This window comes from Daphnia pulex, chromosome 12 (genome assembly GCF_021134715.1).
Source record: "Daphnia pulex isolate KAP4 chromosome 12, ASM2113471v1".
Classification (NCBI taxonomy): domain Eukaryota; kingdom Metazoa; phylum Arthropoda; class Branchiopoda; order Diplostraca; family Daphniidae; genus Daphnia; species Daphnia pulex.
In genome coordinates, this window is record NC_060028.1 from 3,638,064 (window position 1) to 3,708,091 (window position 70,028).

Genomic DNA, 70,028 nt, shown 5'->3' on the forward strand with positions numbered 1-70,028 from the left:
GAAGAATTGTCTTGGGAATAGCTCATCCAATATTGCTCAGCACCCTTTAATATCGTTCCTCGCCAATAATTCAGTTGATGTATGGTGAATTGTGGAGATCGCTGTTCCCAAATTTGTAAGTGCATCGGCGTTTAACACTTCAATAATAATAATAGTAATTTTTGTGGTTCGTTAGTAGGTTCGAAGGATCCATTCAGTGGTTCCAGGATGAGCAGGAAAGTGTTGATCACGATCCTCTTCAACTCAGTAGAGCGTTCGATGTTACTCCCGTAATCAAGAATTTTATACGTACAAAACTCATATAAACTTTGAATATGAAATGAAGGCCCGTGATTGGCTTGGCTGGAGATTCTTCGAATCATGAGAAGAGATTGACATCGCATTAGATTTCTACATCTTAGTCACACTCGCGAATCAAGGTCAACAATGTTACGCTCGAAATACTCCTCAAAAAGGTTCATTCCTTCAATAAAAATGACTTCCACAGCATGTCCGAAAACCATAGGAGATGCCACAAATGTAACACCCACGTAAGGTGTCTTGGGCAGAGGTGGTTCACCATCAGCAGGGAAGTAACGAAGATTCATGGCATTTCTCCAGCACCTTAACATCACTGCAACAGAATCTTCATAATTTTTTGGAAGAGAAGCACCAATCAGTTCAAGAGCAGTGATCTTGTCTGTCTAAGATAATGGGGTGGACTTGAAGACAACTTGGGCAAAGAAATCTAACCATCCAACCAAAAAATTCTTGTAGGGTAAGAAATGGTAAATCAGGTGAAAAATCAAATCCATAATTGGAATTCGGTGATAAAAAATATTTATCAATGGCAAACAAAGACACTTTTCAACTAAACGATCACATAGTTATAAAAACTTCACCAACTCATCAATCAGAGAAACATTTTCTCTTTCATGGCAATTACCAGGGGTGTTTCACCTTTAATCAAAACGTTGACGATGGAACAAGTTAAGAGAAAATTGGATCGAAATTTGACCTGATATTTGGGTGCACATTCTGGGTCTAATTGGGTGAGAATTTCTGTATCACTTTCCGGACTGGACTTCAAGTTGGATATTGAGTTATGCGCTTCCTGCTCTATGCATCTATCAAGCTTTTTAGCGATATCAACGAAAAATAGTTGATTTAATACACAATTATTTTAAATACTTTACGCTTTCTCAATGTCTTACGGTTGAGTGGATATAACTATAGACGACAATGGTTGTAATAGAATACAAAATCAGCGTTTCCGTACAGTCGCAAGGGTCCGTAGTAGAAGCAGGCAACGACACCCCACCCAAAACGTGGCTCCGTCCCCATTCAGCCGTCCGCAATGTTTGACGCAACTTTTAAAGGTGGCTGACGACAACGGACTAGTTTCCAATTGAAATGCTGGTGGGAGAAGAAAGAAACACGAAGGGCTGGGAGCCCTTGCCAGCCGGCCGGCGCTCAGCAGGCGACGACACCGCACCCAAAACGGGGCTCCGTCCTCATTCAACCGTCCAAAATGTTTGACGCAACTTTTAAAGGTGGCCGACGACAACAGACTAGTTTACAATTGAAAAGCTGATGGGAAAAGGAAGAAAGACGAAGGGCTGGGAGTTTTTAAAGTTTGTGGGCCGTACTCGAAAAGAACGGGAAACACAAGATTCATGATTTCCACTTTCAGGTTTCCTCCTTTTGAGCAGCATTTTTTTCTTTTCCCTGTTAGTCATGTCAAATGTGATTCAGTTTGTGTTCCGTTCCTCGATCGTATACAGTTTCAAGCATGGTTTCAAGTAAATATGCAGTTTAGCTAAACTAACATTGACAATTTTATTATTTAGCAGACGTTTTCAAAAATATTAGTAATTACCTCAAAGACTCAATAAAAACATAAATCGGTTGTCCAAATTCAAAATATAACAGTAAAAATATCAGCCAGTGACAGCCTATTTCTGTTTAAACTTAATTGTGTTGAAACTGCTATTTGCAAGAAAGCATAGTTTCTTATTTCCTAATAATTTCAAAATATTAAGGGAAACGAAAAGGATTGAACGTTTTGCTTTTCTACAAGTTGGAAGAGAACGCACCAATTATGTCTTTATAATGGCACCCTGGTAGCACACTTCCATTCAGGGTCCACCCCATGGCCGTCGCAATCTCCTAAATGGATCCGTCCCGTCCATGACGGAAATTGGACATCCTATGGATTATCTCTTTACGACGGCAATAAGTCGTCTGTATGGGTAAATTCCAGGGATGATCATTAATGATCCGCAAGGACATCCATTTCCGATTCCAAGTCGGACGTTCATCGTCTGTCCTATGTAGAGATGGAATTTGCTTTTTATAAGACGTCTATGAAAATATATCCAATAGACGTACGAAGACTACAAGGACTTAGTCAAATTTTTTTCAATGAGGCAGCGTTGCAAATACTAATTTTTTATCGCAATCGCTTTCTTATAACTTCAATTTACAACTGTAAGCGCATTATTTAAATTTATTAATAAAAATCCATTCCTATTTGTATACATTATGTATTAAACACGACGAGCCTTATTCACAACAATGACATGAGAAGCGGCGTAACAAAATATTTGCCGTTTTTAGGTAATGTCATCGAAAATTGGATCACTTTACAAGCAATGTCATCTACATCAATTAATTTACATTCGGCACGTAATTCAGATAGTACCAGTTCTTGAAAATCATTTGAACAAATAGGAGAAAGATATAGATTTTCAAATTGCACATACTTTTGCAAAAGGATTGAAATGTAACCGTTCAAAGTTTTAAGAATGTGTTTTCCCAAAGCTACATTTCCGTTTAAAGAAAAATCTGTCATTTGGACGTTTTGTTCCAATTTTCCAACTTTTTTAAGTTATACTCATATCCATTGAAGTCGGGATGCGTTGGTACGTTGCTATGTAAATCTGAACAGCTAATCTCTGTGACATGGGGGCAGCGAAACCGTCAATCGCAACATCTTCAATTTTCTTATTACGCCTGACCACTTGTGCTAATGGATTTGCACTAGTCCTCAATACATTTTCACTGACTGAAGCTTGTTTTCAAATGGGAAAGCACTATCAAGACAACCAATTTCTATAACGTCACCCGGAAGGTGGGTCAAATTGTGGACGTTATATGTGATAAATTTTCTTCCATAAATTCTAATGCAATCACTGGCAAATTTCTTAAGAAGGCTCTCGGCATAGCTTGCATAGGTTTTACAGTGGTTAGAGTAAGTATCTTGATGGCCACGTGAAATAACATAATGGTCGTACATATTTTGTGGAAGGACCCCTTGGAGAGCGACGTCTAGAGTTCTTGTTTTTTTCGGAAATTCAACCGGTACGTATTTTTTGGTGTATACTGGGATATCAGAAACAAATTTTACTGCGCCTTCGATATTCTCGTACATTCCATTTTCAAGAAATCCAGATGTTTAGCAATTTTTTTCAATGCCAATGCAGACGTTGTGCATGTAATCGACCGGGACAGCTTTAACAATATCAAAGGGCAATTGCTAAAAAATTTATCTTCCTTGTTCGTGATGACGTTGCTAAGAACGCGAACGGAAGGATTCATTACTCCGAAGACGATCATTTATTCTAGGATATGTCACCCGTCCTCCGTGGTTGGTTGGCAGATTATTCCGAATCCAGACTCTTTCGATTATGCATTTATGACAACCACAGTAGGCATTGTGTGAAACTACATTGGTATCAAAACACCTTGCTGATGCGTCACACACGAGAGCAGCAATTGTAACTACAATAACTTTGCCACCATATTTTAACCCATCTTTGAGACTGTTTTTGTTTCAGTGACAAAGTCTAGAAGGAACTCATTTACGTCTTCCGGCTTCTTCAGTTCATGATACATACCAACGATGACAACTTTTTCGTAGCCATAAATCGAGCAAAGAATTGGCCAAAACTGGCTACCGCTACTTTTAGCGATGGGAATTCCATCAATGTGAGTAACAATTCGTATTTGAGTTACGGTGTCATCGACTCTATGGTAGGACAATAAAAATAGTAGGACATTAACAAGCCCAAAATGGGCATATTGTCCAGGAGAAACCAGACTAACAGTAGGCTTATTCCTCGTTGTTTTCAGCAGAGTTCGACTGTCCAGTGGTAGAAATGACAGCCCGCAATCTAATTTCAGTTTTCGGAGAAGGTTGCTGACGTGACATCTCGGAATGTTACATTCAATCACCCATTTTACTTTTGAACTCTTTGAAAAAGCTTCTTATCTTTTATCTTCATCCAGTGAGTTCTTATCTGCTTCAACCGTGTCTTGATCGTCAATGATTCCATCATTTACGCCATCTCTCTCGCCACTTATTGCTGAGTCACAGATTTCCTCTTTGCTATCACTGAAGTCGTCATAAAGTCCAACGTAAGAGACACATTCGGTTTTCATCATTTTTCTAGTAAAGAATTTGTAGAGAATGTGTTGGGGGACATGGGAAAGTTGTCACAGAAAATCCAGGCATTTGTCTGGCGGCACCGAGGGCAGAATGAATTTATATAAATGTGTTAAGTTTGACGTCCATGAATCATCTATCGTGTGCTGCTTTCTGACAAGTTGTTACTCTGGTTTCGTGTTGATTACCTGCATTCGTATCCGACTTGGCAAATTCCAGTCCAAAATTGTGTATATGACTCGTCGGTAGAAGAGTAAACTTAGCTGAGCCGTTAAAATAAAATATAGTTGAGGTGTGTCGCTTATTAGTTGTAGTTAGGGTCGGTTATTGTACGACTCGGATGCCTTGACCCATTTTGGACGTCTAAAAACTAAGTCCAGGCAAATTTATTCTCAGTTAGACGTTTGAGACCATTTCATTATTTTATTCCAAAGTTTTCATTTTATCGTTAACCAGCTGACTCTTCTTAAGTAATTCTAATCCATGCGAATGCATTTTCTTTATTTCGGGTTTTGTACATGTGAAATATAAGTTAAACTAGTATTTTTAAAAATAATGTCTCTCCGAGTTTTCCATGACAATGACACAAAGGACGCGCGCTCATCATTTCCATCTCCTCAAAGAAGCATCTGAGATAATAATAAGATCTGGCTGAGACGGAAACAAAAGCTTTCTCAGCAGAGGAGCTTTCAAGTATTTCTAGCATGATAAACTCACTCAATAAGTCAGCTCTTGCCCAGGAGGGAAGAGTCATCACAACAAAATCTAAATTCCCTTGAGAATATGATTGAAAGAACGACTGAAGCTGGCGAAAATGCCATTGAGGGAAAGGCACTGTAGAAATGGCCCACCAAAAGCTTCCCATGACAGGTTTCATTAGACAGGTTCCTTGGTGATACCATCTAGGTCCTTGTGAATGTTGAGTCACAAAGCTGGATAATCAACTCAACTTTTTCCTAGGGCAAAGCAACAGCAATGGAACAATTGACCAAAACCCTAAAATCACAATTAATAATGAAATCAAAAAATGCAAGCAGAACAACAACTGTTGACCAATCGTATAATAAGGCAGCATAAGATATCATCAAAATAGAAAACTAATGGAATCCCAATTCAATTAAATGTTAAAACTTATTAAGCAATTTATTGAAAAACCACGAGGTGCAGAACAAAGCCCGAACTGCAAACAAGAGTATTCTTATCACACATCCTTCCATAAAAAAGAAAACACTTTCAATGTTCAGACGTACAGCATCCTGCACGAAATTCGTCGCAAACAATCGCATTCAGAATTTTGTGCAGGATACGGTAATATACAACAAGAATACCAAAATAGGCATGTTGGAGATCAATCTCAAATACTAAGTCTGTGGCATGCTCTAAAAGATATTGTTCGCAGTCCAAACCTTTCTTTTTATAGTGCGAAAAAAGTGAGCAAAATAAGTAATAAAAAAAACCGGTAAGGATTTGGGGGATTTATGGATATTCCCGACCAAAAAGTAATAAGTTACTGGCCAATTCAATGATAGAAGTAAGATGCCCCTAAAAAATAATTGTTTTCTTGTCATTTTGATAGTTCTTGCTGCTTTCTTTTTAGCTTTACTTGTTTTCTTTTTGAAGAAATTTATTCACTAAAAATTTTAAATATTAATGTTGTAGACGTAGTTCATAGTAAAGAAGGATGAAAACGATGATTTTTAGGAAACAGTTGTTGTCCATATGTTAAGAACATCATATAGATAATAAATAAGTGTCAGTTACATCAATTTTCTATCCGTGTTGCGTATCCAGATTCCTCTCGTATAAAAAAAACAGCTTAAATTTGATAATTCCAGTAACAGTTTCAAGGGATTTAACTAGAATATTTGCAGCTGTACTTTGCACTCAAACATCTAGAAACTTGACCTAGTATGCGTAGTTTTTGCGAAGTGATCAATTTGAATTGAGGAAAGCCACGTAAAAGTACATATTCTTTGCTAAAATTTCATTACCAACCCCTTTCCTTTCATAAGGATTTGCAACATGTGACTTGCCGGGTAAGTTACCCTACTACAAAGTCTATTCAAAATTTTAATAAATGTTTGTTTAAAATATATGGTCATTCGCTTATTATGAAATTGAAGCAGCTGACGAAAAATATTACCAGGCTGATCATCAAGAGGAGAAGTGAATGACTGACCATCGCATTCATAAGTTTTCTCAAGAAGGAAAAAAATTCAAATACGTTTTGTTTTTTTCATGAAGAGTTTACAAAACAAACTTATTGACCCCAGTAGAATTATTTGTTCTTGCAAAAAGTTTTAACAAAGCTTTAAAAAGATTCTTATAATTCTAGTTTTGTCTTTTACATGTTGAGTTCTTCTCAACATATATGCTGAGGCCATGGGTAAAGTCGGATTTCTCTATACCCCTGATGAGACTTGAAAGGGAATTCTATGTCAACATCTGTGAATTCTTTATTCAACCATACGAAACAATCAACTTGGGTGTATTTCAGTTTGCAGATGACATCACCAATTCGCAATTTGCTTAAAGAAATGAGAGAATTAGATTTAAAAATGTAATATTAGCAACCGCTGAGTATTGAGATTGAGTTTTCATAAATGAAAAGACGTCTGTAAAGAGAATTATTAGCAAGATATAGACTACAGGTCAGTTCTTAGTTTTCTTATTCTTTAAGCCCTATCCCTACTTACCTAGGGTTTCTGTAATCCGAGCCTTCAGGGTCTCTAGCGAATAAAATAGTCTGTTGCATGGTAAAAAAAAATTGAATGAGGTCTGTTGGAAATAAGTATTGTTTATTTGTAACCTGTGGTCGCTTGTCGGAAGGCTAGAGCCCCCTTTCCCCGTTCCAGGGATATCCGTTATCCAATTTTCATGCTTTTTAGGGATCGAAAGTTTGGAGTTATGAATCAAAGTACTACTGAGCTGGGAGAGCAAAAGGCTCTGATTTCAAAATTCCAATTTGGGATAATGGATACCTCCAAAACATTGGCTTTAACTAGTCGAGAAGCTTACGACAATAAGGCTCTGATATTTGTTTTCGTTCTTTCTTACTTAATTTTTGGCTGACATGAATTTGAAAGTCCAAAGTAATTTTTGTATGTGAAGGTGTGGGTCAAAATTCTTTGATGTGTATTCACATTTTGTGATTTTTGTCCCTTGATGTGGATCATCCCTTTATCTGCGGTAACTTATCCCACAATTTAGCAAAAAATTGTGTCTCAGACCGGAATGAACAGCATTCTTGCACTATTGACCACACCTCGAGTGCTCGAGTGCTAAACCATACTTCATATTTAACCAAAAGCTTATTTCGTTATTTTAGACATCCATTTGACGTAATCCAGTACCAGTTTCGACCAGAGAAAATTGCGATTGTCACACATACGGAAAAAAGCGTGATCGTCTATTTGTTTTTAAAAGGTACCTATCAAACGCCATCTGCTACAATAAAGGATTCTTTTGTTAAAGAACCAAGACTTTTTTTGGCCCTTATATCTCTTTTCATGCGTCTGCATGCGTAGCTATTGCTTAGTTAACAGTAAACATGGTGTGAAACGAATTTCTTTAAAAAAAATGAAGTGAAAAACTAAGTGAAATTTGTTTTAAAGTGAGAAATTTCGGAGAAAACTCGTGAAAGCTGTGTTGGGCTCAAAAATTTCATTTATTTATTTTATTCTTAAAATTTTCATATAAATGTAACACATACTTTTAACACTTAAATTCATGCTAAAAAAATTGGTTTGCTTTTGGAAGCAACATTTTGCCTATTATTTTTTTAAAGAGAAACATATACAATAACTACAGTCCCCTCCATAAGTATGGGATCACCCCGCGCCGTTCCGTAAGGCGGTGTGTATTTTTCTAGTTGGTTTTCTGGTGGTAAAAAGTGAAAAAATGATATAAATTCACAAAACTTGGAATTCGTTTCTATACACCACTGGCGCTCTGCTACCTTTTTAACTTAAGGGGCGTATAAAAACGACACTAATTTTCCTGCCTACGCCAGCTGATAGAGGTTGTAAACCGTAAATGAAGTTTTCTGCAGTCTCTGATTTCAGAAACTCGGGAAACGAATAAATATGGGAAAATTCGAAAACAATTCGGATCATCATGCAAAACTCACAGTTAGTTAATGAAAGGGTAGTGTATACACAGTTTGAAAATAAAAATTCCTTCTTAAAAATTAAATATATAAAAATCTATGTGAAAAAAAAGTTCGGGCCATAAGATAACATGGTTGGCGTCGGAGTGATCCGATACTTTTGGAGCCACTTTTAGAGGCCTATCCCATGAACGAAAAAATCTGAAAAAAAATTCAGACAAAACAAAAGAGGTAAAATGACATAAATTCCAAGTTTTGTGAATTTATGTCATTTTTTCACTTTTTACCACCCGAAAAACCAACTAGAAAAATACACGCCGCCTTATGGAACGGCGCGGGGTGATCCCATACTTATAGAGGGGACTGTAAGTGTTTGCTGGCACAGAGCTTGGAACTATTCTTAATGACAAACCCTTAAGGGCAAAGTTCGAGTAGATGTTTTCATAACTATCAGTGTTTTTTTTGTGTTTTTTTTTAAATTTAGCATTGGGCTGACTAATCTTTCTTTTATCTGGGTTGGACGTTTATTCCAGCAAAGTAAACAGAAATGCAAATCAGCACTCTTTACCTGACAAGGCAATCTTTTGCGATGTGTATGGCCCCATGAACAGTCAAAAACTCCATTAATTGAATAAATTTTTGCATCATGCAACTTGCTATACTGCATCTACACAGGCCTTTAGTACAAAAACTTGGAAGATATGTTTTCCCCGTGTGGCTGCTACTCAACACCTTCTATAGATAGCTTTACAAAATCTTTGATAGGGCTTCTAAAGAAAGAAATCATTTCTGGCTTCTTCTTCCCATTCAAAAGTCCACCGAGAATTAGGTAATTCTTTCTAGGGAGCTGACTTAGATGACGTAGTACATAGGCCATATATTCCCGTACGCGACGGTTAGCTTGTCCAAAAAAATAAACTTGTAACAAGGTTGCGCGGTACTAGGTTAAAGCTTCACAAGTATGAAAAAACCTTGCGGAAAGTTTAACTCGATTCTGATAAAAAAGGGAGACGGAACTCTAGCAACGCCCATACTTGCAATGCTTCGAAGTACAAAACTTGATTTTTAAAACTTAAAGCAAAGCGAGCGGCAAGCAATCCAGAACTAAGTATAAGTTGGCATTATTTGCTTGTCTTTTTGTAAGGTAGGCGGATGCTTGATAATTGAAAGTATGGTGTATTTTAGGTAAAATATATTTAAAACTATACTTCAAGCTAGTTCAACAGTGACTAGCATACTTTTTACTTGTCTGGTAATAGTTTAAATTGGTCGTTCTTAATTATATATTTGGCTCAACATTACCTATAAAAGTAATAATTTGATTATATACTCATTCATCGCTTATTGAAATACAGTTTACAATAGTCTACAGTTTTGTTTCTTTTTATTGATTTGCGGTTTAGTTAATTATCCAGTTACAGACTTTATTGATCAATCAGTTTCTAAGTTATTAGGGAGAGCAGTTACAACATACGACTCTGTCAAATTGTGCTCGCTGGCAACTACACATTTTGATTTGATATCAAGCGCGTTGAAAGCTACCAGCTCTCCTTTCCCCACTAATTTTGTCATCATACCGGGAATTATAGAAAATGTAATACCATCAATCGGTTTCGGAAGGAAATGAACTTTACTTTGAACCCCCAACACATTTCCCAGAATAAATATATGATCCCCTTTCGACTCATGGGGCAGACAGACAAAATTTTCAATGAACAAGAATTCCCCATCATTTGTCAGAGCACAATAATTTATCCGTTTGGGAGATCTTTTGTAGCTGGTTGTAGTGAAAATTGACCCCGATGAAATCAATTTGATTCGAGAAAAAAATTTTGCATTTTGGAATGAAGGGGAGCGGAAATCGGAATTCGATGCGAGCAAACTACAAAGAGCGTTTTTTTCATTTTGAGTAACATTCCGAACGGATGAATGGCCGAGAAGTTCAACTTTATCGTTATTTGAAAATGTCCCTTTTGAAAATCCTCGTGGCGTCTCCTTTGGCAAGCGGAGTAATTCGCAGAGTTGTCTTGTTACATGGGGAGGCAAGATATATTTTTGTAACAGCGTCACGGCCTCGTCACGAACAGTAAGTTTCAACAAATAATTTGTTGCCATCTGATCCGCAATCGCTTGAGTCCCATTCGACAAAGACATCAACACCCCATTAAACCACTCAGGAATAAACGTCGATGTAGTCCACAAGCATCCCCAATCAAGCACGCTTTGCGAAAGATGAATGAGAAAATGAACGTTGATTCCTACATGAGTGGCGCCATAAAGTTTTTCAAAATCAATCACAAAATGCCTAAAAAGAACTTTAATTTTCTCTACGTCTGATACGGATACCTTTTCTTGCAAAAGAACAAACATCCCGTAGCTAAGATTTACGAAATGATCAAAAAATTCTTTGGGGAGTACATCTTCTAAGACATCAACATAAAAAAGAACAAAGGCTCTAAACATAGAAGCTTTCCAATTGCTCAAATCATCTAATGCTATCATAACCCGGGTGATTTCATAAGGTGGTTTTGTGTTTAACAGCCGGGAGTTTAGCACTTCCAACTTTCCCCTGACAGACCAAGGTTCCTTGGAATATTTTTGAAAAGTCCATAGCTTAATCATTAGTTTAAAAACTCCTTGGCAACAGGAGTGCATATATTCCGGGACAAAAGCCTTGATAAAATCGAACCCGGGTAAGTCGGCTAAAGGTGTTGGGCCACAGACACCGTGGGAAGGTTTTCGGGTCGCCTTGGCAATATTCAAGTCTTCCTTATGTTGTTCCATACTTCTCAATTCAAAAGGTTCTGGCTTTTCTAAATAAATGCGAGTTGAACCTCTTCCCTTTTTAATTTGTTCACCTGTAAAACACAATTATTATTGATCTTGAAAAACATGAACGTTACTGGTTTCAATCGATACCTGGATGTAAACAGAAATCGCATCCGAACTGTCCGTTGAACTGCGTAGTGTTGCGTATAAGTGGACGGGCCATCGTGTCAGTAGTAATAACCAAAACACGGATTTTGTAATGGATTCCTTTTACATTTATCCCGTCATTTTCCAGTCTAGCCCACTCTTTTACTATCCAGTCCAAAAATGCATGCAAAGGTGGTTTTTTGTTGCCAAACCACAATGCCAGCAAAATTACGTAATTTCTTCGAAGTTTGTATGGTGCTTCATTTATCGTGGCCATGAAAGGCCAAATTCCGTTTTTGCTCATCTTATAAGGCTGAGCTCCATCCGTATTCCAGATCACGGTGATGGTCAGGTCGTCAATGAAACCTTTGTCTCTCAACTTTTTGTAGCATTCGCCAGAATGTAAATCTCCTCGGTAGTTTGAATCCATTTCTTGTAGTTTAATGCCGTGGTGCTCGATAAAATACACCAATTGCTTCTCGATTGGCATTCGCAAAATGAAACATGGTCGATGCACACTTTTGATAAATTTGTGACCACAAGGCTGTCGTAGTTGTATCTCTTCAGGATTATCTTGCTTCATAGTCAATACGGAAGGACATTTTTTCGAGGGGCAAACAAAAATTTTCGTAACTTCACTCCTCAAATGGGAATATTTTCTTAACAAGTTATGTTGGCTGCTCAACTCTTTCACATTGGAGTGGGACGCTAACCTCACATTGAAAAGGTGATCTTCTAGGGCACTTTTAGTAAGATGATGCCTTAAATAGTTTGCAACACAGAGTAGAGGCAAGTAAACTGATGGGTGGGCTTCATATACTTCGTCCTGTAACACAAAAATGTATGCTGCCTATGAATCCAATAAACCATGTTCAATAAATAGTATGCCTACCTCTTCCTCGATATCACTAAAAAAATCTTCAAAATTGTTAAATTCCAGTTCCTGATACGTGTGTTCTGAAATGTGTGGAATATTAACTCCACATGCATTAGTTTGTTCGCTCAAGGTAATGGGTGAATCACAACAATCAATGATATTTGATTGCGAGCTTGAATCACAAGGGCTGTTATCCTTTTCCTAACAGATAAATGTTAATAAGCTTAACTATATTATAATGTCTCATTACCCAAATTAAAAAAAAAACGAATTTAGTTTGTACCTGAGCTATATCTTTAGAATAATTCACTTCCAACAACAGCAGAGAGGGCATATTTTTCACAAGATTATCGGTGGGCCTAATTTTTTTCGCTTCTGCCTCTTTCAAAATGTTGTCAACATCTTCAGTAGCTAATCGCTTGTTTCTTCTTTTCTTAGTCCACTTCGATGACCCAAAACTACCATTCCCTGCCATTTTAATGTTACACTTCAAAATAAATAAAAATGATCGTAGTTTGAATTTTTGACAGCAGTACTACAGCAGACGATTGAACTTAAAAAATCGCATTAAATCTGTTAAAATGATTTTGTTAAAATAGCGCTGCAAAATTATGATAATAATTATCTAAATTTCATTTTTTTTTGTTTATTTTTTTTAAAGTTATTAGTCTCTTTTTTATATATGATAAAACAGTTTTTTTTTACCATTTGAGGTTATTTGTAAAATTAGTTCTGGCAGCCCTGTTTCTGATCGGCTTTTTCCCTCCAAAACTGTTAGCTGTCTTGTTAAGCCGTCACGTTTTCAATCTTGCTAGGAATCGACACGAATTCTTTCTAATAACGAAAACATATTTTAACTGGCCTAAAATATGTTTGTTCTTTTTGATTTTACCATTGGTGAACCTGGTATAGGGACAATTAGTTCAGTTAAGAGTCCAATTCTGACAGACGATGAAAAAGAAGACGTGATTACAACAGTACAAGAAATATGGGTTAGAGAAAGAACCAAACTAGTGATCAGGTAAAATGTTTTGGATTTTTTGTGTATGACTTTGTTCAACTTTTGATGTAACTTTATTGTAGCATTTAGCCTAATGCTATTCTATTCATGTAATATCATATTAACCTGGTTTGGCAAATGTTGGCAAATGTTGACGAGTGAAATCTTAAATGCTCGTTTCATTTAATGTTCTAATTTTGGTTCTTTATTAATTGTGTGCTCTATAGGTGGCCCAAAGATTTCAATTCAGCAATCTGCGAAAGAGTTTATGAGAAAAACTATTTTGTTGATTGTGATCACAGACCTGGAGTTGCTGTGGCTATATCGAGTAAGTATAACTACAGCTTATTGAAATTATGACAAATATTTATTCTTTGTCGATCCTTACAGGTAACCAAGAAAACCTGCTTGAACTCAGACAACAGCTCATTCTTGATAAATCTTCAGCAAAGAAGAATACAAATGAGCTACGTGGCACAAAACAGAAGGCAAGAAGGAGTCTTGTGTATCCTGAAGGCGACACAACACAGGGAGCATCATTTTCAGCAGTAGCTAAGAAAAGCAAACCCAACCCTGCAGAAGAACAACTTGTTGAGGTAAACATTTCTCTTTAGTGTGTCAAAAGGAGACTTTTATTACATTTCTTCATAATTTTATTTTAAAGGAAATTGATGAACTGAAGTCCACAAATAGACAACTTGAAGACACCATCACTCGACTTAAAAGAGATTTAAAGAAAAAGGAAGACGAAAATGAAGAACTGACTGATACTTTGGAAGTTCTACGCTCGTGGTACGAAGAGCCACGAGAGTTAGCACAACGTATGGAATTGAGAAAGTTAAATCCTAATAAAGTCTTTAATAATATGTTTTTTTTTTCTTCTTAGAAATGAAAGATATTCTCCTCCATCTTACTGACGCTGTTTCTAACTTGAATAGACGACCGGAAGCATTACCTCCTACACCAGCTGCGAGTCCTTCTCAGTCTGCTGCTAAGCGGATGGTAATTGATGGCCGCTGATGGCTTATTTTGTTATTTTTAAAACTTATTTTGACCAATATTTGTATAGGTTCCATTCGATGGTAACATAATGATCGAGTACAATGCTCTGCGTGATGCAATTTGTTACGGGAGAGAAGGTCAATCGAAGGATTCGCTCAATGCAATGGTGGGAACTTTAATTGATTATTTTATCCTGCCCCAAGAGCAAGCTGAATACTCTCTCAGTGGTCGTGCATGCCGTTCAATCCCGAACAGTAAGCCAAAGAAGCCGTTCCCGGTCTCTACCATAGATGCTATGACCAGTAAGATCTTTTTTTATTTGTTATTGTCGTTATTCTATTGAATAGCTTTTTGTTTAAACACTTAATTAAATTTCACTTTTCTTAGATTTCATTCTTCCGAGATGGAAGACATGGCACAACAATGATCTTTCCAAGGAACAAATTAAGGCCGCCATAACCGCAAAGCTTGTGAATAGCCACTCAAAAACAAAGAAGAAGAATTTAAAAGGGCAGCAGCAAAACGTTGAAGATGACATATTTGGTGGTGAAGCTAATAACAATGGATTGCTTGATAACAACCAGCAAATAGAAGAAAATGACTCAGCCTAAGTTTATTCGCGTACATTTTACGTTCCCACTGTCCTGCCATTTTGTGCTCGAGTTCAATTTTATTCTATCCAATTGATTGAGTGTCACGTATTTTAATTCCTCTAATGCCGTGCGAAATGTTTTTATTGGTCTTAAACGTACGTTTAACCCTATTTCCCACTAGTTGTTCACACTTGTGTGAATTTTACCTTACTGCCCTAATTTATTGCTGCCCTTCAATCGGTTTTTGAAGCCAAGTTTCTTAAATGTACGTTTATTTCCCACTCGTTTTTCACACTTGTGTGAATTTTCCCTTAATGTCTCAATTTGGCCCCTTGATTCTGTTTTTAAAGCCACGGAACAATCTAGAGTGACAATACAATTCATTGTGTCTACAAATCTTGAGTTTAATTAAAATCAATGTATTTTTAATTTAGTTATTTACAGGCTAGATTAATACAAGCTACAACTTGGTTTGGAAAACGATCGTGCAAATATATTAAGCTTTACGAATTGAATTTATACTATAGGCTAGCTTACTGGACGTAAGCAAAAATTATAGTTACGCAAATCAAGCTAGACGCTATTTTTCAATAGCTAAGCTGGCATCTCGGTTAAAATCCCTTACATTGCATCGGAGCAAATCTAACTTGCCTCCTGGAAGCTTACACTATTATGGGAGCCTGCGCTCCGAAGCTTGCGCTAAGCTTCTACCTAGCTCACCATACCGTACGGGTTGATATTGTAGAAGACTTGTACAGAGGAACTCTTGCATATATTAAATACAGGAATTGATGTCCTACATCCTCGACGAAGCAATGTTTTTCTGGAAGATGGCAAAGAAGACTTCAAAAAGCCAACAGCAAGAATTATGAACTCCTGCCCAATTATGGGAAAGAGTTTACGACATGCAGTCTCAAAGGGTTCAACACTGCCAAACCAGCAATCCTCAAAGTCAAAAGGACTGCCCTAGTTGGTATAAATTTGTAACATTGCAAAAATTTCACAAGAACATTAATATTATTAATTTACGGTTACGTTCGCTAAGTTTTCTGAACGCTAAATTGCCAAGCATTACAATGAAAATAGCCAGCCATGTCGTGACAATAAACAGGATTCGTTTAACGCAGAGTAAATGATAACAATTTTCAGGATAAAATTGGGTTAGTAGAGGACAATGGAACTTTTGCTTAAGACCGAGAATAGAAAGGGGTTTTTTCTCATAGCGGATCGAAGTAATAACACTGACTTTGTATTCGGGAAATTCTGTTTTTTTTTGTATGTCCTTCAAACATGAGCTCCTTTTTTTAGTTCATTGTAAAAGTTTTCACCAGGTCCACCTCTTTCACTCGACAGAACAAAATTATTGCTCTAGAATTGATTGGTCTGCTCCTAATATTCAATAAACTTTCTTCATTGCTTGGACTGAAGTGCTGCAGAGAAGCCATGACTCTTCGATATTTCCCACCTGCTAGTGATATTGCGAAAAATTCTGTTTAAGACCTCCATTATTTTTAGAATCTCCAAGTGTGTTTCAATGAACGATTCAAGTGCTGCAAAAGAGTAACAGGAAGAGGTGCAAGAAAATGAGAGGGAAACTGACGAAAACAATCACTCTTCTTTGACATTGGTCCAGTCCTCTGCATCTATTATTGGAAAAAGTTCATCTTCTCTGAAGAGATCAACCGATTTAGAAATTAAGCACCTTGACGTAAGACAAATGTTTAAATTGGTAAATTTGTAGTACTTAATATGCCTTTGAAACGCAAGCTGATTGGGCATGCAATTCTATCGGAGTTTGAAAGTTCCCTCTCAGCTTGTGAGATCGACCAACATGTCTCAATTCTAGCACAAGAGAAAAACAGTGAAAATATCACAAGCCTGGAAAACCCATTATAGTGAAAATGACAAGATGAAATATCGATTGTGGAAAGGTCTTATAAGGAGATATTTTGGAGACATAAGTAGTAAGTCCATTTCACATAGTTACAATCCGGGCTTATTTTCAATGTTTTTTTTAATTCTTAGCAAGTCAACTTAAATCTTCATTGGCAACAACTGTAAAAAAACGAGATCATGGCTCTGTTCCTCTTCTTCCTGAGAAGTTAACAGACGCTTTCGATTTCGATCGAAGACAATTGTCTTCGCCGATCTTTACAGGAGAGAGAGAGCCAAAATACAACTGGAAGCTAAAGAAAAACGGAAAAAGGAGCTAGAAAGACAGATCAAAGAAAAATTGTCAGACGAGGAAGTTTGTGATGATTACGATGAAGATTTAGACGAGGGATATCATCAATATATGGCAATGTAAACATAAATTCTTAAAATCAAATTTTGAAAGGATCCATTTAGATAATTTCAATTTTACAGGAATCTGAAGGTTTCATTGCATTCTGGATCCAAAAAACAGACTTTGGATAATCTGGCAGATCCTGTTCCTGAATCCTATGGTTCGATATTAGCATACGAAAATTTCTACTAAATTTAAGTTTAAGCTCATTCGCATCCTTTTTTTCAAATATCTCAATGTAATAAATCGAAAGCAAAAGGAAAGAGAACGCAGAAAACTGCAAAGGCCATTATTAAGGGTACTAGACGATCTTTCAGACTTCTAACAAAATCGAAGTTAAAGGAAAAGAAGTCGTGGATTTGGAGGAATCAGTTTTTTGGTAGAAGACGTGGATCTGAAGGAATCAGTTTTTTTTAAGAAGTCATGGATCTGAAGGAATCAGTTGTTTTGGAGGAAGTCGTGGATCTGGAGGAATCAGTTGTTTTGGAGGAAGTCGTGGATCTGAAGGAATAAGTTTTCGGATGAACTCTCGGATCCGGAGGACCATGTTATGTTTGAGAATGTTTTGGAAAAAATACAAGTTCTCTGTAGCTGGTGTAGGGAGAAAACTGCAGCTAAACACGTAACAAGTGCAGATCATGTGACAGCTATGTACACGAACATGTTTTCCTAAGGCAATTTTAATTGAATAACAGGGAATTTCATCTTTCTGTTGTCCTCGATACGTACGGTACTTTGCGTAGGTCACATTCATTTTTTTATAATACTTCCTTTTTATTTTAACACGTTATTTTATATTTATAGAGTCGAAGAAGAGAAGAAGAAGCACAAGAGCTAGCAGGCTGTTCAAAATAAATTTATTAGATGTATAAAATACATTGTCAATAAAAGATATTGCTTAGTTAAAAGATATTTCCTCGTTTTTTAATTATATTTGAAAAAATGTATTCCGAAGCCCATAAACAATGTATGTCATGCGATATAACTTTTACCAAAATGTAGATTCAAATGAAAAAGAAAATGTTTCTTGTATTGTGAGTTTGAACTAACACCTTCAAAATATGCCAAAAGCAGAAAAGAAACGAGAATAATTTTTATATTCGCTGGGTTTAAACCTTGTATCTTATGTTTCAAGTTCTTAAACTAATCCCACATCCCGCTTTCCAAGAATTCGCATCATGCTCTTATGAACCTCTTCTGCCCAAGACACCTGACGTGTCGGTTCAATCTGTCACCTTTGCTGTGGTGTTTGGACATATTGTTTAGGATATTTCAAGAGAAGAATCAAGTCAAGCCAATAGCGGCCAATCAAATTCGCTGTATCATAAAAGTGTATTGGACATTGTTTTACGTTTGGACAGTGTAAACGGTGGTAAGATCTTAATAAGAAATTGCTTGCTGATCTTAGAAGAAGTTACTGGACTGATCCGAAACTGCTTCGTCGGTATTCCTTCGATGTCTTCATGAACACACTGAACTAAGAGCAACACTAACTATATTAAGAGCAGGATATTGGTTTGTTGGATTAATCCTAATTTTTCCTGATTTGCGGGAACTAGACTTGCTGGATTCAGGCAAAGAATGCGTTAGTATTCTCGACTTCGCAGATAACTCTTCGTGCGTTTCTTCCTCATTATTTTCTTCTGTAGACTTTTCGTCTATGGAATCGTTTTCACTTGGTGGAGTGTCCTCCACTTCCTACGAATTTCCAAACAAAATTTAGTTCTAGGTACAAGATATTGAAAAAATGAAATAGATAGTGAAAAAGAATTTACAGCTTCGTTGATCAATAGTAGATCATCCACAATTGGTTGAATCGTACTAGGATCCTCTTTGGTGGCCAGAGACTCAAATTTAAGACTTCTTCGTGAGAGGCTTCCAGATGATGACAACGATGCTTTAGCTTCTTTGACCTGCTCTATGACGGGAGATGGAGTTTTGTTGATGGGTTCCGTAATTTGCTTAGACAAGAGGTCGTCAGGTTCTTCCGATTCCAATTCTACATAAATGGATTCTTAATGGAAGATAAACGAAGAAATATTTTGTCAAACTTTCTTATCAGTCACCTTTACAGCTCTGAAAGACAAGAACTTTATTCATATGGCAATCTCCTAGTGCCCACTCAGTTTATCGGGAGAGTGGCCAATTTTTTCGCAAATCCATCGATGATGTCTTCAGTCAAATTCGGTGCTTCAGATTCAACCTTCGATTTGACGGAACTGATGTATCGTTTCCTGTTTGTTTTGGATTCCGTTTCTCATCGATTGAGCAACCAAATAAAAGAGCAGCTGGAGGAAAATTACTCAAATTACATCAAAAACATGTTTCAAGTAAGAACGACCACTGTTCTTCACGCGGCGATTACCAATTTCAGAGTGAAATTAAGGCCTATTAGGCTAATCCTGAGACTCGGAGCTGAAGTAACCGCCACCAACCGGTAACGGCCAGCTCCGGAAGCATTTTCCAGTAGTTCTCTCCCTTCAGGACCACCCCTACCGCCAAGTAAGGCAAAGCTTCCGGAGTTTGCCGAAAGGAGCAGGGCAGTCGAATTCGTCGGCTAGGGAGGAGGAGGGATGAAAACGTCGACTGCTGGTACATAGAGTAACCGATCTCCTTATCTCTGGCTCCAACAAACCCTTGCGGGAAATTTCTACAGCTGTACCACCCCTCTTATACCATGTTTAGGGAGAAAGGGAATGGAAGGCCATCCTAGTGGCAACACTATCATTATCTATTACTCTGGTGGCGTTGTCAATTCCTCAAATTAACAAACTCCCCCTTTAAAACTAAAAAATCAATCAAGTAGTGACAAAATCAAAGTGAAAAATGGGTTGCCACCCGTTTCGGCACTTTTTTCGGCACTTTGAATTTTGTCCGTTTCGGCACCAATTTTTTCTGTTTCGGCACTGCGATTGTATTTTTCGGCACCGCCACCAGAGGTGGTCCTAAGTATTGGTATTTCGATGTATAGCCACTTTTGTCCGTTTCGGCACTATTATTGTCTGTTTCGGCACCGCCCCCAAAATTCATAAACAATAAATTCCACTAGGTGTCGTGTATATTGTGCAAAGCCTTCTTCTTTTACGGCCACAGAGCTGTGATTCACCCTGGGAGTCAATTTTGTTCGATCCACCCACCGACCCTCAGCTGCCTGTGGCAGTTATACCTCACCTATGCCACATGCGTTGCCATTTTACGAAAGTATGATTTTCAATTCCTGTTTTCCGCAAAATCTTCCCATTGTTTCCACCACGATTCATAGTGAGTAAGCAATTGGCAGCCTAGTGGGTACAGCGGTGGATTCTCATAAAAGAAGTATAAGGTTCTATTCTGTGCAGGTCATTATCCACTTTTAATCATTTTTCCTTGTTTTTTTCTATATTTTTAAAACGAAATAGATGGAATGCCTAGATTCTGTAAAAAATGCGAGTTTTTTCTCATTTTTTTAACAAAATCTGAATTTGTTTTCTTTGGCAAGGACTTAGAAAGATTATTTATTAGATTATTTATTCATAAAGTTTATTTGCTCATTATCATTAGGGATGGCGATATATCGTCAATTTCTGATTTCAGATTCTCGTACTTCTTTAGAATTGAACTGAGTTCTTGGCGTGTAAGCATAGTATTCAGCTTGAGTGCCGGACATCCGGGTTTGAATCTCTTATGTAATACAATTTATTAGAGGAAATTCATTTTATAACTAAGATGCATATTTTATAACTAACCATGCAAAAACGCATTCCCAAACTTTTCTGGAGGAGTTGATGATGAGGTTAGTGGTGATTCTGGGCGGGTTGTGCGAGCTAGGCAGAGGTAGACGTGGTGGATTTGATGGAGGAAATGAAAATCCCCCTAGATGACTTGAAAAATAATTTTTTGTTTTTGTGCCGAAACGGACACAGTTGGTGCCGAAAAAGACATAATTTGTGCCGAAACGGAGAATATTAGTGCCGAAACGGAAAGATTTTTAATGAACGAGGAGATTTTAAATACAAGGGGGGGACCAAGCCTTTTATATGGGTGCCGAAAACGCCAAAATCGAAAGTGCCGAAAAAAGTGCCGAAACGGGTGGACACCGAAAAATGAAAGTGACAAAATCCTGCAAAACTTGTAAACCTGCAAGTCCCAAAAAAAATTTGTCGGGACCCCGAAAAAACTGCAAACAGGTTAAAACCTGGAAAGTGACACCACTGTTGGTTCCACTAAGGCCGATATGACTTCTATGGGTCTAAAATGAAGGCCAACAAATAAAACCTTCTGCTGGCTTCCGCAAGGAGCGTGGCGGAGAGCGTAAAAAATTCTTCTAGAGCACAGTCTCAGTTTAGAGATAAAAAAAAGCTCATTAGTAATTATCCAAGAAAAACTAAGTCTTTAGTTACCTTGGGCAGCGCTATGAAGAGCAAAAAATTCACGGAGATGAAAAACACCTTCCGCATCGTAACAAATACCATGCTGACGTATAAAGCAATCTGAATTCCGCAAGGGGCGTGGAGGAGAGTACAAAAAAATGGCAGCCAGGCAGAGAGGAAAAAGGGAAAAATGAGCCTCTCAGGAAATTAGTCATATCTCAACCAATAAAATCCGGAAAGGAAATTCCTTTTGGATTCCGGTGGTTGAGATGGCAATAAACCTATTTAAAAATTAGTTTTTGATCTAGCTCCCCCATTTTTACGAAAAGTGATGAAAAAGTACCCGGCGTGCAGAGACGAACATGACCATATTTTTTATATATTTTTAAGGCCTTTTCAAAAAATATAGATCTGGAAAGCCGCTCCGGGATTTCGATCTAATTGAGTAGTGGATCGCTTGTGTTCTATTATCTATTTTCAATCCATTTTTTATTATTCAAAATACATACTCGTTTAATTTTTACCGCATAAAAAAGGTTCTGGGTGTTGGAATAAACAAAGAAAAGAAAATGTCTAAAAAAATAAAAGGGCTATACGTAAGAAAAATCGGACAAAAAAAGGGTTAGAGTAAGAAAAGAGCAAACAGATCAGACCCAATGTATAGCTCAAGGGCGAATATTATTGTAAGAAACACGCGATATTTCGTATCCAATCGCTCCCATCTGAAAAGCCGATTAATCATTACTGATTGAATTGTTGTATCACTTTTCGGAGTGGACTTCAATTTGAATATTCAGCAATGCGCTTCCTGTTCTATGTATATCTATCAAACTATTAGGCGATATAAACGAACAAATATTTGATTAAATGTACAATACAATTATCTTAAAGACTTTAAGCTTTCTCAAAATGTCTTCGAGCAAGTGGATGTAGACGACAATGGTTGTAATAAAATACGAAATAGGCTTTTCAAAATGTTGACTGCGTTGCCGCACAGTCTCAAGGGTCCGTAGACTTCGTAACGCAATTTTTGTACGTCGGAAGAACAAAGAAGGCACCGTGTAAAGGTAAGGGTTGTTGAAATGAACAAAGAAAAAGAAAGGGTATAAAAATCAAAGGGCTAAGTAAGAAAAAAAATGTGATGAAAAGGGGTAAGAGTCGGAAAACAACTAGATCAAACCAAATTGTATACTTTGTTTAAGGACGTACTAACTTGGATTAAGTGTTGTTTATTATTCGAAGAAAAGAAGAAAACAACAAAAAAACAATTTGGCTGTGAAATCTCTAAAACCAAAATAGCGTACTGCATTCACGCGTGTGAAAATTGATGAGCCAATAATAGTAAAAATGATTTAAATTTCAAAAGTGAAAAAAAGTCATCTCGCCAGTGTTCCGCGCATTCCCTAACACCCCCTGCTGCGTTTCACTGGCCTTCTGAAATTATGGTCCGATTGCCTATAAGGTCTTCAGACGGTGTTAATGGCAAGTAACGCGTGTACTGGTAGCCCACAATTTCGAATTTTTCAATTCGGACAACTTTAATTCCGGGTGACAGGAACGGACCGATGTGCATTTGCCAATTTCACCTTCCGTCGTATAGCAGAAATTTTCAGCTGCCAAGTCCGTTTTGGAGTTGTGCGGAAAATTCTGCGCCTTCTTTTTGAAAGAACAAATTAATCAATCCTTAATTTAAGAGTCCATTGAATGCCTTGTTGAAACCAAGTAACAAATAAATTTGCATGCTGCTGAATCTGAGCATTTGAGAAAAAGAAAACATTTGAACTTACGGCGACTGCGGCATAGCAGACTGCAATCCAAATGATGGAAACTGTGAGCCCTTTCATTCCGGAGAGCGTGCTCTGAAAGAGTTTCAGGTACACTATGAATTTGTGAATGCGAGTTGGCATTCATATATTATCCAAAATATACAATTTATCCATCGATAACAAATGTTGCGAAGAGGTTGAGTTTGTTCAACTGCATGCCAACTGCCTATCGCAAGTGGCAACGATAAGAGTCAACAAAGTATTTGGGGCAAAAGCTTTTTATTATTTGTAATGTCAAATGCAAATTGTAATTGCCTTTGCCAGACGCCATCTATGCCAGAATAAAGGGTCAATGATCCACATACAGTCCCAACGTTTTCAGATTCGTAACCAACAGGCACCCAAAATTAAGGTTCAATGTGTATTACTTATACTGTATGTGCCAGATTTCTGGCGCTATTTATTAATACGCGATATCTCCGTGATAGTCACCGACAAATGGGATCATTATGATCCATGAATCCGGGTGGATGTTGATGTTGATCCGCCTGCCATTGCTGCTGCCCTTGTTGGTGCCCCGGTTGCTGTTGGTATGGCGAGTAGACCACCGTCGGGTAAGACTGAAATTGTGGCTGCTTTCCAGCTGGGGGAATGACCCACAACGGCGTCGGCTGTGGCGGATTCTGAACTACCAACTGAACTGGGACTGACGAGTCGGCGGACACGCAACATTTACAGACGAAGACTCTACTCAACAAAACAATGACGATACAGTTGTTAACGAAAGAGAAGAGGTTGGCGATGGCCAAGACTAGCGGGTCAACTCGAAAGTATACAAGCAACCAAGAAATTTTTTCACCTTTATTGATTGTCAACATTTCCAAATACCTACAAAATCTAAAGGATTAATACCATTATTCCCGGAATGACTCTGAAAGTAAGTGAACTCCCTGAAGCCTCAAACCCAAGTTATACATCCGGAAATGAGAGCGAATCAGATTGAAAGCGACGAAAAAACCGTCGTCGAAATAATTCTGAAATATCACAAGCAAAAATAATTAAACAATTAATTACTAGTCGGTTTTTGTTGATTGAAAATTTCAACGAAATTAAAATGTTGTTTAGAACTGTCTTTTAATGAGCCTCACATTGGTCTTGTTGGCTTGTAGGAAGCGCTGAAGCCTAGTAATCCCGCCACGAAAAACGGGATCGACCCTCATACGCCTATGAATGAAAAAATCCAATTGTTGCGTTATTGCCGCACAACTGTAAGGGTCAATAGACTTCGTAACGCAAATTTGATACGCCAGAAAAAAACCCACGAAAGCACAATGATAAGGTAAAGAGGTGTTAAAATAAACCAATAAGAAAAGAAAAGGTGAAAATAAAAGGGCTAAGTAAGAAAGTAAAACCAAAATGTTGTACTTTTTTGAAGGGCGTATAGGTTAACTTCGAGTAGTTTTGTTAATTACCCCCCCCCCCCCCCACACACCCCAAAAAAAACGACAAAAAACCACTCGGTTATAAAACCTAAAAAAACATGCGGTGTTGCATTCACGCATTTCTAAATAGGGACTAAGTAAAAAATATCAGTAAATATAATTAAAACATTCGAAAGTGAAAAAAAAAGTCGTTCCACCAGTGCCTTCCCTACCACCCCCTGCTGCGTTTCACTGGCCCTCCGGAGTTCTGATGTGACGGCCGAAGAAGGTTTTCACATGGTGTTATTTTTCGCCATCTAGTTCATGAATGACGTTCATGAAAAACATCTTCGGGTCTAATCTCGTTAGCACTCCTTCCCGCGCGGCCCGCGCCTCCCATTTTTATAATTTCCCACCCTTAACTATTATTCTATTCTATTTCTATATACCCCCTTCCTCCGAAACTACACCCCGCTCTGTCGGTGCGCAGTTGGGGCGTGTTTACTATCGTCCCGAAAAAAACATCTCCCGCACACACACATACACACTTCCAGCTTATGAATGAAATTCTTTTCGGCGGAAAGTTCTGTACTTATGCTCATTCGCCTTCGACCATTTGGTACGCATTCATGGGCGAGTTCATCTTCGATCCAATTATGTAAATTATTAATTATTATTCTGATAAAGGGGGGGGGAGATGGATAGAAAAGTCTCTACACATATTGTGTGTGAGTGTATTATTAAATATAGACATACCTGTTTATTTTTCTTTTAAGAAAATAAAAGAATAATTATATATTTGAAATTCCCAATAGAATGTTAGCAACATATGAGCTGTTCTATTTAAAAAAAGTGGTTCAAATCTGGTTTATTTTGTGAAACTTTTATGTAACCATATATCATTTTTATTAACATTATCTATTTTGGAGATGCTCCCCGTTTGAAAAATATATTAAATAACTATTTTATGCTGATTGAGGAATTAATTTAAACGAGGGTTGATGACAAATGCAGTCGTCATCACTGAAATCGACATCAGCACGGGGGCGTCACCAACGGTGAAACGTTTTCGAATATAATGTGGATAATAAGAGAACGTTCCAATCTAAATCGAAAATTTGAAATTCGTTTCGAAGGCATTAAGAATGCACATTTAAGTTAATGAAACAATTAAGGAAATCAAATTTGCATATTAAAAAGAAAACGCTTGGAGTCCGGAGAGCAGGATTCGAAACGGCTACCTGTGGAAGCAGGGCCGAATGATTAGTCCAACTGAAACTTCCACCGCTTTAGACCCTGAGCTATCTGCAGAAAATATACATTTATTGTTAATTACAAATTCCATTGCGATGGGAAACAAATTCTTGATTTCACGATGGAAAAAAAAAAACAAATAAAAACAAAAAGGCGGTGCGGCATTCACGCGTGCGCAAATTTGTGGGCAAATAATAGTAAATATGATTTAAAATTCGAAAATTTTAAAAAGTCTTTCCGCTTATCCCCTACCATCCCCTTTTCACTGCTGGCCTTCTGGAGTTCTGATCATATTGCCTAAAGTCTTCAGACGGTGTTTTTCCCGATCAGTGTCAACGAAATCCTTTGTGACGGGTCACGTGACCCGCCATCTAATTCGGGATTGAACTTAGTTAATGCAACAATTATTGTCTGTGTTAATACAAATTATAAATAAATTTAAAATGCGCAATAATATAAGCTGTTTACCATTAGGATTAGCATTACATTTACCATTACATAGCTGTTTACCATTACATTTAGCATTAAGATTACCGTCGCATTTACGAAAAAGGTGCCCCGAACGGCTTGCCATAGCGACGGACTCTCTTCGACCTCAAACAAAAATTTTAATGAGCGATTATTACTAGCCTGATTTTGTTTTAATGAAAAATTGTGTAATCAAACCAAACTCTTTAAAAGACCCGCTGCAGTAGTTTTCCAAATCGAGAAGTAAAATATTGATGACGGAGCAGGACAAAACAAATTTGATATGAATTTAGACTGCTGCATTAGGGTGGATATTCGTGGATATTGCGATGTGAACTTGAACAGTGTAGCTGGTAGACATTGGCTGTGGACGACAACAGTTAGATAACTAACGGACTGAATTGTTGCGTTGTCGCACAGCCGCAAGGGTCCTTAGAGGGAGGCGTAAACTACGAATAACAACAATTTTCCACTTCAGAAAGAAACAAAGAAAAGAAAAAGTAAAAAATGAAAGGGTTAGGTAAGTATTGTGTGACAAAAAGGGTGAGAGTCTGAAAGCTACCAGACATAAAAAAAAAATTTTTAAGGCGCAATAATACCATATTTTAACAAGCAATCCACCACTCAAGTGCACCAAATCCATGGACCCCACTTTTTTTCCCATTCCGCTATTGAACCTAAAAATCTGAAATAATTCAGGCATATCCAGTTTTTAACTCCGGATTCACCTGTGTTTGCAGAATTTAAATATTCCCTGCCGTTCGGGAGATATTTAATGTTAAAGGTTGGGTTTTTTCAAATTTTAACAATCTTGGGGGGTCTTTGGTATCGCTTTATGGGTAAATGCTAACCTTTAAAAAAAAACAAATTCTCCCAAAAGTTTGCTCGTTCATCCCTCAATACGAATCCAAAAGGAATTTACATTCTTGATTATATTGGCCGAGTTATTCCCAATCTAGTAAAGTGTAATTTTTACAAGTTTCCCACCCAGCCTAGTCGCCATTTTTTATCACTCTCCCTCGCGTTCCTGGCGGATGACAGCCCAAGCTACGCTTTCCTGGCCTTCACTTTAGACCGGGGGACATACTGTAGGCCCTTTCATATAGTCTAGTGGCCGGCAATATGAAGCCCGAGGTGCAGAGAACTCGTATGCTTCGGCTGTCATCCACCAGGAACGCGAGGGAGAGTGATAAAAATGGCGACTAGGCTTGGTGGGAAACTTGTAGAAATTACACTTTACTAGATTGGGAATAACTCGGCCAATCTAGTCTAGAATGTAAATTCCTTTTGGATTCGTATTGAGGGATGGACGAGCAAACTTTTGGGAGAATTTGTTTTTTTTTAAAGGTTAGCATTTACCCATAAAGCGATACCAAAGACCCCCCAAAATTGTTAAAATTTGAAAAAACCCAAACTTTAACATTAAATATCTCCCAAACGGCAGGGAATATTTAAATTCTGCAAACACAGGTGAATCCGGAGTAAAAAACTGGATATGCCTGAATTATTTCAGATTTTTAGGTCCCATAGCGGAATGGGAAACAAAAGTGGGGTCCATGGATTTGGTGCACTTGAGTGGTGGATTGCTTGTTAAAACGATACCAAACTGATTTATATTTGTTGTGTGGCATTAAAGATTTCTATATAAACTTTCAGCTTGTTTTAATTATGGCTTATCGAATAAAAGTATATGAGTATATGGAAAAATTGTTTGTTTACACGATATGTTCTGCTTTCCTATGACCCAGAATCTGTTTTATCGTACACCAGATGCGACCAGATGCTGGACTTAAATCACACGAAACCAAATAGCATACGCAATGCCGAAACTTTGGAAAAACCAAAAAAGAATGAACCTGGAATCACATTTCTTTATGAACACGCAGTAAAATTGCAGTTTCCAACATTTTCCCAATCAGTCTGGTCAATAAAAGCTACGGGGATAACATACTAATTTCTCCTCAATAAGTACTCCATTCCCTTCAGTTATAAGAATTGCGTTGCGCAGCAGAGTCTGTGTCCCCGTATGTTGCATATAATATTTCAATTTGAAAAATTATTCTTTTAGTTAATCTGATAAATTATGTTCGCAATTCTCTCTCTTTTATTTTCTAGAAAAAAAAGTTTTGACTGGGAATGTCTACGAAAACAATCAAATCCATCCTCGCCATCTTTTTGGTTTTTGCGGTTTGCTGCTCTCGTTGCCAATGGATCATTAATAACCCCGGCGTTCCTTCTTCTTGGACGAAACTACAAATTTCACCGGATACGTTTAGTTCTGTGGAGTAATTGCAATTTGTAGTAATGGCAATTTTCTCATTGAAATTTATGAACACGTCAATAATCACAAGCCAACGACGACCAACGAGAAAAAATATTTCTACTCTCCAATTGCTCTTTTGGACCACCAAAGCGCAGTAAGCACATACAACAGGCTTACAAAACAACCAGAGATGAGATTCCGCATTGAAATGTGGAACGACAAAATCCAAAACGAAGTAGTGAAACATTTGAATGAAATCGTCGGTCATGAAATCCAGTCCAACAAAGTGAGAGTTCTTCCCTTGGAGAAGGTTCTTCTCATCAGCAAAACGCCCATAGTAGATTATTGGCTCTCTCCAGTGTGGGCGAATTATGACAAGAGTAAAATTTTCTGTGGTTTTATCTGTCGTGTTATGACCGGAGAGCCTGTGACGAGCTAGTCGATGAACTGCGAAACGATCCCACCCAATTCCACCATTTTGTACTCCTGTACAGTTTGTCATCGCAGACATCACAAACCAAACAGGCAACCATCAGCTTTGAAAGCGTTACTTCCGGTCAAATGGTCACACAACTTTTGCAGAAATTTGCGGAGAAAAAAGAAGTTTTCCTGACGGCCAATGACGAGAAGAAAATGCTGACGGAAACGGCCACCAACATCCGAATGGAAACATTTTGATGACTCCGAGGTCGGGTCTCCGGACACGGAGTCTCAAATTTATAATATTCTTAAGGATTTAATAGTCACGTCCAGGACGACCATCAAGGAACAAGGTGACAAGATGTGGGACTCTGTTTTCTGGCGTGAGGAAAATTACCGGCCGGACAGGATGACGAAAACTTTGAATGAAATCGTCGACCTACTGGACGCGGAAACTCAAAATAAACTGACGGATATGTTTCAAAAAGTGGAGACTTCGAATAATAAAAACGAGAAAAGAGGAGGGAAACATCTTCGTCGTGAAAGTCAATCGAACGAAAATGGAAGAAGGCGATCACAGGTGGATCAAGAAGTTTTCAGCCGCAATCAAATCGAGAAATGGGAACTTGCAGTAAATCAATCGACTGATCAAAATAGAAATGCAGAGAATGAAGAAAGAATGCAACACAATTATGACTCTGACAGTTGGGCTGACATGGACAGAATCAGTTCAGCCATTTCATCAGAGAGAATGGCAAACGACGCAAACGATTCCGATAGTTCCCGATGGTGGAAAGAAATGTGGAAAGAAGACGTGAAAAAATTATTGCAAGAAAGTAGAAACCAAGTCCAATGGGATAGAGAGAAATTTGTGCCCAAACCCTTGCAACTGAGCAGAATTAATTTGGCCAAATTTCGTGACTCCCAATCGTTTCAGGATCGCACCATTCGTGTTCGTTACACGAACGCTGAACTGTCGGTGCCGATCAAATTTGCGGAACACGCAGAATTGACCGTCACTAACGAATGGAACAATCTGAAGGATGATTTCAAAGGTTTAAAACAATTTGAGGCATTCCCAAGATATTTTATTAATTAAATTGTTAGGCTATTAATTTCATTGCAGTCACTTCAGACCTCTTAAAAACAAATATGATGAACTTGGTAAAAACGAATACCGAACTGAGTAATGTGAAAGATGATTTAACTAATATATTAAATGGTATTTTGAACACACTTTAACAATCGACAAAAACTGTCTGATGTGAATTAAATAAAAGGTTGCGTTATATGCAGCAGGGACTAAGCAGGAATTCGAGAAAATGAGGTCCCATGTCAATGATTTATCGAAAAAAATAAACAGTATTTATGTTATATTATTACTAATATGTAAGAAACAGATCCAAATATTATTATATCCTTTTAATAAATTTAGCGACAGAAAATGAGACGAAAATCATGTCCGGAAATTTGCCAACTGAACTCAAAGGTAAATCAGATATTGAAATTAAATATCAAGCAGAGAAGAATATCTTATAAACTAAATTAGCCTACCTTTACAAAAATATCTTTGGGATATTTAATATTTCTTTGCTAGATTGAAATATCACTTTATATATTGATTAATTTTTTGCGTGTTTTTTTTTAATTCGCAACGATTATACTTTCGAACTCAAAGCCTCGCTCAAAGCCACCGAAAACAAGTTGAGAAACGAACTGAGAGGTATATGACTTTCTTCGGCAAATAAATCAAATTATTTTAATGTAGACTAATCGAATGAAATGGTTCAGCAACTTCTAGTCATTTGGAAACTTCAATAACAACAAATTTGAATACAACAAGAACAGAACTGAGAAACACGGCGAATAATGTCATTGCGGATCTGACAACAAAATTAAATAGTAAAATTATATACATGAAAATTTTGTTTTTAAACGAGAGGAATAAAATAATTTCAATTTCCCATCATTCCACCAACAGCGAGAACGGGTGAAATAGTTGACAGCATTGGTCGAATGCCAACTTCCTGTTCGGATCTGCAGCGAATGGGATATAAAATTAACGGATTCTTTTTAGTGAAAGGATTGAAGAAAATGGAAATAGTTTTCTGTGACTTTTATCCTGATCGAAATGGTACGAAATGTTAACGTTTAACGTTTATTGGTTTGTCTAATTATTTTATTACAGAAACACAAAAATGGATCGGATACGCCGACGTCAAATCAGCGCCCGTCCATTTCTACGTTCAAAGAAATTTTTCGTTCTCCACGAAAAACATTCCGATTCCATTTGAGTTGGTACGGGTGAACGAGGGAAATGCCATGAATTTGACAACGGGGAAATTCACGGCATCGCGAACGGGAATTTATTTCTTCTCGTTCACGGGAGCAGCGTTTTTTCCTTCATTTACACAAATAGGAATTGGTCTTTATGTTAACGGGATTCAAATCGCGTCGGGTAGAATTCAAAAGTACGTTACTGGTTCTCAAATGGCTCCGTTAACCATACAGCACCATACAGTCAACGTTGAACTTGAAGACGGGCGATCAAGTCTGGGTGCAGAATTATCATACGTCATCATCATCATCAGCGGTGTTTTTGCAGGACAACAGCGTTGAGCACCTCACACATTTCACTGGTTTCATGTTGGAGGAGGAAATTGCCGCGTCCCTCTGATGAGATTTGTGTTCATCAGAAATGCGCAAAATGCGGCAAAATGATAATCGACTGACAAATGACAATTGCAAATTAATTTTCCATTGGGTAATAGGAGAGGGAATGGAAGAAAACGAAAAGAAAAATATATTAGATTCGATTAGATTCTAATTCATTTAGGGATGGAATTCGTTTTTTTAAGGGCTTTTACTTTGTAGGCAAATAGGCAATCGGAATATACACAAAAAAAGTTCTGCCTATGAAAATGAAGATGCAAAAAGTAAAAAACTGATTCGCAAATTTACCAAAACTAATAGAGATGTAAAATATCAACTATCAAATTCATTACTCAAGGCTTATCGAGTTATCTCTCATCTGCTAAGTTTTCATCAATGCTTAAAAAAATTTATTTTGTAGCGATTTCTCATATTTCAAAAAGGTTGCCGCAATTTTTATAGGTTCTTTATTGCTTTAAGTTTGATTTTTTCGCGTTTTTTCGTGCTATATCACGCATTGAACCCATTTAAAATAAAGCTACCAATGCGCTCACAGTCGTAGGACATGGACTATTCGTATCAAGGTTTAAATTATATAATTTGAAGTTTCAGTGCAGTGGAATATATGGAATATCAATGCAGTCCAAACTGCAGTGGTTCCCGTGGAGGTAAAATCTGTTCAGGAATGCATTTTGATTCCATTTAAAACGCGTGCAATTTGGCGGGAACGCGTTTGTAAAGTGAAAAGAAATGCGGCAAACCATAGTTCAAGAACGCAGTATACGACCGAATTCTCCATTTCTGAGCTAGATTTGGAGTCATTTTTTGAATCCGTCCCAAAAGCCCAAAAGCGTTCACTGAACTCAGATTTTTAGAGAAATTAATGCATCATTTTTGGATAATTTTTAGATTTTAAGATAGATTTTATTAGAAATTTTAACATGAAAGTTTGCGTACATTAGCGCTTTCATTTTATCTTCATATTAACAAAGAAATACGAAAGAGGTTTGTTCAAGGGTTTGTTAGCAAATGATTGTATTTTTATAAACAAATAACAGACACGGGGAAAGATGCTCGAGGAAAGGGGGATGAAAGCAGAACGGCAGAACAAGGTGAACGATAGCGGATACACGGATCTCGGTGGCATTCAGAATCAGGGGGAGAATAGCAGGCAAGAAATTGTTGCGGTTAACGGCGGCGATGGGCTGCAGAGCAAAGATGACGTGAGGTGGACGGCGTGAAGAACGGACCCGCTTTTGACGTGAGATGCTCAAGATGCGTTTTTCCATAAGATGCTCATATTGCTCAATGGCAGGGATCAAGTTGGTGTTACGCAGAGTGAAGCAGGCATCAAGTTGGAGTACGCAGTGTGGATCTTTAACGACTTGCATGACATGTTATGATGTACTTGTTGATGGTGTCGGTTCCCTATTTTTTACAATTTACAAATTTAGAAAAATATTATGATAAAATCGGATAAAATGTAACGTCAATCCTACTTGATCTTTATGTTGAGGCTCTCTTTCAAGAGATTCTCCCGTGAGGTGAACAGTTGCTCAGATGGTAGGGTAAGACAAGAATCATAAATGTGCTTCCATCTCAGTGAGTTTTCCACTCAGAACCAATTCTTTGATCAACAAAGCAAGGAGTTTGGTGTCAGTAATGGGGATCATCTCAGAGAACAAGTCCTGAATCACAAATTAATAAAAATCATCAGCAAACTTTTATTGCTGGATTAATAGAATCTTTACTTGAGCCCTCGTCGTTTTCAATCTTTTTTCAGACAGCTTCTAATTTTCGAAGCTCATTGACTGGAAAGGCTAGATGGCGGTCATAGTTGTGGGATTCAAAAAAAAAAGTTTCATCAGTAAGGGCTGATGATACAATGACTTCTTTTTAGCTTAGTCAAAGATAGAAACAGCCTAAAGAATCACAATAATCAAGTAAACAACAACTTTTTCAACCACAAAACTAGACAAATGAATCTTTTACCTGCTTGTCAAATTTCAAAGTTAGGAATAAATTCCCAGCTACCGGCCAATTTGTTCAACATTGACTGGTGGCAAACCATGCCATCTGACAAAGACTCAATCCCCTGTAAAAAATGAACACAACTGATTGAAGACAACGTATACACAAATAAATAAATTTAAGCCATAAATAGTTTCGATTAAATTTTACCAGATAGCATGTTTGCTTTTAATACCTGGAGAATTGTCACTAGCTTGTACCTGAAAACTGCAGGACCAGCTGAAAATAGAAATGGTATGGTTAAATTAAACGAACTCTATTTGCTATGACCAAAGTATACCTAACGAGGATATGAGGAGTCTCCTCCATAGTGATGTTGTTGAACTGAACACCTGATTAATACATCTTTGAATACTAACAGTGCTAACAGTAACAAGTTATTATGTTAATCTTCTTTGTCGGTCGTATTTTCCTGTAATGACTTCATGTGTCCTACAGATTAACTTCACATATGCGAATTTGACCTGGACTAATTTTTTGAAAATATTTTATAAATAACACAATACAACGTCCTCGTCTTAAATTTGTCTTACCTTATATACTACTGAGTAATAGAAGAATGAAGAAAAAAGATCGAAATTCGTAAAGGATATACAGTTTCATACCGACCGATCCGAGATTATAGCCAAATGCCAAATTGACAGATGACAGCTAAGTGCCGACGTGGGGTGCTAAACAGAATCCCTTGACAGTTTTACACGAAATTTCAAATTTGCTTTCTTTGTTTATCACAAGTATGAGCAGTATTTTTGACTCAATGTAAATCACGCCAGTCGTCATCATCACGTAGTCTAAAGTCAAGTTATTCAACTGTTTTCTCAGAGGCTGAAGCCATATGCCACCCCAAAGTGCACGAAAGAGTTGACAAATTTGGAAGTAGAAAATTTTCTCACTTGCACTGCTATTTTAGCGTTGACAAGAAAACGCACTGTTGATGACTTGGTTGATGAATTACAGCCACGACGACATATATCCAAATACCAAATTACGATATAAAGCTACAAAAATAATTAAGGTGTGGGTGCAAGAATGGGGTAGACCCAAAGACGTTTGTTTGTATAGAGAACACACCTGATTTAATATCGATACCGTTAATTTAGTTAAGTGCAAGTTAGGTGGTACTTAGTCCCGTTATTGTACTCATATAAAAAGTAAAGGTAAAATAAACAATTATCAAACATCATGCACATCAATAGTAGAGTTCTTTTATCATATCTATCTTTTATTCCTGAGGTATGACGTATCCCTGCAATAACAGAGTTTAAAATTTAAGATAAGTAAAATTTAGAGTCATGAAGGTTATGTAACGATCAGGTTATGGTAACGATAGCGATCATAGCTTTGTCAGCCACAGTGTAGTGGTTAGAGGACCTCGCTGGAAATGCAAAGGTTAAAAGTTCAATTCTTTGAATTAATACCTGTTGTTTCTTTCTTAAAAACCTAATCACTGAATGTTAGCCATTTGGTATTTCTCCGGATAAATTCCCAAGAACATTCCAACGCTATTTATTTTTTATACATGATCATATCTCTCACATGGCATAGTGGTTAGAGCGTCCTGTACAGACGTAAACACGGTCAGGGAAAAAATCTTTGTTCAACTCCCTTCGAACCACCTATTCTCTTTTCCTAAATCCAATCACTGGACGACTACCTGCGTTTTATTTGTTATGTATAAATAAATAATGATTACAATCAAAATATCTCATATGGGGCTCTTCGGGATCTGTTTTATTTAGCCGATTTATCTGGCAACGCAGCATGGCGCCAGTCTTTTTTGAGGGAAGAACGGGGAGAAGAGGGAGAATGGGACGAATGGGGGAGAAGAGGAAACGTGGGTCCCCTTTTTTTTCGTACGCCCTCCTCCCTCCCACTCGTCCCATTCTCCCTCTTCTCCCCGTTCTTCCCTCAAAAAAGACTGGCGCCATGCTGCGTTGCCAGATAAATCGGCTAAATAAAACAGATCCCGAAGAGCCCCATAGTGTTGTGGTTAGAGCTCATATCTAATAAGATAAAGGTCCTAGGTTCAAACCCTGCTTCAGATCTGTTACATGTGCTTAGAATTTGTGGAATGTACGTAACTCGAGACGTAACTTCTGAATCGCCGATTTCATCTTATGTAATCTTTAATTACGCATCTAATATCCTTTTTCCAAACAAAAAATTGTACCGCCATTTCGCCCGAGTTCGCGCCCATCTACTTTGTCTTATTTTTCGTTACCCACCCCTAAGAATGTCGGAAATCTGCCCGTGAAATGCTTTTAGAACGGATTTGGTTACTATTTTGACCATAAATAACACATTTGGCAATCGTTTTTCAAACAGAAAATTTCACGGCAGCTTAAATTGCGCCGAGTGGGCGCCGAGCTACTTTGTCTTTTTCGTTACCCTCTCTTATAAAAATCATAAATCTGTACGTGTTGGAACGCCTTTCAAATGGATTTTAATTCCGTTAACAGAAACGGAGTATGATGTCGGGCAGATTTTACCTCCACGGGTTAAAACCTGCCGTAATTGAAATAACTTATATCCGCAGGGGTCCTTTTCAGTAAGAAAGCAAATTTACTACGCCAAAAAGAAGAAAGAAAGCAGTCAGGTAAATGGGTGTTAAAATAAACCCCCATGAAAAAGAAAAAAGTAAAAGGAAAGGGCTAAGTCAGAAAAATGTAAAAAAAAAGGGCGTAAGAGCTAGAATGCAACCAGACAAAACCAAATTTTAATTTTTTGAAGGACGCATTAACTTTGAGGGGAAACCCGTTTATTGTCTTCATTATTATTTCCAAAAATGAATCTGGCTGAGAAACTACTAAAACAAAAATATGGTGCTGCATTCACGCGTGCGCAAATTGGTGGGCAAATAATATAGTAAATATTTATGATTTCAAATTTGAAAATGAAAAAATTCGTTCCGTTTATCCCCTACCACCCCCTTTTCACTGTTGGCCTTATGGAGTTCTGATCTGATAGCTTAAGGTTTTCAGACGGTGTTTTTCCCGATCCAGTTCATGAATGACGTCACTCTGGTATACACGCCAGGATATTTCGCTTGGGCGCATCCGATTCCCCAACTGACGATTCCAGCCTAAATCCAAGGGGATCCTGGTGACGACTGGACGAGAAGTGGATCGCCACTGTAACCCTGCAAATTTACAACCGCAAACGTGTCATTTCATTGGTCTAGTCATGATGAGGCTGATTAGTTAGCACGAAAACCTTCCGGGGCGTGTACGATGTTGCGAATAAGCAAGAGGAAATAACTGACCGATTCGCAATCGTCCTTAGACATAGCTTGCTGTGGAACTATAATAAGTAATAACCTGTAATAAGTTAATAACCTATAATAACTGCTCTGGAACGAGAGTTTTAGCCTGCTGTATTTGACGTCTGATACTGCCACGTCTATCTGAAATCCAATCGAGTATACTGTGGAGGGTGGGAGGAGTCACACCCGGGACGGGAGTAGTATCGTAGCTTCTGATGCTGCAGTGCCACGTCTGAATGGAATCCAATCAAGTCCTGTGGATCACTTCGTCTTAGGGTAAGTGCCAATCAAATAATCTACGAATCTACCGTTCCTTAGGTTAAAAACAGAGTAGGCCTAAGTAAGAAAATAAAAATGCGTAAGAGAAAAATGTTGCATGTCATTACATCGCGACTACATTTGTTCCGATTTGTTCATCGTCAGCTTACAGCTGAAGGGGCAGACAGGTGTCATTCTGTAGGCCTATTAGTAGTAATATGTCTCTTTACGTAACCAAGGGACGCTTAAACAGGGGGCAAAGTACGATATGGCATAGAAAATCAAGACGGTATCAACGATTTATAGGAATATAATGTTGACTGTTTCAGGTGCCTTCTGTTTGAGGTGGGCTGGAGTCGGGTGGTAAAGTGTCGCGTTCCCGCTCTTCGTTAAACCACCAAAATAATACGAAACTGGTAAGAGTCGTCGCGAACTGAATGATGCAGATGTGTTTATTCCAAGGCCCGTCGTCACCGCAACTTTCCATCCACAGGATCATAAGGATCACATTCTCGCACATGCAGACCTATGACCATATCAAAACATTAAGTTAATATAGTTAAGGCATAATATTTTTAAATCAAGAATTGTTAACTCACAGATTGGTAAATGGGAGGTGGGAATCGAGGGTGTGCATCAGACTCCTTTTCTCCCGCCTTTTCTGTGGGGTACAGGTAGGAGAAAACGTGTACAAATGACAACCTCAATGAGTCCATGACCTGGTACTTCTTTCTCCTGTGCCAAACGAAAATTGGGATCAGGTGCACCAGGCAGACGGGCCAAATAACCCAGCCGTATGCCGAAGCGAACAAACTTAAGGCCATGAGTCGGCCAACTAAAAAAAAAGTAATTTTTAAAAAAGGTTTTTCTATCAAATTAAGCAATTTAAGTAATTTACCTATCCACCAAAAATTAGCCAAAAATAGAATGGCGCTATTGGTCCAGTTTACGTCTTTAATACAATTAATAGCTGCATCATTGTTGAAGTCTATGGTGATGCCATTTGATCGGTTTCGTTGGTTCGCACTGCCGTGTTTTATTATTTCATCCATTAAACAGATTTTTTGATCGTACGAGACCAACGCCCATGATAAGCTAACGATAGAGAAGATTTTGAATATCACCGATAAAACTATTAAAAAACAAGATGGATAATTTTTCAATGGCAACATTTGTAATCGGAAAATAAGAATTACCTTCAAAATGGAATCCTCCTTTTAAAGCAATGTATAGACTTAGCAATAATTGAGGCGCAGATTCCATGAAACTGTCAAATTGGCGCAGTTGGGTTACCTCTGCATCTTCCCAAATCATGGCGATGAAATAAATGTTTTGCATGTCGTCGTCTGTTTTCTTGGCTTGTTTTGCTTTACTGGCATACTGAATGAGATCCAAATACCTGTGAGGGATTTAAACCAAGGAAATTTCCATATTACTCTAATTTAGCCAATAAATTGTTTAGCTTTTGGAGCATACCTCGGAATAGGACAGACGAAACCGAGAACCCACTTGCTCCACCAAGCCCAATTGGTAAAGGATTCCTCTGGCAAACGATCTCGGGGGTCATATGTGTTTTTGTCATATATCCAACCGTTATTGTAAAATAAGAAACTTCGAAGAGCCACAACGACTGCAGATGTTAAACAAAACTCCAAGTACCACAAGAAATACCAATCTTCTTCTTGGTTGTAATAGTAAGTTAGCCAATAAAGATTAGAAGCAATGTGAGAGACGTAAAAAAACAATGAAATACAATTCGAGAATATCAACCAATTTAAAGTGGCAACTTTAAAATTCTCTTTACACCGCTGCGCAAATTCTTCTTCTTCTTGACCAGGTTCCACGGTTGGGGAAGTTGAGGTTTTTCTTTTAGTAACTTCCATTTTCGGTCGTTGCTAATATTCGTGATGCCCGTTTTTCTTGCACACGCTAACTCGGCGAAACAGAAATGCAGTTCACGCCGCGCTAGATCAAATGCCACTAAACGGTTCGCCACTATACAGACGAGATTCTGAAAAAGAAAAATAGGATTAACGTTGATGCAGTTTGGCAAGAAACAAGGCGATACACTCATGAAATTCAAGGAAAAAATAAAGCGGAAACAGGAACGTCAATATTACGTGGGAATCCCTTGGGATTTCATCGTAGCCTGTGTAACAAAGAAATAAGTGCCTTTCTTTTCAAAATTCTCTCTCCTCCACGAATGTTTGTTAACTGCATAATACTTTTTTTTTATTCCGTCATTTAAAAAAAAAGGGAATTTACTTTTTGTTGTAGTTGTCTGTTGAAATTTTTGTCCTGCAAATCGATATTGGAACTTTGCAAGGAACGATAGTTGATGTTTAGTGACTAGCATCCCCTAGTGGGGAATGGCCACAACCATATTGTCAACATAAAAACAGTTGTCCTTGTCACCTTGTCCGATAGCACATGTGTAAAAGATCGCAATTTGGATTGGATCCTTAAAAAAAAAAGAGTAGATAGAATCCTTGATACAGATGCAGCACTGCTGCATCAGTAAACTAATCACCTCATTGTGAAATTACCCAATTAATGCCAACTCTCACACAATAGACTTGTGTGTAAATAAACGTAAGTAAAGATGGAAATTACATAAAACAGTTTCACCTAATTAAAGAATTTAATCATTTACATCAAATCACGACTAACACTGTCCAAAAATACAGCAGGTTCGGCAATTGAGAGCAACTTGAAACAACTACAGCAATGAAACAGGCAATTGAAGCGTCACAATCTGGCCACCTAGCTGGAAAGACTTTTTCACAGCAAACTTGTCAGGTTTAGCTGCATGAGTATTGAGTAAACAACAGCTGGCCTTCCCTTGGGAAAAATTGGGCAAATACACCAATTGGGTGCACTGAAAGCGTTTAGCCAACAACCGTCAGCCGCATTGAAAAGAAAAATCATCTGGTTGGCGTCACGGAGTCGTACGGCGTTAGATTCTACTATTTGTTCAGCAACGACTGTGCGCCTCTTTGCATCTTTCAAGAGGTTTCCTTGGCTGCTACAATACCGGTAGAAGAGAAATACGTTACCCAACAGATTTTGAAGCTCATTGTAGTGTCACCGGATGTAAATTTACTTTAGTCGTTAAATTCCATCAACTTCTGTCTGTGGCAAATATATTAACTATACCCTGTTCCACGACTTTCAATCTGGATTGAACGAAATAACCATTACCATTTCTTACCCATAGCCGCAGGTTATGCCGTCGGACTGGACTTACTGCGTGGATTCCATTTCACTCTGTTCGGTACATGTATTTGAAAAATAACCCACTTTCTGTGGTAGGACAGAATGGCTGACACTAGCAGATTCCGGTATTAGAATAACAAAGATATTAACAATTTTTCAATTATTTGACTGAATCGCGTTATCCTAGCGGGCAGAGTTGCAGCACACGGCAGCATCAGCGACATACTTAAGGAGAACCGTCCACCCGTGCTGCAATCCTATCAATTCTTATTTAGTTATTCTCAGTTATGATAAAGTAACTTTGGTTTTCTTTTCGACCAATTAACTATTCCGATTTTTTATTCAAACTATTTTAGGAGGCCATTAGAAAAGGAACTTTCTGTGATTGTATTGACTAAGTAAACTATTGAAATATACAGGGGAGCTGATGAATCAAAATAGAACATACCCAGAGACTATCTAACCTCAATGAGTGGTCCCGGTTCTCTCATTTCCAGCATTAAGGGAACGAAAGCAACGGAAAAGAGGAAATAGGAAGACATATATGTTACAGAAACTGTGTTGGCCGGGGCCCCGGGGGTTGCTCGGCTGAGCCAACTTGGGATCGGTCCATTCCAGTTTCTTTTAGCAAGAGTGTTTTAATTTTACTAACAGACAGCCCGGATTCTTACAATGTCGAATTCCGGAGTGAAATTTTCTGATTTGAAGAAGTTGCCAACCCACAGTACTTGCTCGCTGATACGGAGAAGCGAAGCCGGTATCAAGTTCTCTCGGTGTATTGGGCAATTTCATCACAATTGAAGTTTTATTCCTGATTTAGTATTTTCTTCAATTTATTTCTGCAATTTTATTGTGCCGTTACTGGTATGGGATTGTATGAGATTGTATTCCATGTCGATTGTCAGATGTTGCAGAGTGCCAGAGTTTTTAGTTTGGTTTTATAGTTTTTCAAAAACTTCCAATGTGCGGGAAGTATTTTTATATTGTGGGAAGTGCATGGTAGCGTTGAAAATTTATTTTAGTTAATAAGATTACATAACAACGTACGTAAGATGTGCTCTGAAAGATATCTATACGAAAGTGAATATTACCTTTTTTCTATTTATTTCAGCCTTTATTGGCAAAATTGTTTTTATCTCACGTGTGAATATATAACGGCTATGAATATATAGCTCATTAGTGGAGCATCCGACTGCAGATCGGATTGTCCCCGGTTTAAAGTTTAAAACCCGGATTCCCTTTGATTTGTTGATGGATTATGCAAAGTTGATTACCTGAATGGATTTGCTAATATGGCTGATTGGAGCCCTCCAGAGTCCAGAAAGCTAAGCTGCTAAGATGCTCCAGTGCCACTCTGTCTGGTTGTTTTCTTAATTAATAAAAAAAAAGTATTTTGGAACCTTAACTACTGTAAGTTTCATAAAAGCTGGCGGAAATGATGAAACATGATTACGTGAAATGGAGCAGTTACACATCCTGCGTTGCCAGGTCTGGAAATCTCATTTGTGTCCAAACTGGCCAATCAGCGTACGGCCTCTTTAAAACGCTGTACGCTGATTGGCCAATTTGGACACAATTTGACACAATTTGGACGATGTGTAACTGCTCCATAGGAACATTTTTTTTTAACTTTTAAGGCAGAGCTATAGACTCCTGGTCGCTTCACGGCTGTGTTGACTTTCCTATCTCGGTTTTCATTTGATAACTTATTAAGTAAAAGACGTAGAAGACGAGGGAATTTTTTAAATAATTTATTTATAATTAGAAGTACCATATTTTTTCGAAAATACAAAAAATGAATTTAAAATTGTTTTTTTTTACAGAAATTATTAATATTTTCACGGAGGGTTTTGGATGTAACATCTTAAACACTACAATAATAAAGCACACGTAAAAAATCACATGTTACATTTTGTTCGAGGTTAAAAATTAATTACCCTTGACTACAGTGTCCGGGGACATTCAGGCCAATCCGAACCCTCGCTTCGCTCGCGAATTTCCCTCTACGTCCGACCTTTTTTGAATTAGTTTTTTCTACTTAACCTAATTGTTTTCTTAATAAGTTATGATTAAATTTTTTTTAGATTCTTATGCTTTATAAACGTCAATTTTAGAGTTACATCAGAAGCTAAAAGCGGTGCGACATGGTCCAGTCATTCAGGCCCGCGTCTTACAGGCCCACCTTTTTTTACGTGCCTTTCAGACCCAATTTTGACGACATTCAGGCCCAAGTTTTTTTTAAAAATAAAATCATTGGGACTCATTAAATCAACACGGACCCCGTTTCCAAACACACCCGCTGTATCGCTAATGGTGCTGTGGGTAGAGCTATAGAATACTGGTAGAGCCACTGCCATGTTAACTCCTCCTTTTTTTCTCTGGGGCTGAAGCCAACTTTACGAATCGATAGTGAAAATTGGAGCTAAGATATCGATCTCGCTTCTTGCCACTCCTCCACTTTTCCCTCCATTCCTATACTCTACTTCCCCACACACCCGCCGTGGCGCTTATAGCTAAGGAGCAGGTCACATGCAAGCAGGTTTCACTCCCAGAGAAAAAAGCAATGGAAGGGATCGCCATATAAGTGGCGGTACCAGTATTCTACAGTTCTGCTGTCTGCTGTGGGGCAAAAACTCTGTTTCGCGGCAAAATTATATATGTTGCAATGCCGTACCCCCCGCAATGTTTCGCAACCCTCTCTCACCCCCCTATTTCCAACACCCCTCTCTTTAATCCACAAAAGGTTAGAACTTACAACTGACTATACCTGCGCCATGGAAGGTCGAACTTTTCTCTTTCTCAGACATAATAATTTAGTTTGAGAATTTTATTTGAAAAAAAAGACAAAAGGGACTACAGACACTTGCTTCGAAAAGTTAAAAAAGTAATTAGTGGGTAGTCCTGAGCTCATGCCCAAATGATTTTACTCGCTGTCATCTAAAATTTAAAATTAGGGCTAATTAGTAATTGTTGAGATCAAAGTAAAATCACATTTTTACCACTGCTCGAGTCGCATTTTTCCTTAAATTCATCGGCCAAAGTGGTGTTGACTTCATCAGTTAATGCTTCAGCTCTGGGCGTCTTCGCATTATTCCTTTCTCTCTTTCTAGTTTGCCTCTTTTTCCAATTGCTAGGGCCTGCAACACTTGTCTCACACTGTTTGTCTGGAATTTCCGTTGCCGCTGTTGCTTCCTCTATTTTAGGCTCATCCTTTTCGGTTTGGTCTCCAACTTCGTCTTGATCATCCTCGCTTTGCCCATCCTCACCATCCCCTTCATAATCAATGTTGTCATAGTCAGGACTTTCGGGGTGCGTTAAATTATCATGCATAACAACTAAGAAAAATACAGTAAAAATAAATATATATTTAGTAAGATTAACTTAAAATAAAAAACCTTACGTGTAATGGGTTCACAAACGACGCGTCCGAGTCTTCAGCTTTGTTAAGAAACGTGCACCTGCATGAGTAAAAAATAAGTTAATAACAAAAAAATAAATATTACTATTTTACTTTACCTATCACAGGGCCAGGATCCTAATTCTTCGTTCTTTTCAGCCATTTCCTTACGGTAATCAAAAATCAAATTAGGTAAAACTGAACAAATGCTAAATTCTTATCTTATCTTCTTCTTTCTCTTCAAATGATAAAAGTAAAATCAAATTCTTACCACTGCTCGAGTCGCTTTTCTCCTTAAATTCATCTGCCAAAGTGTTATTGACTTCATCAGTTGATGGTTCAGCTCTGGGCTTCTTCGCATTCTTCCTTTCTCTCTTTCTAGTTTGCCTCTTTTTCCAATTGCTAGGGCCTGCAAACTTGCCTCATCCTTTTGTACGACTTTAGTTTCTGTTGCTGTTGATTCCTCTACTTTAGGCGCATCCTTCTCGGTTTTGTCTCCAACCTCGTCTTGATCATCCTCACTTTGCCCATCCTCACAATCCCCATCATAGTTAATATTGTTCCAGTCATAGTATTATGGTGTCTCGGGGTTGTTTTCATCATCATCCTGGAGTAGCACTAAGAAAATTTTACGAATTTTATTCGAGAACATGACCTCAAAAGTTGAAACGAAGAACCTCAAACAGTTGCAACTAAGGTTCGGTTATGGAAATTTCCCATCGTGGGAATTTTAACTAATCTTCATCACAATCTAAAATTTAGAAAATGGGTAAGTTAAAAATTTGTATATAAATTATTGGCATCAGAATAACTTACCACTGCTAGTACTGCAGTCGCTTAGGACATATGCCAGTTTCCCATTTATTTCTTCGTCCAGGGTTGTAGCTGTTTTGGCTCCCTTAGCCGATTTCTTCAGTTTCTTTTTACGAAGAAATTTCTTTCTTCTTTGCTGGGCCTAGCCATCTCTGGTGATTTCACTTCTTTGGCTTGACATTGCCCGGCAATTTCTTTGTCTGGCTCTGGTTTCTCTTCAGTCTTACTATCCCCTTTTTGATCTGGCATCACATTTTCATCTTTGTCATCTCCTTCATAGTCGCCCTCTTCTTCATAGTCGCCCTCTTCTTCATAGTCGCCCTCTCCTTCATAGTCGCCCTCTCCTTCATAGTCGTAAGCCTTGTAATCGTAATGGTAAGAAGCAACATCAATTGATTTATCATCCAAGAGCTCTGCAAATACTAGGATTCTTAATTGAAGTAAAATTTAAAAAAAATATTAAATTGGTTGGATCCTTACCTACGGCATCGTCACACATGATGCATTTCGAATCGGTCGACTTGTTAACAAATGCACAAACAAAAAATTTAAAAAGCAACTATCATCAGCTACGTTTTAATTTGTGATATCTTTTTCAGTACTGTGAGTGCAGCATCGGATTGAATTAAGAATTAAAATCTCGTTAACTAGTTGTTCGGAAAATTTACCTCAAACCTGAGCAACTATTGTCCTGATTCTGAGCAAATGAGTTTGTTCTACATGTTTTCTCTCGTCAATTTTCAGATAGACAAGTGATAAATTTATTCGTGTTCCATAATTGAAAACCTAGACATCTGTCATAATCCTTTTTGTTTTTCAGACCTTTGCCTTGATCCAGATACATCCGGATGTATCTGGATCAAGGCAATCAATTTAGACAATCAATCAAGACAATCAATTTAGATTTAGAGATGATGTAGTTGTGTCAATCCATTTAATAAACAAGTTTCTTGAATTCAGTTTGCTTCGTTATTCGTTACTGCCATTGGGGAGGCGAATAATGGTTCGGAATAAGTCCAAAACAAGTCCATATTCAGTCTAAAGAAAACGGGAAAGAGGATGTATTCTGGACACAAAAAGTATGTCTAAAAATTTACTCATGGTGATATTCATGAGCTGTCCATAATCAGATCTCCTATAGAGCGACATTTGAAGACGGCTGTAAGCCATACCCATTTGGATGTCTTACAGCGCGATATTAGTATAGAAATATACAATCCTATGGACGTCGGGTTAAGATATCTCACTCGGCTGATTAGATGGGCGACGTACATCCTATGGATAGAAGCGTGCTACCAGGGACACTGATTCTAATACCCTGCTGATGGCTCTCATCAACTTTGAAAGGCCAAGTTATCCTGCCAAGAAAGAAAGTTTCAATTCCTTCTACTATTCGGCCAAGGCGTGATGTGGGATGTTGGATAAACTACGCCAACAACCCCTCTCCCGCCTCCCTCTTACCTTCTAATTTCAAGGTGAATTTAATCCACTTTGTTAAAAAGGGTTTCTAAAAGTAAAGGTTTTATTGTAACCTTCAGTTTTCGAAAACAGAATTCAATTTTCCGATACCTCAAGTTTAAAACGTTCGTTTTTCGAAAGTTTCGACCATTTTGTCTTCTACAGGTTAAAACCCGTTGTTTTCGACGTTTTTCTCTATCAAAAATTGAAATGTGTGTATATATCACAAGTATTGCAACCACGGTTGTACTCGGCGTCGTTAAAACTGCTGTTGTCACTTGTCAGTCCAAATTACTTTATAAATTGTTGTTCTTTATAAGTGAGGATTATAACATGGAACCAATTAATGTTTTATTCCTATCGTCAATGATATTTTCCGGAAAAGAAATCTGCGTTGTCAAAAAATCAATTCCGCCACCAGTTCATGCAAATAAAAAAATACTGCGGAAAACATTATTGTAAAACATGGTGGGAACATTACGTTCAATCCAGGTAAATATAATCTATAACTGTAAACTTTTTTTATGAATTTACTAAATGCATCTTTCAATCTATTTTATTCACAGGGAAAAATACTGTGTTGTAGCTAACATTGTCACCCTCCTCACAAAAAGTTATTCCAAGAGAATGAAGCTAATTCTTCCATCGTGGATTTACAAATGTATTGCTGCCCAAAGTTGTCTTCCATTTGAAGAAGAAGACTATTTTTACATCGTTGAAACTGTTCCATCCATGCAATTGAAGATGATTACCCGAACCTTTCTCCTGTTGCAAGAGGTGTCATTTATTCTGTCACATCAGATGATAGTAGTGATGACGGACACAATTGAAAATGATATACTGATGAAGGACTCAATGCTAGTTAACTGAAAGTTTATTTAAACAAATACACCATTTTTAGTTAATACAGTAATATCAGTTACAAATGTCTTGCTTACTTTAAAAAGTTGTTCTTTTTTGTGATCTTGTTAATCCTTGTTGGTGTAAGGTAAAATTATGGCAATATTTAAGATTGCTTGGGTACACTATTAAGAACGAATAATGATGAGATACTTTGAAAGCTTGTAAATGTACAACACATTTTTTGGTTTTCAATACTTTGAAAACAAATGCAATCTTTTTCTCATGCTGAACGATCTTTATGAAAAGGGCAAAAGTGTTTTTTTTTTTGGTTTACAATTGAATGTGGGACAAGGAAAACTAACTCATTAATTCTATAGGTGGTGGAATTGATTTAAAAAGAAGTGAAACAGTCTACAATTGCAGAAGTTGATGGGATCTGGAAAAAAACTATTTAGTTTAGCCGCATATGACAGCCCTCCATTCAACGATAAGCAAGACAATTTCCCAAACTCAAATTTAAATTTCAACATGTATCCTTATTATCTTCAGTAATTTTGTGGCTCATCCATTGCTGATGTCTGTATGAGAGGGTATAGGGCACGTTGATAAAATTATTGATGGACTTTAGGACAGATTTAAAATAAGAATGTTTTCCTTCAAATCTCATTCACCACAGCGGGAGTAAAGGGCCAAATTGCTTAATATAAGTAGGATAATGCACCAAATGGTGCATCTTAGGTATTATTCTCGTTGAAATACATTTTTGTACTCGGACCAGAAATCGCTCACCAAAGAACCTAGCTTTAAAATATCATAGAATGTTTAAATACCAATCTGGATAGTTCTTGTAAAACACTGCCACTTCCTGTCATTTACAGGGACTAAATACCCGATCATTAAAGGAAGATAAACAAGAGAGTCCAATTCTGTGACGCAGATAGATATTAATTGCGCATACTAGCCTCGGAATACCCCCTCTAAGAGATCATGCATCACATCTGGTGGTAAGCCATTAATGACATTTAACTCATTCAAAATTGAGGAACAATGAAGACCAAAAGCCATGAACAGTGTTTCGTCAGTTCAACATTCATCATAGCAGTACAATGTCATCGTGGATTTACAAATGTATTGCTGCCCAAAGTTGTCTTCCATTTGAAGAAGAAGACTATTTTTACATCGTTGACTTCACGTAAAATAAATTACATTAGCCGGGAACCCAATAGGTAAAAAAACAACCCATAATAAAAATAGAAGATAAAGTGTTAAGTCAAAAAGTAAAGTTATGTCCAGAACAAGATTTACTTTAATTTTAATCTTAATTGGCAAACTGCAATACCTATTTTTAATTACAACTTATCGCTTACCAGATTGAGTCAACAACCATCACGACGGCACCGTGACAGTTCCGATACCCGTGCTCGTTGTTTGTACACACACGAGAAGTACAAATAATGCCCTTATACTTAATTAACAGTGTTTTTCACTCCAAACCTGCCCAACCCCAGTTCTTGCTGGTTTAGTGCTAATGAAGCAAAAGAAATATTTACATTTTTGGAATCCATGTGATCCTAATTGCAGGGCAGAGGATGCGGCAAGGAACCAGAAGGGAAGTATGATTACACTTGAAATGGGTCTTTACTATCCTTTTTTCGAGTTGTTTCTTCTGTTTCATATTGTAAATAATCCCTATGGATGATTTATGGTCACTTCATTTAAAATGACGGGCAGAAAAAATGTGCACCATTTTGTAAAGATTTTCAATGGGAAACATGAATCACCACGCCAATGTCACTTAAATGTAAATAAAAGTTAAATACAATCACTGATGACCAATGGATAAAACACCACCTTGCAATAACTCAATTGAATTACTGATTCAGTTATTGATTGTTAAGTTTGTCATTATAACGTTGTTCTGGTTTACTGTCTGGGATGGGTAACTAGACGTTGTTAGTGGTTAATGGGGTGGATTTTACACCTTTAGGCTTTAATTTTTGACGTAGTGATACAAGTTAGTTAAAAAATGTGTTTGGGGTTGGTTTATGAAAAAAATTTTGACATGTAATACGTTGAGGGTGAAATGTTGTAAATATCGACAAAAAGCGAGTAAAATATCTGGTTTTGATTTAAAACTATTAATGTATTATAACAATTATAAGGTACATAATTACCATGATTACAACCTTTTTATTAGCTATTATTATTATTTTAGTTTTATAAATTGTTCGTTAGATTGTGCTCTGCATGTTGGACATCACACGCTGTTTACTACTTCCCCTCCCGTTTGTCATAATTGCGTCACAAAACTGGGGATTTTCTCTTTTCTTTAGATTCGTGAATTCCTTGAAATGGGCAGGTTGCAAATTCTTATCCTTAGGTCGATATAGTTTACAGGAAGATATTTTTAGAGGCCCACTTCACCATCCTTAAGCCCACTTCTATTACCTAATTTTGGATTTTTGAGAATCGTTATGGATGTGGGACTCATGATGGGGAAGTGGGCCTAATGATGGGGAGTGGGTTTCATGTGAAAAGAAACGTTGAAAAGGGTTAAAAAAACGTTGATTCTATATATCCCATCTTATGAGTGAACCAAAGGCTATCTCAGACGCCTGTCAGGTTTCATCCACATTTTTTATTTTGTTGGCTGGGGTGTCTTTTTCTTCCCAACTTTAGTTCGTAGCCCCAAAATTTGGCTCACAAGCAAAACACAGTTTCCCGCACTATGAATAGGTGGCAGGGTGGCTTTGAAATAAAAAATCGCTGTTTGGATTTTTTTTGTAGGATACTTTACGTTATGGAGTTTATGGTTCAAATACATGTAATTATACAATATCCGGCAAAACGAGCTAAGTGCAAAGGCCGCACAGTTAGTGTGCCAATTCCCAAAGTACCAACGTGTAATTGGATCGAGTTTTGCCATGCGTTGCGGGATTTGCTGTCGCTGGTTTCACGGCTACTGCATGCTGATCTTGAGATCAACGGCGCACTTTGTGGACATGCGCAACATGGAATGGCTGTAACCAGCGTGATCGACTGTGGCCGTGCTGGCAAGTGCTATCTGGAATACGATCAGCTGAAATCGGCCGTTGAATTCTGCTAGTATGCCAATAACTACTCAATTTACGTTGACATCTGTCGAAGAGGTGAAAAGTCAGTGTTTGCCCTAAATGATGGCGCGTTCCTAAATGCTGCCCGTGTTTTATTGTCGTTTAAGATGAAATACAGTTGCATTGGAAGACTCTCTTCGAGTTTCTAGTAACTAGTCGAATACAAGCCAGTACGTTACAATATTCCAATTATTCCTCGTCGCGAGTTTATAGCTTACTTTTATGGGTTTATTCGTCATCATTGGCCGAGATATCCAATAGAAATTAGGGATTTAGAGGCTTTCCCTAGAGATAGGCAAGGAAGGCCATCTTCACTAAGGCTGGAGTTGTCTCTACGAGCAGGATCACCAAAGCCGGGACCGTCTAGACGATCCCTGTCATCGAGGCCAGGTACGTCAACCCAATCAACGTCACCAAGGCCAGGATCCTTAGGAGATCGTGGTCGCCACCAAAATCTACTTATGGGGAGAAGGAAATATTCTACTGTGAATGAGGGGCTTCGTAGAAAAATGACGAAGACATCAACTAATACCACGATTTCCAGTAACATATTTACCTATGCTTGGTGTCGCCATTCGTACAGAGGAAATAAACATTAATGAAAACATGTTTTTATAGAAAGAAAAGTAAAATAATGACTTGTTTTTTGCTGTATTCGTCACGATATTACTTCTGGTGAACCCTACTACGCACCAGAGTTCTTTCAAGGAGAGGTTCTCGAAGCAAACGGCCTCGGTTGGCGAAAACATGTTTTCGCTATTTAGTAAGTTTTCAAATAACTGTTTTTGTTGCTGCACCAGAGTGAAAGGTGAGCCTCAGCTACCCCGCAACTCGAGTTCTATGGTGATAGTCAAATAAGCGCACCATTATAAGAATGGGAGGTTTTTTTGTTGTTTAACTCTTGTGCAGAAATCCGGAGCTGTTCGGTCGATTGGTCGGTTTACCAACACAGCTGGAAATGGTTGGCAAGTTTGTCGCACGTGCCACGGCAACCTCTGACATGAGCCCAAGATAAGAACGAACTTCAAAGTTGGCAGCAAACTGGCATCCGATGAAAATGTTGCCGAAATTGCTCCCAACCCGTTGAAACTTTGGTGCTTGTCATGTCTCAACCAACCAGTTTCATAATTGTGCTTCAATATTTGGTATACCACCCACTGAAGCCCTATCCCCCCCCCCCAAAAAAAAAACAATTTTCTCTTTTGCATTTTTTGTTGATTTTCATATCAATTTTTTTTTTCTGTACCGTCGATAGGGGTTATCGGCTGAGGTTATTGATTATTTACGCTGGGCTTGTGAGACATATTTGTGATCCAAAATAGTGGCACATCTCCATAACTGGCCTGTAACCAGACATCACCAGGATGGATCAGAGATGAGGGAGCTATTGGTTCTGAGTTCTGACCGCCGATGGTTAAGATTTTTAACCTGCCATTACACTGGACTTGTCACTTTAAGTATTTTGGTAATTTTTATTTATTGATGGTAACAGCTTGCTTACTTTTTTATGAGGTAAAAGAAATTCAAAGAAGTAAGCAAAAAAGGAAACTGAGTTACTGACAGAAAGCTAATTATTTAGAGAAACGTTTTCTGTTTTTTTTTGGTCAACAAATTTTCGCAGTAGATGTGAAGCAAGAAAGCAACATTTTTGTTGGCTCTTTTTCACTTTTTACCAGGCAGAAGAAGCGCACGTGCCAGGAGCCGGCCCCGTCAAGTTATTTCCCTAACCGTATCACTTAATTTATAAATAGAGATCAATAACAATATCAACATCTGGACGGTTGGTGAAGTAAAAAAAATCTCTCTCCTCCATCGAGAAGGTAGCAGCCCATCTGAAACTGCTGTTCTTTGTCACGAACCTGACGGTCGACTCTTCGACCATCCTCCTCACATGTCTTCCTTTTTAAATTTTTAGTATTTTTTCCCCGTCTTCTTCTTGACACACTTTGCCTGTTATTTTTATTTTTATTCCACCGAGATTTCCAGATCATCGTTTGTGTGTGTGTGTCATTGAGACGAAAGACCACTTGCATGAAGGCGCCTGTCTATAAGAGCGTCTGATACGTCTCGCTGTTTCCATAAAAATAAAGGTTAGAAAATCATCGGCAGCGATAAAAAGGAATTAAATTATAATCCGACCAGACCAGAAAGAAAAGGAGTTGGAGGGAATAAAATAAACCAAGGATCTCACAAACCACAAAACCACAAAATACACATGGGGATGGAAAGACGAAGAAGACTTACGGTCGAGCCCTCGTTGCTCAAATTAGTTTCGGTCACGTAATCTCTAAAAACTAATGGTGGTTTCATTTTCAACTGAAATTTCAGCAACATCATTGGTTTTTAGAGACCATACGAAACAAGTAATTATCTGTCTATCTACGGTCAAGATAAGATATTTTCGGATTTTTTTTTGCTAAAGATAAGATAAGTTAAGATAATATAAAAGATATTTTTAAGTAAAATGAAAGAAAAAGAAAATTTGAATCGAAGAATTGTTGAATTTTTTCGTTGTATTTCATTGGAACAGCCTTACTTTCCGTTAATTTTATTAAGTAAATCTACTTTAATCCTAACTTTACACCTACTAAGAATCAATTTTATAAACCGAATTTATAACAGAAAGTTTCGGCTCTTCCCTAGCAAGACAGGGTTTCTAATATCGAAAAAAGATTAATACTGGGTTGTAGATCTCGTTACGCTGATCATTTTTAACGGGTTAGGGTGTGCAAACCAGCGGAAGTGCCCGTAAAACGTGTTAAAAATTTTGAGTTTTATGGAGCTGACACGCTGCCCAAGCCGGCCTAAAGAGGGGTCGAGCGGAGGGGACTGCGCGCACCCTTGGGAGAGGGGTGAGTGAAAGGGGAGTTTACCTGGATATCGTATCAACGGTGGTCTAATAGTCAGATGCCCGGGCTATAATGCCAAAGGTTCGAGGTTCGAATCTCGGACACTTGGAAAACAAAAATTTGAAAATAATTGAAATTTTGAAATTATGAAATTTTATAAAGACATATGCACTTCTCACATCTACATCATGCTCTCACATGTTGCATTACATAAGTCAGTGTGTTAGTTTATCGATGGCTAGCTACCATACGGCTCATGCACATTTGATGGTTTAAAACCTTTGATGAATTGATATTGCTGAATAAAAGGCTAAAATCGCGCAATTGAAACAATTTCCACTGCATCAGGATGTAACGAAGTATCTATGCTGTACTAATGAACTCGTACTAACGTAAAGTTTAAAATGTAAACGAATTGCAAAAATAAAAAAACTGCCTGATTATTATAATAAATGTGACAAGGTAAGGGCATAATTCATAATTTAAGTCTTGCTATGAATGAAAATCATTAGAATGAATAAGTCACATTCAATGTGATTTAAAATGAATTACAAGAAATTTTGGGATTAATTTTAGTATTAGCAAATAAAGATCTCGGAAGAAAGAAGACATGGTTGCCGAGTTCAAGTGCCGAGCATTGCCTATTCTAGTAACGGCCTAGAGCTAAAGGCCGGCCCTGGCTACCCCTGTGTGGGCAAATGTAAAACATTCCAGAGGGTCGTAAGTATACTTTCTGTTTCCATATTTCTACAGTAATGGTAGATAAATAGAAGAAATGTGAAAACAGAAAATATACTTATGACCCCCTGGCTGTTTTCACATTTCTACAGTGAAGACGGCCGCATTCCGAGCGAATCTAAGGTCAGGTCATTCGCCAAAAGGAAGTCCACCGTTGACCAAAACTTTGTCCCCAGTGTGAATACAAAAAGCTAATTCATAGCATAAAACAGAGCAATTGAATTTGTGTGACCAACATTTGGGATCTAACTCTGTTGGCTCCATGATTGTGAAGTCTGTTCCATGCAGAGAAACGAATGTCGATGTTCCTCTTGGAGAATTTTGAAAACACTTATCCCAATCGATAATATTATTCGTGAATTTAAATGACAGGAAATTTTTTAATCAACTAAAACCTGGGCTACAGTAGAGCTTTTTCAACCGTAAAATGTGTTCGGTTCAAGCAACCGTTGTGTGGAATGGAACTAGTTTTCCGTCGTGAAAATGCCGTTGCAAAACCTTCATTTAGTATTTCTAAATAAGTAATCTTTAAATGTTATCAGAGAAACGCATTGAAGTAAGCTCGGATTCAAAAATTGTACACAACAATCATCCTATTTCAATGGAAGTCTACAGAGATCCTGCCACAGAAAAAGATAAGTTAATTGTTGCCGCTTCCTTGTTTGGCGAATTTCCTCTCGTACTTCAATCATGGTTACTTCTCTTTCAAATAATATTCACTCTTCTTGTTGTCTTCTTAGACAATATTGTTAAAGTCTTTCCCTTGTATTTTCACTCCTGCGCAGGTGTTGTGCATCCAGGGCGTTCAAAATATTCTGGAATCTTCGTCCCCATTCAGGATCGTCTCTGATTTCACAAGCTGGTTTCGGCAGGTTTTCGGATGGAGGCAGATCTTCTCCATGTCCTGCTCTTTCACCTTGGCCTGCTCCTTCACCACGTCCCGCTTTTTCGAAAAAAAAACTAGCTCCTTCGCCACGTCCTGCTTTGTTGACATAGCGTTCTCTAACGCTCCGGCATGCCTGATTGCCACGGCCTGCTCTTTCACGAAGACCTGCTCTTTCAACAAAACTACAAACAGCGGCTTTGACAGGCTCATTCCCCGCAGCGGCTGCGTCAGAAGCATTTCCAGCAGGCGTATATAAAATAGAAGCGGCGGCATCAAGAGCATTTTCAAAGCATGAAAATAATTATCACGTGCAGAAAGGGATTTCTCACATCAACCAAACTAAAAAATAAAGATACAAATATATAGACATTTACCTTTCCAGACTTCATGCAGACACAAAACAAGGTTAAATTCAAAACATGAAGACATTCTAAACAACAAACGAACCTTCAGAAGAAAGATGACACACAAATGAACTCATAATCATGGCAAGTCATCTGTAGCAGAGAGAGAACGACACGACGTCCTGCAGTAGGCTAACAAATCAATTAATAGCCGCTTTAGCCGAACCATGATTGGTTGGAGTTTTCAAATAGAAGTGGAAGTCTCTCTTGAGTGACATGTTTTTTCTTTGACAAAGAACACGTCTTTTATTGCTGGACAAGAAGGATATCGTGGATTGGAAGAACGCCAGCAAGTCCCAAGGCAGCTGATCAATCAAACTCCAAGGAGTAGAGTGAAAACCAATCGAATTGTCGAACTGTTCTACAAGCTCAAAACAGACGTGCTGGTCGGAAAAAAGAAACTGGCCAAGAAAAGATTGAAGTCAATAGATTGGTCCATAGACCAATATACTCATAAACGCATGGAAAGCGTTGAATGGGGACATATTTTGACACAAGCTACGCAAAATGTTGCGCAAAACAGAACGAATGTCTTCACTTCAAGAGTTTCTTTCCTCCATTCATAGTAATCGGTGACGGGCCAAAGAAGCTGAAGATCATGCGAAAAAAAGCATTGCAAGTTACTTTTCCAAATGGAGATGGAGAGCCCTTCGAATTTCCCTCTCCAAAGCTGTAATGAATAGCTCAAGAGATATCTTCTCCACTTTGAAAATGGCAAAGAACTTCCTACGGTACACCATGAGCCAACATCCATTATTTGCGCATCTCCAAACAGCAAACGTTGTTTTGGATTCGATTAATTGATTGATGGCGATATTAATCCTTTTTCAACTTTTAAAGGCCACCGAAAATACATTGGAAGTTGTAGATACAAATACTAATGATAGTCATGATGACGCAGTTGATATTATGTTTCATTAAAAAAATTACTAGGAATACGTTTCAATTTTTGCTCTTGTATTGAAAGTAATACAAATAATTTACATAAAATAAACTAATTATTGGTACATTCAAAAAACCAAAACTGGCTTAGAATTTACGGATTTGATATTAATCGACAAACACTCTCAATGAATAACAATGTTTCAAATTTTGTATTTCCGTTTATCCAACGTAAACGAAACATTGTTTGAGGATACATTCATTACGTGTTCAACAGGTAAAATTAAATATTTTCTTTGGATTGCATTTACTAGCCTAAATGGAATTTCAAAAAAAAATAAGTTATTTTAAATTAGCCATTTCCGGGTTCATGTAGAAGAACACGAAAGTTTTTTGTAATCCAATCGGATTTAAATTATTTCAATGGAACCAATTACTAGCACTAGTATCAAAATAAAGTGATTTGCTCATGTGTGCTGTGCTGATTTGTTAGCATCAAACATTACTATTCGAAAGCGGAAAAAATCAAATTGAAGACAACGTTTGTAAACAAAAAAAAACATGTTACTGATAATTATCATTGTATTTAAGTATCGCCACTTCATGTGTGTTATTACATCACTGTCAATCTTGTATCGAATGCAGCCAGGAACTGATGTCAATGTAATAAACTCATCGGCGACCACCTCTGACTAAACTTCTGCCAAGGTAGTGAGCGAAGTACTTTTACCCACCAATGGAAAACCTGTTTAATAAAACAAATTGAAATTACAAACTCCACTTTATTGAGCATCTATGATGGGACTTACAATTTGTAAGTATTGGGTTTGTTTTTTAAGTTACAAAACAAACCCAATTTGGACATCAATATAGATATATGTTTATCCTATTCCTATAGCGATATACATCATAGTGATATCACAGTACATCATATTGATATCATCATCCTAGAAAGAGAGAGCTGTTGAGAAGGCCGGAACAGGGACACCATATTGGGCAGCGGCAGCCGTTTCAATAACACGACTCTTGACAAATGCTCACAGCCTATCGGGAAAAGTCTCCCATTAACACTCTCTTTAGATCTAGGTTACGCTCGGTGGCCAATTTGGTGTTTTCTAAAAACACACTAAAAGCACATCACCGTTTGGTAATAGTCGGTTAGCTTCAGAACTAAAAAAGGAAGAAAGGCCAAACATTTTTAATCAGTCTCAGAAAGCTAATCGAGCAATATATTGTGCTCAAAGAAAATAGTGATGAGCTTTTAAACAAAGAAAAATAATTTGAGGTAAGAAAATCAAATCGAAGCATGAAAACATCTTTGAAGCATGTTTAAAGAAAACTATATATAAGAGCTATTAAAGTCAGAATGGGGAAAGATAAAAGTATTTAGGATATATTTAGGGATAGATAAAGTAATTTTTCTAACAGATGTCCTTTTGTATCTTATTGGTACATAAAATATCGATTCAACTCATGGTTTCACAATAATAACATATGGAAAGGCCACGCCAAGTTATATTATGCAATTCTATAGAAGGTGATTATAAAAAGACATTAATATCACGATTTCCGTTAATTCAAAGAATTTGATCTAAGGTAATAGTCCTGATTATTATTTCAATTTTACAATTAGAGCTCGAAGTTATAGAGCCATGGTCTCATTAATAGCTGGTATGCGGGATCCACGTGAAAAAAAATTTAAATTTTTTCTTCCAATTACTGAATGAGTAAGTAAGTAAGTATTAGATTTATATAGCGCCTTTTTCATATTACATGCTCAAAAGCGCTTCAGTTTATCGAGATGTGTTACACATCATAGTATATTTAATGTCATGTTTCTTGAACTGAAGCTCGTTTATTCTTTTTTTCACGGATTAAAAAATCTTATTTTATTAAGACATTTTTAATAAAACATATTCATCCATTACATATTTTCGGAACTTTTTAAGACAAGCCATCAATTCTTCGGGAAGAATAGCAAATAAACCGAGATAACATATAGCTCTGTTATTTTCTGACTAAATGATTCGTCTTATTATATTATTTTATTATCTGCGTATGCAACTGCAAAAAAAACAGCATTTGCGTTTGCAACAGCTTAACGAGATTGCCGATATAAGTACAATTAATGTCAATTAGCGATTGAAACCACAAGTAATAGCAAGTATTGAAGAGTTTGGAAAGCAAAACGCGACAGAAGGCGAGGTAGAGAAAGAGCTTTTGCATCTCTAGTTATCTCAAAGGTTCAAGAACACCCACTCATATCTTCCATAAGAGCCAAAGGGCATTACCGTCGGCAATAAAGTATTCAAAAAGGATTTTGAATGGAAGGTTGTTCAGTCCAAATTTAAAATTGTAATTAAACACATCAAAGTCCACGTATAGAAATAATTGTTAATTTGTGTAACAATGAAACGTGATAGATGTGCACAATCGGCAAAGGCAACACTCAAGTGTGAGTAAACGCCTAATACAAAAAATACTGGTCTGCCTTCATACGCTCCTGTTGAACGCTTGAACGTTTAGTGCAAGACCGAATATGTTAAGGAGTACGGTGGAGTAAGGTTTTCATATTCATAAAATATAAAAAATGAATTCGAAAATTCATCTTTAATATTTTTAAATAGAATAAACAAAAATTAGTAATTAAAAACTCATTTCATTTGTTTATTTTTTTGGCGCAATTTTCAAAAAATTGAGAATTTCAATCACGAATTTAACATATAAAAAATTGCCTAATCTAGATGAATTCGGTATTTAAGGATAGGGAATTAAATTAAGCTTAAAGTAAATCAATTTCTGGACGCATTGATTAGTAATTTTATAGATTACGAAAGAAAACCCCTAATTTTCCTATACCCCTAAAAACCTAACCTAGCGAACCTGGCGGGGAATATTGGGACACTTTACTAAACATCCGCCGGTCTTAGGGATAGCCGATAGTATACCTTTCCTATTTTATCGTGATCATACGATGAAATGAATTGCGCTAAATTGATCCTATCATGCACAACTTAATAATTATTACCATGCGCTCTTATTAGAGCTTGTTCTAGTGTGAAATATTTAACCTAATTATTTTCGCGTAGATACCCGCCTGTAACAACGGACAGGCGGCCCTTTGTGATAAAATAGCGGGCGTGCTACTCATCCAACTAGTCGTCGCAATTTTTTTTGTCTAAGTAATATGATTTGGCTAGGCATACGGCATTTTGGCAGGCGAGTTCCGCCGGTGAGTAGGTACGGAACTTGCCGTTGCATTCCGACCCTACGTTCCGATATTCACTAGCTATAAAGAGGAAAGTGAATGCGGCGTGTGGTTATGTTTTCAACCGCTAGGTGGCTTCGTTTAATAATTGTCAGTTGAAAATAATAAACTGCAAAAGGGGGAAAATGAAAAATATTATTAAAGAATTATTCTAATTATTTTGGTTTATTTATTTTTGAAATTATGGGGTAGCATTTACCATCACATTGAAATAAAGAAGTTATAAAAAGAATACATGGCAAAGTTGTAAGCAGACGAGTATAGCAGACAAAATAGAAATAAATGTATGAAGAAAAAAAGATTCTGTATTTCGTTGCTACAAATGGCGCACCATACAAATACAATACCCATCACATATGAATTGTAATCTTGCATAATTACCATAGAATAGGTTATTCTTCACTGATTTGCATTGATATTGACATTTATGTGTGATAGGAAAGGTCTCCAGAAAGTTTTGTCGATTTCATGTGTTGGTAGAAGATATGGGAAAATCAAGTAAATTAGTTGTATCTCTACCAGCTATCCATTAAGCTCCAAAATTTCAATAAGGATGATACCGTTATTGTTTGGTTTACACACAATTACCATAAGAAAGCTTCATAAGAAAAACGCTTACCAGATTCACTTTTTTACAACCCGGAAATCTAGCAGTGTTAGTAGGGCTAATACTGATTTTTAGACGTATCCATAGATGGTGTGATGATTGTTTGAAAGCTTATGGTGGTTTTGTTATGGCACATGTATTAATCAGACTGGTTTTCTCTCGAATATGGAGTGCATGGGCATTTGTTTACAAACAAACCAAAGAGAACCGGAGTTGTTCCCAATATGAAATTTTCACGCTTATTCTGATATCCCCGAAAAAAATACAAGGCCGACATAGGAATTAACGTCGAAGAGTCCCGTTCTGAATCTGGAGTATTTTTTTTTGTTCATGTTCAATCCCGCTCAACATAGGCAACGTTGCCGAATGAGGATATATTAAATGTCATCCTTTGATATTCATATTTGGCAACATCGGCATTGCTGTAAATGCCCCATGCAATCCTACATTTCAGTTAATGAGGCGACAGCTTCGTCAGTAGATAGCTCTGTCGTAGATAAAAATAAAGAAATGAAAAAGAATTGTATTGAATAAGTCGATTTTTTTTTCGTACTAAGGGGGGTCCAAACTCAAGGGTATCTGAATGTTACTGCTTATCGTTTTCTTATTCTTCAATACATAAAAATATTTTAAAACACTGATGTTGATTTTCATAATTGAGATTTATGGTGGGGCATATATTCAAAACTCCAGTGTATATATTTCTGCCAAATTTCTCTGTAACCCCCACTTTTTTAAACCCCACTTTTTAGCAAATAAACAAGAAACCATTTTCTACTTCACTTTTTTGTAAACAAGAAACGAGTAAACCATTTTCTACTTCACTTTTTTGTAAACCAGACGCAATTACGCAATATTAATTTTAAAAAGAATACGGATTTTTCGGAAAGTTATTCTTTATACGTAGCTATTAGCTAATGAGTTCCGCATTTCAATTATAAATCACAGCATCAAAGGCAAAAACGATGAGTTCAGTTCAGACTTTTTTTTAAATAGCCCAGATAAGATGCAAGTTGATCTCAAATTATCCAATCCTATTTTTGCTCATGAAGCGCTACAAATAAGCTTTCCAAGTTTCTGTTGACCCGCACTACAAAGTTTGATTGAATTATATTATTCTTTTAATCCCCTCTAGTCCCAAAAAATAAAATCTTATAATAAATTTCGTGAAAGAAGAAAGACCCTTATTGTTGCGGGGAGAAAAAAAATGAACGACGAAACAACTGAATTAAATGTGTACCTTTTTTTAGCTTAGTTTATAGCGTAGGGCTCGGGATATTAAATTTATAAGGCGAAGTAAATCAGACGCGTAAATGTTGGGCCAATGCCTCCTGAAGAATCACATCTGACAAGTTTGTTGGAATCAATGTAGTTCATTCATTTATTTCGCCATGGAATAATTCATTTTTGAGATGAACTCGGCTAGCGGCTTCGTGTGCTGTTACGCAATCCGGTGTAATGCGTTGCCAAAATTCTCCTTTTTCAAATGTGCGTGTGTTATTTGAACATGGAGGGCCTAACTTTTGTGTCTGAATGTGTTCAAGTTTTACTGGAAGACGAGCGATGTGATTTAAATCTTGGATCAATTATCAACTGCCATTACTTTTTGGTCCATCATCTATTTTGAGTCAAATTAACGATTTTCATTTATAGGATTGTGGTGTGTGTGGCCGCTGCGGCGGTGGACCATCACCAGCCGAAAGTGTATTCAACCGACCAATTCGCGATGGTCTTCCGGCGCACCACCGCTCCTTCACCAACGAATGGCAACAAGAGCCAGAGGAGCTGGAACGCCGTATGACTGCCAGCCGCGAAAAAATCAGAGACTTCCATGACACCACCGCCCACACTCTCGCAGCCCTTAAAGTCGACGATCATGTCCTCATCCAAGACCCAGACACTTCCCGATGGTCCATCCCGGGCAAGGTAATCGAAGTCGGACCAAACAAGGACTACTTGGTTCGTACCGAAAACGGAAAAGAATTCCGCCGTAACCGCCGTCATCTCCTTTGCCGAGTCCCCGTAATGCCCGGAACACACGGACCAGCGAAGACATGCGCAGAATCAGCGCGAGGCCAACAAGCCGCACCAACCCAAAATCAAAACGTCACAGCAACTCCTCCAGAACCGCCAGCACAAGCACCATCCGACGGATCGGCCCAACAACCACCAGCCCGTCGCACCCGCCAAAGACGACCCAAGAACACACAGCCCACCCGCCAGCAACCCAAGCGATCCTGCCGCAAAACGGACTGACACCAACGATATCAACCCCGTGTAGAGGAAACAAACTCGATAAAACCCCGATGAAGAAACCCCCACCCCACCCGATTCAAATTATAATTAAGCGTACGTGTGACAAAGTGTAAATGATATCACGCCCCGTATTCCAATCTTCATGTATGCAAACCGAAAACTGTCATAATATTCTAATCTTTATCTTATATAATAATCTCGGTATGCAAAACAAAAAATTCATGAATCTGAATGATTATGTGCATCTGCCCATTTCAATCATTCTTGTGCACTCACATTTGCTTGCAATGTGCTTTTTGTGGGAGCAAATTCTGCTAGAGACTTCAATGTTAATGAAGATAAAGACACGAGTTATTTGTAGGATTTGTGGTGGCCGTTACAGTGAGATTTCTTCCAATTTGTTCTAGATCTAGATCTTCCTAGTCATCACCGATGCTTGTGACTTATTCCAGATTGAATGCGTGAACATGCATTGGCTAAATGACATCGACAAACAAGTATTGTTTATTCCTAATCTTCGGAATTAGAAAAAGGTCCCCGACGGCTTTTTCAATCGCTGGGCGTGCAGGTAAACGATCTGCATGAGTGGGGCCACCACCAGGGCGTCGCTCAGTGCCAACGACATGAAAAAAGAATGACCAGCAACAGCCTATTATTAGGTAAACCGCAGCGCATAGGCAGTGGAAATCAATTAGGAATTTAGTTCATTACGCCGACAAGGGTGCAATATTAGGCTACTATATGCAGAACCAACACATCTGCGGCAACCAACACCTGAGGAATTCAATGCTTTTGGGCTGATCAGAATAACGTTTCAAACGAAATCTAAATTCCTTGATATGATCATAATTTACTATTACATTAAAATGTTTTTTAAATCTCCATCACGACAGGTTATCCCGACTAATCTTCTGATTTTGCAATGGGCCTTGATGGCTGTCAGCCTCTTGGCGTTGTTGTGCGCATACTGCCAAGCATCATCAGCAGTGAGCTTACATGATAAATGCTATTAGTCAGAGACTAATATCACAATTTTTAAACAGATTTCTCTTCTATAACAGCTCCCATAATGATTCTATCGTATTCATAGTTTTATTTACCTGTAAATACTGTTATAAAAATCTTCTGTACGGTTTGAATAGCATGCAAGAAATCATCTATAAAAGGAGAATTTATAGTTATATCAAAAACTAACATAAAATCAAACAGCTCCGGTTTGATAGCAATGCAATTAAAGAACAACAAATCTTGATTTTTTTTCAAATTCAGGGGAAAATATCCATGGTCTTGTCGAACTAAAAGAGATTACTTTTCATTCGTGGGATTTCTATAGGCATACAAGATGAAGAAAAAACTTTCAAGTCAGCCAACTTCAATTCTTTTTGTGTCGTTAGACCAATACAATTCATTAGTGATTAAATAGATTATTCTGTAAGAAAGTTTTTTTTTGTTTTTTGTTTTTATTATATTAGATTAAAGTTTAAAGAGGAGAAACATGGCGTTTATTTATCGTTATAACGACATCCCATGAATACAGTGATACATGTGGGAGGATGAAGAGCGACTAATTATTCTCCTGTTGCTGTGCTAGTTTCCTTATCCACCCTATCCTGGAAGTGGATCTTTCTCTCGGGTACATCAGTACAGTTACAACTTCAATATAAATGTTTTAAATCTACTATTTGATTGAGGTATTAGCTAGCAATATGTACTAATTTTTAAGTGCTACACATCAGTTTAAAGATCCTTACCAAATTAGTGATGCGGTTTATTTTTGTGTTTCTACTAACTTTCTTATTTACAGCCAAGAGAGGCAGCCTTCCCGGAGAAAAATTTAACTTTTTTTTCACTTTTTCAGATTCTGAAACGGCCATTCGACTGGAAATTTAATTTTAGGTCTATTTTGGCGAAGAAATAAGAAATTGGTTTAGTAAACATCGTCGATCCAATCAGCATCATTATCTCGATGTCATTGGCACTATCGCAATCAGTCTGCATAAAATTTCTCATTTAATCTATCTTATATATATTCTATATCTATCTATCCTCTCCCTCTGCTGCGGCCTTGCCGTGGTGGCTCTGCTGGTTGAGGTGCTGGTGGGATGGGAGCCGGTGCTGGCTCTTCCATTGAGAGATCCTCTTACAGCACCTGTAAGGCCTCCTCTTCTTCGCTATCCCCACCTCCAACGGCTCCTTCTTCTTCTTTCTCTCCGCCGCCAATTGTTTGTTCTCTCCGCCTCCAACGGCTCCTTCTTCTTCTCTTGGGACGGCTTCGACTCCTTGGTGGAGTTGTTGTATGTGTGGTAGACAACTTCACTGCTTTTTGTTTCGCTAGCTCCTTGTCAGCGAATTCAACAGAAGGACTAGGCTGCTCAGGGTTGGAGCGTAAATGTTGCCAACAATCCTACAATCACCACACCTAAATTGCTGGAGAAAACGCAGCCAGAGGAAGATAGTAGAAATTTGAATTGAATATGAAAAGTTAAACTCGTGATTGTGCAAAACCCGTGCATATAATGGTACCTTCTTTAGAAAACAAAGGTGCCAGTTAGACCAATACAAGTCATAAGCGATTAAATAGATCTATTTGTTCCTTAAACCTTCATCTTCCTCAGTATTTGCGTTGGTAATGTGGTCTTTCAACTGGGAATAACAGAGGAAATTCTAGTTCCCTTTTGGGAAATTCAATGGTGGTAGAATGGAGATGAATGGATATTTCAAAACAAGGAGGACTGCGTCGGACAGAACAGCGACGGACAGAACGTCAACCGGGAAGAAGGCGATGGGCAAGACGACGAGGGGCAAGAAGACGACGGGCAAGTTTGCGGGCCAACCACGGAGGAACAACATGTTTTTTTTTTCTTTTGTGGAGCTGCCGCTGCCTCCGCTCCGCTTGCAACACCTTCGACTTTCACACACGGGTCAGCCAACTTCATTTCTTTTTGTGTCGCCAGCTCTTCACCAGCGAATTCAACAGAAGGACTAGGCTGCTCAGGGTTCGAGCGTAAATATTGCCAACACTCCTACAATCAACACACCTAAATTGCTGGCGAAAACGCAGCCAGAGGAAGATAGTAGAAATTTGAATCGAATATGAAAATTGAAACTCGTGATCGTGCAATAACAATGGAAACTTGTTTAGAAAACAAAGGTACCAGTTAGATCGATACCATTCATTCGCGATTAAATAGATATATTTTTTACCTTACGCCTTCATCTTCCTCAGTATTTGCGGTAGTATTGGGGTCTTTCAAATGGGGAAAACGGAGGAGATTCTGGTTCCCTGGGAGATTCGATGGCGGAAGAATGGAGGATGACATCAAAACGGGGAGGACTGCGAAGGACAGAACGGCGAAGGATAGAACGGCAACGGGCAGAACGGCGACAGAATGGATGGCGATAGTCACGAAGGTGAAAGACACACTGCATGAGTGAAAGAATGCGTGCTAATATCTGTATTAATGGCATAAAATGTGAATTACATTATCTAACACTACATCAATAATTATGTAAAATAAGTTCAAAGATACAGAACTTTTTGAACGACGACTTTAATAAAATCTTCTTTCGCATTCCTTTCGAAGAGCTGCAACCACGCCGCTATCAGCAGCCTCGGCTTCCACATCCACGTCAGAATGACTAAGCTGAACGCTGACGGGGCGAAAGTTGTATAAACGGTGCAAATTGTATTAATAACATCGCGTAAGTCATCAATATTTACGCAAAAATTTATTTGAGAATGCAGTACCTTTGCAGCCTTTGTGAAGATTCTGAAAGAATTTTTCGATCACAATTGTGCGTTTATACAGCAAAACACCCCAAGCATCGAGCAACCTGTGCAAGTAATATTGGTTAAATCTCGTAGGAAAGATAGACAAAATGAAAACTTACAATTTTAGCTTCTCTGGATTTCAGTGAGATCTCCGTATTTGCTCCATTTTTCTATAACGTTTTATAGATCTCCCATTTTATCTGGGGGGTAAGAAAATTTCATTAAAAACAGATTTGGGACTGTTAAGATCGAGCGGAGCGGCCAGACAAGTCACAACAGGGACTTGTCGCTACAAGGCAGTACAAACAACAAAATACCTCACATGGAATGTGTAGGTTGGGAAAAAATTTAAAACTAGAGAGGAAGTTTACACGTCTATGTTCAACAAAATAGCTTTTCTGACTAAACCATTCTCAACTGCTACCTAAAATATGAGAGGTAATTCATTTATTGCTTCAATTTAGGCCTTTTATATCTCCCCAACAAACCTCAAAACCTACGTCTAAACTTTGCCAAGAAACAACGGCCGATTGCAGAATGGTAAAGAAGCCCTAAAACGCCTAGCATCGGGACGCCCAGTGTGTCGTCATTACAACTAAGTGAACGATCGTCTTTTTAAACAAAAAACTGTTCATTGACGCTCTTATCTACGTCTCTGCGTGACACCACAGTATCACGAATAAGTTTTGTCGTCATGTTACGATGATTCCGTAGCTGGGCACCTGGGAATTCAGCGAACGCTGACCAAAATAATTGGAAGATTTTTTTGGAACATCATTGCCTCAGATGTCACTTATTATCATCGTTCTTGAAAAAAATGTCAAACCATAAAACGTACTTGTTCCTTCTTTTCCGGTATGCTACAATGCATTACCGTCGAACGACCTCTTCGGTTCTTTTCCTACCTCATCTCACCACATCTTGCTACAGTATGTTGACAATCAATAAAGTAAATTACTAAAATTATAATCAATAAAATTATAATCAAAATTTATTTACAATACCCATCAAACAAGTCACATCATCCAACGACAAAAAATCGATAGTAAATTTACTGCATGCGTGTAGAGAACACAAAGGCAGTTTTGGTGGGAAATTTTTTTTTGTAAAGTAATTTTTGTCCAAATTTGCGAATGGTTGAAAATACAAAGAATCCCATTGTAATGATGAACTTGCAAGTTCAAGCAAATCAATTTTCTGGCAATTAAAGTTGCAGAGTCGTTCGTTGTACGAAGAAATAGTTTGTGTTAAATTGGGCAGATTGCGCAGACGATGTTAGTTTGAGGTAATACCTGGGCCAGGACACAATGCAAGCCTCATTCTTATAGTTTATGGCCAACAACTAAAAGGAGAGTGAAAATCCACCATTGAAAGTATTGTTGGCATGGATTCTTCAAAGTTCTTTACAAGCAGATTTTCTTCTGAGTCCTCAGAATCCGCAGAATTTCTTCGATGTAATCATTCATCGTCGTCATACGCGGGTTCTTTTTCCTTAGCGTACAGGGAAGTTGCATTATTCATCATGATGCACTTCATTGAAGAACACGATATCAACACTGAAATTCCAATGTTCAAATTCTTGCAGCTCAAATCGTAGAAGTGATAATCTAATCCCGATATCCGTCCCATTCATTTCACAACAAAACAAATTTTTAAGGATCTTTTAACACAATAATCTTGAAATCTAGCATTCACCACGTAAAAGGAGCCATCGAAATTAAGTTCTTTAAAAATCAAATCTGTCCTTTAATAAATTATAAACGAGAATTTAAACTACTTAGCAACAGCTACGACTTCTACATTCAAATGCCGGAGAGGTGTGTCGCCGCCAGAGACTATATTACCATGATTAAAACGTACGGTCGAAGGACGGTTTCAGGATGTCGTGTGCTACATGGGTTAGATTTAAAAAAAACGACAAAAAATCGTTAATATACGACAAAAGTCGTATGGACTTAACAACAAACTTAACCAACTTGGGATCTGCAAACTTATTGGTGACCCACTCATAGAGCAGAGGGATTTGTTGGAGAATTTGGGACGATGGAGAGACTTCCAATCTGCACAAATATGAGTTCATGTCATTTATCGTAGGAGTGTAACTGAAGATGTTCAGCTTAGTCTCAGGAGCTCCTTGCATATGAAACGTGGAACCCAAATTGATTGAGATGCCATTGTATATGAATCTAATGTCTTTTGACTTCATGATGTCAAACATCTCGCTTGAGGATTCAGATATAAAGGATAGCCCAATAATGAATATGGAGAAATCACATTAAAGTTAAGAAGCCTGCCAAAGAGATTCTCTTTCGTCTTGTCTGCTAAAGATAGAGGAGGTGTAATGTGATTGAAGACCTGCATTTCATGACTAGTGTTTCAAGAAAGAGACCATTTGTTTCAACTCTGTCTTTGAGCTAAGGGTGATGCTGCTGACATATGACTCCAAAGAACCCCTTTGTTGCCTAGTGTCAATCTTGGTGACTATCTTCACATGATCCAACATTCCACACGAAACTCCTGGGACGGAGTAGACATAGACACCATTGAACATTCTCCTCTTCTGTGGTCTATTATATGTGCACTGAAGAAAGCAATGACAAGAACTCTTCACGTCCAGGAGAGGTGACATTTAGGAACTTCCACAGTAAAGCTAGAAAAATATGCTTGCTCGTCCTTCCAAATTGCTCTTTAATTGGCAAGGTTAGAGAGGAAATCCTTGAGTTGACAGTAGGAGACGAATGGGCTCGCCTCTAAAGCGTCTTTGGGGTTGTTTCTCATCCATGGTATTGACAGACATAGTTTATGCCAATGGTGGTTCTCATTGAACTACTAGATGCTGGTATTGTTTCCATGGGGAACCATATCCACTTCACTAGGTTCAAAGAACTAAAGAGAACGTCAGATTTTGATTCTCCAACATCAATCTTAGATTTGGTCTTCCTGAATGAGATGCCACTCAAGTTTCCCTCAATCCGGCCAAATGACTGCGCACTAAGAAGCTATATTCGGGAAACATCATATTTACTTCCTCGGTGGTAAGCATATCTTGGTTATACACGTAAATGGGATAAGAAAGCTTTCTTATGGCATTTACGTGTATCGACGAAATGCGAATTAAGGGACAAAACGCGAATTCATGGGACAAAAATGCTAATTAGGACATAAATATTATTGAATTGCTGTATTTGTTCTTGGGGGATTGGTTGATCAGGAGTTGAAAAAGGAGTTGCAATCTGATTGTGGATTTATCATCTGATTAGAAAATTGTTTTTTATTTATGGGTAAAATAGGTAATGTTGGGGGACGGCGTGCATTATTAGGAGAACGTGATTGTTTGATGATCTTGTCCTGTATTTCTTGTCTGATCCGGTTTACGAAAATTTTTGGTAAATTACGTTATTGAGAATTGAGTGTTTCCTTAACTACGGTTTCCATTCTTGAAAGGTTTCTTCAGGCTGGTTGGTAAGTGATGAAGACCTGTTCGGCTTGGAGTGTATATTGCATATGGGCTGAAATTCCAGTCTTGAATTGTTTATTATTATGTTTGTTTGTTATTACTTGAATTGTTGAATTCTAGTCTAGTCAATTTTTAATTGTTATATTCTGATTCCTTGACCCTCCATGTTAGGCTTGACAGTGGTCTAAGTTATCCAGGAACTGAAGTCATCATCTTTGAGATAAAATGGGGCACACGGATGGTATACGTTGCGGCCGGTTGTTAAGGTCAAGTTAAAAAGCAGTTAAGGAATAGGAACATCATTATACCATCGGACATCACGGAAAAAATGAGACCATGTATTTGTAGATTTAGGATTTTTGAGGACAATGAAGGATTGGTTATTATATTTCTGGTAAATCTGAATTTATCCCAAATTCACGTTGAGAATCATACTAAAAAATAGAAAGAAGCTTGATTGAGAGTGTGGAATAAAGTTTAAATGGAATACTGGAATGTAGAAAGTTGCATTGGTTTCTGTACATAATTTATGAAGTGAGGACAATCGAGGTAGACACAATGTCAATGATCATAAGTTGACAGTGGTTTTTGACACGTTTTTGGACACATAGAAACTTCCCAGCAAGCAAAAAATATACAGCTATGTAACCCTTTATCAATAGTTAAAAATTTCCAATGAAGAAATTTGTGAGGTCTTGAACGATTAATTGATGGAG

At 37.8% G+C, this 70,028-nt stretch overlaps 6 protein-coding genes and 3 long non-coding RNA genes across 12 annotated transcripts; 4 read left to right on the forward strand and 5 right to left on the reverse strand.

Annotated features, from left to right (window-relative positions):
* Nucleotides 1-401: 401 nt before the first annotated feature.
* On the reverse strand, nucleotides 402-12,540 carry LOC124209072. The gene is made up of 5 exons (XM_046606937.1): nucleotides 12,343-12,540; nucleotides 11,454-12,276; nucleotides 10,449-11,392; nucleotides 926-1,114; nucleotides 402-683 (listed from the first exon to the last, which is right to left on the reverse strand). Exons 2-5 carry the CDS (start codon nucleotides 12,031-12,033, stop codon nucleotides 402-404), a joined length of 1,995 nt encoding a protein of 664 aa, XP_046462893.1. The 5' UTR covers nucleotides 12,034-12,276; nucleotides 12,343-12,540.
* A 621-nt stretch (nucleotides 12,541-13,161) lies between these two features.
* LOC124209074 lies at nucleotides 13,162-14,347 on the forward strand. The gene is made up of 5 exons (XM_046606938.1): nucleotides 13,162-13,348; nucleotides 13,555-13,655; nucleotides 13,718-13,923; nucleotides 13,992-14,148; nucleotides 14,214-14,347. The coding sequence occupies exons 1-5, from the start codon at nucleotides 13,197-13,199 to the stop codon at nucleotides 14,345-14,347; spliced, it is 750 nt and encodes a 249-aa protein (XP_046462894.1). The 5' UTR covers nucleotides 13,162-13,196.
* On the forward strand, nucleotides 14,284-14,940 carry LOC124209075. The gene is made up of 2 exons (XM_046606939.1): nucleotides 14,284-14,631; nucleotides 14,717-14,940. The coding sequence occupies exons 1-2, from the start codon at nucleotides 14,418-14,420 to the stop codon at nucleotides 14,938-14,940; spliced, it is 438 nt and encodes a 145-aa protein (XP_046462895.1). The 5' UTR covers nucleotides 14,284-14,417.
* A 3,561-nt stretch (nucleotides 14,941-18,501) lies between these two features.
* LOC124208499 lies at nucleotides 18,502-19,982 on the reverse strand. Of its 2 annotated transcripts, none has more exons than XM_046606257.1 (3): nucleotides 19,276-19,982; nucleotides 18,985-19,208; nucleotides 18,502-18,907 (listed from the first exon to the last, which is right to left on the reverse strand). In XM_046606257.1, the coding sequence occupies exons 1-3, from the start codon at nucleotides 19,307-19,309 to the stop codon at nucleotides 18,671-18,673; spliced, it is 495 nt and encodes a 164-aa protein (XP_046462213.1). In that variant the 5' UTR covers nucleotides 19,310-19,982; the 3' UTR covers nucleotides 18,502-18,670. The 2 variants fall into 2 exon arrangements, with proteins under 2 accessions (XP_046462213.1, XP_046462212.1); XM_046606256.1 differs by having other exon boundaries at nucleotides 18,985-19,223.
* A 2,789-nt stretch (nucleotides 19,983-22,771) lies between these two features.
* LOC124208500 lies at nucleotides 22,772-23,475 on the reverse strand. Its single transcript, XR_006880476.1, has 2 exons — nucleotides 23,346-23,475; nucleotides 22,772-23,214 (listed from the first exon to the last, which is right to left on the reverse strand). It is a non-coding gene; the product is annotated as an uncharacterized LOC124208500 (long non-coding RNA).
* Nucleotides 23,476-28,378: 4,903 nt separating this feature from the next.
* Nucleotides 28,379-31,769, forward strand: LOC124209076. Its single transcript, XM_046606940.1, has 9 exons — nucleotides 28,379-28,491; nucleotides 28,583-30,205; nucleotides 30,277-30,372; nucleotides 30,450-30,512; nucleotides 30,586-30,639; nucleotides 30,829-30,873; nucleotides 30,942-31,052; nucleotides 31,132-31,284; nucleotides 31,339-31,769. The coding sequence occupies exons 2-9, from the start codon at nucleotides 29,512-29,514 to the stop codon at nucleotides 31,767-31,769; spliced, it is 1,647 nt and encodes a 548-aa protein (XP_046462896.1). The 5' UTR covers nucleotides 28,379-28,491; nucleotides 28,583-29,511.
* Nucleotides 31,770-32,820: 1,051 nt separating this feature from the next.
* Nucleotides 32,821-34,963, reverse strand: LOC124208767. 3 transcript variants are annotated; one of them, XR_006880581.1, is made up of 7 exons: nucleotides 34,367-34,963; nucleotides 34,114-34,302; nucleotides 34,034-34,052; nucleotides 33,795-33,897; nucleotides 33,554-33,724; nucleotides 33,302-33,490; nucleotides 32,821-33,230 (listed from the first exon to the last, which is right to left on the reverse strand). It is a non-coding gene; the product is annotated as an uncharacterized LOC124208767 (long non-coding RNA). The 3 variants fall into 3 exon arrangements; XR_006880580.1 differs by having other exon boundaries at nucleotides 33,984-34,052; XR_006880579.1 differs by having other exon boundaries at nucleotides 34,009-34,052; nucleotides 34,367-34,960.
* A 2,226-nt stretch (nucleotides 34,964-37,189) lies between these two features.
* LOC124208936 (XK-related protein 6-like) lies at nucleotides 37,190-39,733 on the reverse strand. Its single transcript, XM_046606807.1, has 5 exons — nucleotides 38,830-39,733; nucleotides 38,550-38,752; nucleotides 38,252-38,485; nucleotides 37,953-38,188; nucleotides 37,190-37,879 (listed from the first exon to the last, which is right to left on the reverse strand). The coding sequence occupies exons 1-5, from the start codon at nucleotides 39,234-39,236 to the stop codon at nucleotides 37,679-37,681; spliced, it is 1,281 nt and encodes a 426-aa protein (XP_046462763.1). The 5' UTR covers nucleotides 39,237-39,733; the 3' UTR covers nucleotides 37,190-37,678.
* Nucleotides 39,734-39,740: 7 nt separating this feature from the next.
* Nucleotides 39,741-41,008, forward strand: LOC124208937. Its single transcript, XR_006880715.1, has 3 exons — nucleotides 39,741-39,945; nucleotides 40,041-40,694; nucleotides 40,757-41,008. It is a non-coding gene; the product is annotated as an uncharacterized LOC124208937 (long non-coding RNA).
* The last annotated feature ends 29,020 nt before the right edge of the window (nucleotides 41,009-70,028 follow it).

What these genes read in the sequence shown, in the direction of transcription:
- LOC124209072 (XM_046606937.1), bottom strand. Translation starts at nt 12,033, where the DNA reads ATGAAGCAAGATAATCCTGAAGAGATACAACTACGACAGCCTTGTGGT. An exon ending in GCCATTCATCCGTTCGGAAT is followed by an intron (nt 1,115 to 10,448) that starts GTTACTCAAAAT and finishes ATCGCTAAAAAG; the next exon opens with CTTGATAGATGCATAGAGCA. An exon ending in TTAAAGGTGAAACACCCCTG is followed by an intron (nt 684 to 925) that starts GTAATTGCCATG and finishes CCATTATCTTAG; the next exon opens with ACAGACAAGATCACTGCTCT.
- LOC124209074 (XM_046606938.1), top strand. Translation starts at nt 13,197, where the DNA reads ATGTTTGTTCTTTTTGATTTTACCATTGGTGAACCTGGTATAGGGACA. An exon ending in AGTTGCTGTGGCTATATCGA is followed by an intron (nt 13,656 to 13,717) that starts GTAAGTATAACT and finishes CGATCCTTACAG; the next exon opens with GTAACCAAGAAAACCTGCTT. An exon ending in CAGAAGAACAACTTGTTGAG is followed by an intron (nt 13,924 to 13,991) that starts GTAAACATTTCT and finishes TTTATTTTAAAG; the next exon opens with GAAATTGATGAACTGAAGTC.
- LOC124209075 (XM_046606939.1), top strand. Translation starts at nt 14,418, where the DNA reads ATGATCGAGTACAATGCTCTGCGTGATGCAATTTGTTACGGGAGAGAA. An exon ending in TACCATAGATGCTATGACCA is followed by an intron (nt 14,632 to 14,716) that starts GTAAGATCTTTT and finishes CACTTTTCTTAG; the next exon opens with ATTTCATTCTTCCGAGATGG.
- LOC124208499 (XM_046606256.1), bottom strand. Translation starts at nt 19,309, where the DNA reads ATGAATAAAGTTCTTGTCTTTCAGAGCTGTAAAG. An exon ending in TGTCTTTCAGAGCTGTAAAG is followed by an intron (nt 19,224 to 19,275) that starts GTGACTGATAAG and finishes TCTTCCATTAAG; the next exon opens with AATCCATTTATGTAGAATTG. An exon ending in TACTATTGATCAACGAAGCT is followed by an intron (nt 18,908 to 18,984) that starts GTAAATTCTTTT and finishes GGAAATTCGTAG; the next exon opens with GAAGTGGAGGACACTCCACC.
- LOC124209076 (XM_046606940.1), top strand. Translation starts at nt 29,512, where the DNA reads ATGTGGGACTCTGTTTTCTGGCGTGAGGAAAATTACCGGCCGGACAGG. An exon ending in TCTGAAGGATGATTTCAAAG is followed by an intron (nt 30,206 to 30,276) that starts GTTTAAAACAAT and finishes ATTTCATTGCAG; the next exon opens with TCACTTCAGACCTCTTAAAA. An exon ending in TTTAACTAATATATTAAATG is followed by an intron (nt 30,373 to 30,449) that starts GTATTTTGAACA and finishes TATATGCAGCAG; the next exon opens with GGACTAAGCAGGAATTCGAG.
- LOC124208936 (XM_046606807.1), bottom strand. Translation starts at nt 39,236, where the DNA reads ATGGAAGTTACTAAAAGAAAAACCTCAACTTCCCCAACCGTGGAACCT. An exon ending in GGCTAATTTTTGGTGGATAG is followed by an intron (nt 38,189 to 38,251) that starts GTAAATTACTTA and finishes CTTTTTTTTTAG; the next exon opens with TTGGCCGACTCATGGCCTTA. An exon ending in CACCTCCCATTTACCAATCT is followed by an intron (nt 37,880 to 37,952) that starts GTGAGTTAACAA and finishes ATATGGTCATAG; the next exon opens with GTCTGCATGTGCGAGAATGT.